General features: G+C 39.1%; 1 protein-coding gene across 1 annotated transcript; it reads left to right on the forward strand.

Moving 5' to 3' along the window:
• Positions 1–7,375: 7,375 nt before the first annotated feature.
• Positions 7,376–21,470, forward strand: rhcga (Rh family, C glycoprotein a). The gene is made up of 11 exons (XM_079496769.1): positions 7,376–7,666; positions 8,899–9,091; positions 9,422–9,572; positions 9,921–10,068; positions 11,839–12,005; positions 14,069–14,206; positions 15,357–15,493; positions 16,543–16,667; positions 18,514–18,587; positions 20,000–20,076; positions 20,439–21,470. Exons 1-11 carry the CDS (start codon positions 7,438–7,440, stop codon positions 20,470–20,472), a joined length of 1,473 nt encoding a protein of 490 aa, XP_079352895.1. The 5' UTR covers positions 7,376–7,437; the 3' UTR covers positions 20,473–21,470.
• The last annotated feature ends 50,619 nt before the right edge of the window (positions 21,471–72,089 follow it).

A 72,089-nucleotide genomic window follows, 5' to 3' on the forward strand; every position in this document is an offset into this window, starting at 1 on the left:
CATGGCCGGGAAACCCCGTGCAGCTGGGCTTTAACGTTGAGCGCTCGGTTGCCCTACGTCACTCAGGACCTCAAAGTTGAGGTCCTGGGAGGGACTTCCGGCAGTCTTCCGGGTGCTTCAAAACGCCACTGAGCAACTTCCACTGACATGAATAGCTGGGGGGGCGGAGCTTCGCGCCAGTTCAGTCTCTATTATATATATACTCTATGGTACAAACTCATTGTAACTTCAAACTCCCTTTTAACCACGATTAGTCCATGGGCCCAGACTAGAATCTTCACTAGTGAGGGACATTCAAGGTGGCAAATGCTATCATGTTTTTTTGAAAAGGTCTATATCCCTAGATAATATTTCAACATGATAGCAGTTCCTAAGTGGTAGCTTAGTTGCAGTTATCAGCCTTCAAAGACACCAACCATAGATTCACAGAATGAAAAATTGCCTAACTGTTTTTGAATAAAACACGTCATACAGAGGGAAAAATGAAGAATTGTCTGTCTTTCACTCAATTTAATCAATGAACATCATCATAACCATCACTGTCATATCAATATCAATTATTCAGTATTCATCATCTTCATCATGATTATCATCACATAATCGATCAGTTTAATTTCATCTTCCTCCTCTTCCTTCTGATTGCTACAGGTTTGTAGCTTGCACATTTCTGTGCACTTTAATTTGTTGGCAAGGCAGGAGCAGTCTGAAAGCTTGCAGGTCCGTACACAAGTTCCAGCACAGACCATTTGTGCTGGTGGCCCCCGCTTCCAGTCTAAAATCAGCATAGCTGTAAGAATAAGAGATGTCATATGTCATATCAGTTAGGTGCCCAAATGACTATGAATTTCAGATTGCTGGGCATGGGGGGTCAGATCAACATATGGAATAAATTCTGTACTGGCCATATATGGAGCGCCTTAATTTTCAGGCCTGTTGAGAACTCTAGTTTTTGCCGGCTGCTGGGCAATGCGGCAGGCCCGTCTAGAGTTTGAATGGACACTTCGACAGGTATCGGTCAAAAGGGAGACATCGAAGAGGAAGGACGGGTCAATGGCTGGTCAATTTTTGGGAATGTTGCCACTACTGTTGGACCAGCCATAAACTAAACAGGTTCATCTCGATGTTCTGCATCTTTGTAATGTTAGTGTTAGTAAAAAGCAGGTAAAAGAGTAACGTTTGACTTGAGGCAGACTAACATCAGTCACTCTACCGTTCACTGTAGTAGAAGAGGTGCGCCTGGTGACGGTTTAAACGCCGCAGCTATGTCGAGTCCGCCTACAGGAAATACGTAAGCTGCGACCATGAGACCCGTTTCTGAATTCGTCTATATATGGATCGTGTCATAAGGCGTGATGGACTGATGGCCATATATGGTGACGTGATGTGTCACTAGGCATGAGGGAATGACTGCCATATATGATGGTGTGATGTCAACTGGTCATTTCAATAAGTAGTGGCTGCTAAGCCCTCAGGGACATCTTGCTGTTGACATCAGCTCCTCAGCTTCAGTTGTGCGCATGAAGACTTGAAGACACGGGCGGCTGTGGCTCAGGAGGTAGAGCAGGTCGTCCAATGATCCCTGGGTCGGCGGTTCGAATCCCAGCTCCTCCTGTCCACATGCCGAAGTGTCCTTGGGCAAGACACTGAACCCTACATTGCCTCCAATGAGTTGGTCGGTGTGAGCTTGCCACCATTGGTGTGTGAATGTGGGAAGTGAGGATGCTGGCATCAACTGTTCGCCGCTCCCTATGTATGAATGAATTAACCATTGTAAAGCACTTTGAGCACTTGGAAAAGCGCTATAAAATGCAATTAATTATTATTATTATTATTGAAAGTAGCCAAACCAAGGCTTGCCCCAGGATTAAAGTCATCAAGGTTACATTTAACTTAATTATGACAAGACATTATTGTATGGACATCAAAACAGACTTTAGACTGTAAGATCCTTCTCAATAAATGTAAAGCAAAACATAATAGCTATTTATGGGTTTCAGCCTAATTATTTCATAATGTATGCAAATATGCTAAATGACAAAAGGTTGAATAATTTAGTCATGGCAAGATACGAATTTCAGGACATGTATAGACTCAGAGTCTAAGAGACTAAGAATCATTGACTAAATGTGAAAAATGTAGAAATGTCCTTATTTCGACTTTTGCAAATTAAAAAGGTGGCATGATTGCACCATGGTAACAGATTTATTTCTATACATCACAAACATAGACTCACCTTTCTAAGTTAAGTAAAGCAAAGTTATAGTAATTTCTTGTGTTGGGGTATATTTAGCCAATTATGCTAATTTATTACTATAGGCCTACATGTTTATATACTTTTATAACATACTTTTATATGTCATAGCATTTGTGTGTGTGTGTGTGTATAATTATAAGTGTGAATAAACTTAATTGTAACATAACATCTACAGTAAACTGCACAAAATCCTACTCTGCATATAATGGGAGTTAATGGGGAACAATGATTGTCCCAAAAAAGTATTAAAGCTACTCATTTGAAAATGCTATCATGTCTCAAAGTACTTATATGGACCCAGCAAACAAAATGGTAGCAAATAGATTTTGCCACCAAAAATGTCCCTCACTTCTGGTCTGGCCCATGGACTAGATAGATTGATTGAAAACACCCTGTCCTTGGTTTTCGTGACTGATATTACCCTTCTAATAGCCTACACGAAGGGCCATGTTTTTAAATTACTTTTTTCATTTATTTTTTGACAATGGAAAAAAAATCAATAAAAAATATCTGATGTCAGATGGTCAAGATGAGCTCTCCAGGGGAGCTGTTATAAGACTCAAGAGTCTGGGCAGATATTAATGTGTCAATGTAGAATTGTAGTGACACTCAATTAAGCTTAAAGAATGTCATTCCCGCTGCCAGGCACAAGACTGTGCATATACGTAGGGCAACATGCCGAGGGGGGCAACAAAATGTGCCAAGCCGATCCTCGTTCTAACAATGAGTTTAAGTCTTCTAAACACTTGGAAATGGCGAAAGTAGCCGATCTACAGTAGGCCTATGAAGAAAAGGAGGTGGGGGGTGCAGCACAAACATATGGTAGGGCTCAGTGGCGAAACTATGCTTTATCAGCCATGGGTTTTCTGATGAAAGGGTCCCTGCACGCACGCGTGCATGTGCGGTCGTCAAAATCGGTTATTTTGTCGGGTAATTTGGACCATTTGGCACGGTTCTGGCACGTAACTTTGGCCAAATATTTACCTATACAAGCTCATTCATCAGCAGCATCACGTGCAGAATGTGAAAGATAGATTAGTTCCGGAGCGGCGGATTGTATGGCCCTGGTTTTTCCCCTAGTGGGTCTGATCGAGGGTAGCTACTGGGACGTAAGTCGGGACTTGATCCCCCCGGCTGGGTCGCCTGAGTGAGGGGTATGATGTCCGAGAAACCCTGATGGCCTTGGGATACATCACTGAGGATACATCCCAGGTGATGACCTTGGGATACATCACTGAGGATATGTCCCAGGTGCATCCATGCGATGTATTTTGTTATAGTTAAGCCCCCTTGAGAGCCCCCCTTTTCTCCCAATTTAAGTAATTGTGCCAATTCCCTCATGTATGCTAGTCCAGTGGTTCCCAAAGTGGGAACCACTTCCAGGGGGTACCCAGCTAAATGATACTTTGTAACCAAATGGACCCTTATGGGTCTGTAACTCTGAGAGTGTACAAATGGAACCAAATGGACCCTAACGGGTCCATTTGGTTCCATTTGTACACTCTAAGAGTTAAATTAACTTTGATTTTACAATATAAATTGGGGGTCTCAGAGATATAGAAATGCCATTAAATGAGGGTCCGGACTCCGTAGACTAATGCATGTCAAACTGGGCGTCCGTGAAATTAAACTGGTTGAGAATCACTTTTCTAATGGGGGGTTTGGGAAACACTGTGCTAGTCCCTTCCCTACGCCTACATGTGGTCCTACACTATAGAGAATAACACACACAATCACATGTCTCAAGTGAGATGTTTCACTGTGAGGATGCGACGCCTGCTCACAAGTTGTCACAACGTCATCAACAAGACCCAATAAGAGGACCCAATAAGGAACACACCCTCCATCTCTGCTGCAGTGGAGAGAGAGTCATGCAGCAACTTCACATTCCTGGGAGTCCATGCTGCACATCCCTGAGAAACTCACCTGGGACATACATATATACACACCGAACGGGTGGTGAACTATGCAATATAGGTAACGCCTGGGATTCCAACTCGGGTCTCCCGCGTGAAAGTTCAATACCTTAACCCCCACTAGATCCCTATTGACCGGAGGAGATATTAGCCTTTTGAGGCCATCAGACTGAGGCTGTGAGCCTGTTACATGTACTGTAGGCACGAGTGCATCAGTGGATGTGAACTTTTCCCTCTACAAGACATAATAATATTGTTGTACGTGTTTGCAAATGCTTGTGAGAATCATCAAGGATCGCAGGCTGTTTAACCCATTTAGGCCTGACATTGAAATAAAAAAAAAGTCTTCTGAAAGAATATATATTCAAAGATTTGTGCCGCATTTTCACGATTTTTCAAAAATAGCAGACCTACGAGCTTGTAGATCTGCTATTTTTCAATAGCTAAAGTATAACATAATGCTTAGTTAAAACACCAAAAGGGGTTCCCGTCCAGAATGGGTTCATGGAGGCATTCCACATGCTGAAGGAGAAGCTCACATCAGCTCCATTGTTGGGCTATCCGGACTACACGTTGCCTTTCGTGTTGCAGACAGACGCCTCCGGAGAAGGTCTTGGCGCTGTTCTGACTGGCACAGGTGCAGAGTGGGACTGAGAGGGTCATAGCATATGCCAGTAGGGGTTTGACCCCAGCAGAAACTCGTTATCCTGCTCACAAGCTGGAATTTCTAGCACTTAAGTGGTCAGTGACTCAGAAGTTCTATGACCATCTGTATGGACACAAGTTCACTATACTCACAGACAATAACCCCCTCAAATATGTCATGACCACAGCCAAACTCGATGCTACTGGACAACGGTGGGTCTCACAGTTGTCAGTGTTTGATTTTGACATCCGTTACCGCCAGGGGAGGTGCAATGCCAATGCGGATGCTCTCTCTAGAATGTCTAATCAGGATGTTGGGAATGCACTTAAGTCATGCCCTCTGAGAGTAAGGTTGCGACGGGCCAAAGGGCAGCTGGTAGAACCAGACCAGGTGCAGGACAGTGGTGCAGGGAGTCAGGGTGGAGAAGCAGCCCAAGCTGGCCAACCCATGCACCAACCAGAACAACACACAGATTTTGGAACTGAGTCCCTTCCCTCAATGACCAAACAGGAAATAAAAGCAGGGCAGGTGGATGATCCTGACATAAGCCCAGTTCTGCAATGCAGAACATTGAACACCAAACCAGGAAAGACAGAGAGAGAACTGGGGAGACCGAGGCTCTCTTCTCCTGAAGGAGTGGAAGAGGTTGGTGGTTAAAGATGTAACCCTATGTCTCAGGCGACCAGCCCCAGCTAGGTCTCTGCGTTGTGTTTATGTTGTTGGGTGGAATATACCAGGGCAGGAAAGAGACGGGTCACAAGACGTCCAATGGTGGTTGAGTTGAGCAAACCTTCATTTATTGTAGCTTTTGGAACACAAAAGGAAACTCACTCAGTTTCAAAAGCACTTGACTTATCTCAATCCAATGAACACAATATACTGTAGGCCTATTCAATAAACCTCAGCTGCATGGTTAGCCAGCCACATGCAACCCTACACTACTGTCATCCTGTGCAGCATGTATGTGGATTAGCTCACACAGTTAGCCATTAGCATAGGAACTTGTAGCCGCAATTTGCAACTCTAGATTTTTTTATAATGGGATGAATCTAGAGTTGCAATACCCTCCATTGACTCCCCACTCATCATTTTGCGTTTGCAATCTGCTTGTCTTAAACAACGTTAAACTCACCAACATTGCAGCTGTAGTCCAAGCTTGAATTATTCTCTTTCAATCTGCAAAGCTTGTTTTTCATAAAAATCCCCCGTAGACATGTTATGAGCTACTTTCTGTCAAGAAATTCTGTGCAAGTGATTCTTTTTCTAAGTGCTGGAGTTTGGAAGCGCTCGTCGTAAGTCACTGAACGTCCCTGCATGCATCTGATTCGCATTTGCACATAATGCAGGAGGCAGCAGCGCGACCCCTTAATACAAACGAGCGCTTCCAAACTCCAACATTTCTTCTTCTTGACAGAAAGTAGCTCATAACATGTCTACGGGGGATTTTTATGAAAAACAAGCTTTGCAGATTGAAAGAGAATAATTCAAGCTTGGACTACAGCTGCAATGTTGGTGAGTTTAACTTCGTTTAAGACAAGCAGATCGCAAACGCAAAATGATGAGTGGGGAGTCAATGGAGGGTATTGCAACTCTAGATTCATCCCATTATAAAAAAATCTAGAGTTGCAAATTGCGGCTAAGGAACTTGCAACAGTAAATACAGAACAAATAGTGCAGAAACAGTAGATTCCTTTACACAACACATGACTCATGTAACAAACAAGCTATGTAATGTTCTATAGTAAATTCAGACTTTGATAAGACTATTTAAATTGTTTTCATTGCACAGTGCAGAATTATCCCTCCCTTACCTTTTGGAACACAAAAGGAAACTCAGCCTATGGTGGCTGCAGAGGGACAAAAGGCAAAACACAGCAGCATACCTAATACAGTAAAACTACGCCATCTACTGGCAAACATACATCACTCCCTTACATATATAAGCTCCAAATGTCTCTCAGCCCTGACCAGCTTTTGAAAACTGTTTCATCACAAAATAACAGGGAAAAATAAATTAAGTATATAATTAATGGTCATTATATCAAAGGAAAACTGTTGTAAAACTAATGTCATGTCAAATGACACATGGGCCAGTTGTGCTGTTGTGCATAGCACACAGTATGTGTGCTATGTAAAACCATGTGTGTGTGTGTGTGTGTGTGTGTGAAATTAAATGAAATGAAATGAAATCTATATTTACCCAGGGTATCTGGGCTAAGCTCAAGAACTTGTTTCCAGCCAGGCCCTGCTCATAGAACACATTTCATCGTAGTGGTTGATGCCTTGTTCAAGGGCATTTTGTGTGTGTGTGTGTGTGTGTGTGTGTGTGTGTGTGTGTGTGTGTGTGTGTGTGTGTGTTCCCTATAGCTGTCGCGTGCGCTATACAGCACATGTTTTAAGAATGTTACCCTTCCCATCAGGGGCTATACCTCTGGGTCAGGAGGACTTAAGATAGGCTACAGTACAGGTGGTGCTCCGAGTAGGAGGACACGCCTCTCCAAAGGCCCATATATACCTGTCGTGATGCTTGCAAGTCTCTACAGGAGCAAACGGCAGACTGAGAGACTGACCCATAGAGATAGTTCATCTTCAGAGGCAGCAGCACCACCACCACCACCACCATGGGGAACTGTGTCGAGGGAGCCAAGAACTTCTTCTGCCGGGGGAAAAACACCAACGTGCGCGTCAGTTTGCCAGCGGTGGCCATGGTGTGGCAGCTTGCCATGATCATCCTGTTTGGAGTCTTCATCCGTTATGATGACGAGTCGGACACGGGGAAATGGATTGAGCACAAGAAACACTACAACATTACCAGCGATGCCGAAAACGACTTCTACTTCAGATATCCAAGTAAGTATATGGATTAGGAAGGGTCACTTGTAACTTTTAGCTGGATATTGTTTTGCGTTAATTTATTGGCTGTACATAGGCTACAATGTTTATTTTTTTTAACCAGGATAGTCCTACTGAGATTCTTTTTTATTTTTTTTAAATCTCAGTGGGACTAAAAACTATTTTTTTAAAGGAAACTTGACCAAGACAGACAGCAGCATAATTCAAACCCCAGTTACAGACAGAACACACAAAAGCATGCAAAGTTGTAGGAATTCACATTTCAAAATACATTTATTTTCATAGTTCATTTCATAAACGGGTAGTCCAACTTAAAAACATTGAAATTGGCATATTAAGGAATCTGCCTCTTATTCTTTTATTTATTTTTATTTAACAGCATTATCTAGATTAATTTAGTGAATTGAGTTATTCTGCACGCCATCTCACCTACAGTGATATTTTAAAGTGGAAATACATCATAAAAAAGACAATTCTTAGCTTGAAAACCAGACGATTCTGCCACAGAAAAAAAAAAATCCCTTGAATTACATTTTATTTCCAAATTACAGTTTGTAACTTGGAAATAAATCTTCTACACCAAAGTTCCAGACTAATAATATATATGCAGTAATATTAGTCTGGCTATGCCAGGCTAGAAAATACTTACTTAACCTATTGCCAGTGATATCAATTTTATTAATAATCATTCTATTACAACACTACACCAAAAGAGTCCATTTCATTTCATGTGCTGACATACAGTAGGTCATCTCTGGATCTTTTGATTATTAAGCTGATTTTCAGAATGCATGTGCTGCTTGTTTGAACAGTCAAACACAAATTATTTCATTGTATGCCTTCCTTGGCAGTTTCGTACTTATTCATTTCATTGACAAGTTAATGATGATCATAGAGAACATTCATTGTTACTGTACGTAGATTGTTATCTAATGAGCAGCTGAACTGTTGTTGACTTAAAAGGCAAATGAAACAATACTTTGTTTCAAAATCAAAAGTTGCCTTGGACTCGTTTCCACATAATGCCAAAAGCAATGCTTTACTGGTACAACTAAATTGAACATATCAGCAATACATTTTCTTATCTGCACCTCCCTGCTATGACACATGACAAGGATAATCTTACCTCAACTTGATATTATTACAACGCAGCTTAGCCTGTGACTTCAACTAAAGCCTAATTCATATATATATATATATGAATTGACCATAACACTCTTTGTTTGCAGGCTTCCAGGACGTCCATGTCATGATCTTCGTCGGCTTCGGCTTCCTCATGACCTTCCTGAAACGCTACAGCTTCGGCGCCGTGGGGTTCAACTTTCTGATTGCAGCTTTCGGTGTCCAGTGGGCTCTTCTCATGCAAGGCTGGTTTCATTCTCTCGACCACGAAACCGGAAAGATCTCCATCGGAGTCGAGAGGTAAAAGCTTTCCTAGAAATCAGAACAGCGATGCCATAAATCTGTCAAGATAAGTTTATCACTGTAACTTAAGCTCCTACATACAATAGGCTATATATCACTTCACAATATATCACTTCACAACGTACAATACTTATGTAACACTCACACGTCATTGCACTCCTGTCACTCTTGAGTACACATGTGTTCTTTTCCTTTGTTGTATACTCTTACCGGTTTGAATGACGGACATACTTTCTTCTTAAAAGATTACGATCTGCAGTGCAGGTTAAGTCTGCTCAATGCCTAACATCATATATCTTGTGCTGTCCCCACTCCACCCTCCTTCAGTCTCATCAATGCAGATTTCTGTGTGGCTGGCTGTCTGATAGCCTACGGCGCCTGCCTGGGAAAAGTCAGCCCGGTGCAGCTATTGGTTCTTACCCTGTTTGGTGTCACGCTGTTTGCTGTGGAAGAGTACATTATACTCAGCCTCCTACATGTGAGTCCCATGAAGTACACAATACAGAGGGATCATTCTATTGGCCAGTTTTTTGGGCGGGAACCCCTTTTGGTGTTTAAAGCATTATGTAATGCTTTAGCTATTGAAAAATAGCAGATCTACAAGCTCATAGCACGCCACCGAGTGGCGCGCTATGAGCTTGTAGGTCTGCTATTTTTGAAAAATCGTGAAAATGCGGCACAAATCTTTGAATATATATTCTTTCAGAAGACTTTTTTTTGTATTATTTCGACGTCATGTCTATTATCTCCTGAATCATTTATGTTATGTTTGATAATTGATAAATGTAAATATTGAGATTCTAAAAATAATTCTAATTATTTGCAGTGCAGAGATGCCGGTGGCTCCATGATCATTCACGCCTTCGGAGGGTATTACGGCCTGGCCATCTCCTGGGTCCTCTACCGACCGAACCTACACCAGAGCAGCGGCAAGAACGGTTCCGTCTACCACTCTGATGTGTTTGCCATGATCGGTGAGTTGGAAATGTCTCGACTATAATGCCTGCCAGTCCAGTGGTGTAAAGTAACTAAGTACTTTTACTTAAGTACTGTACTTTGAGGTATTTGTACTTTACTTGAGTATTTCCAATATATTTACTTCTACTACATCTCAGAGACAAAATTTGTGCTTTTACTTCACTACAATTATTTGAAAATTTGAGTTACTAGTTACTTTGGAGATTTTAATTTTGATTAGAAAACACACATAACCACTTCAATGCTATACATTTTGGCAAGTTGAAAATAGCCGATTGTAGAAAGGCTATTTTCAATAGATTTTGTACACATTCTGAACCTGTGAAATGGGACATTCTGCAATATGAGTACTTTTACTTTTAGTACATTTTGATTCCTCAAGTACATTTTCAATTCCGTACTTTTACTTGTAACAAAGTACTTCTAAATTGCAGTATTCGTACTTTTACTTGAGTAAAACAATTGAGTACTTTTTCCACCACTGTGCCAGTCGCACCAACAAACACAATCAGTCTTGTTTGTGGGTGGGCAGCCGGCAGGGAAGGGTGGTCTTTGTAGCTTCACTATGACTCCTGCAAGTTGGTCCGGCACCTGTTCAGCAGGGAGTGGAACTGGAATGATTAGGATTATAGAGTTTTCCTCCACAAATAGTACATCCTCCCAGTCAAGTAAAAATCACACCCGTGTGAACCGAGTGGTGCAAATCCCCCCCTCTCTGTCTCTCTCTGTCTCTCTCTCTCTCTCATTAGCAGGCAACATGCAGCACTATCTCTCTCTCTCCGTTTCTGGCACAACAGCGCCACTTTTGGTACTCATTGGTACTGGTCACACACATAGTCACACACAAACACAGACACGGAAATCACACCACTCAAAAATCACACCCGTGTGAAGTAAGTGGTGCAACTCTGTGTGGGGGTGGGGGGGGGGGGAGTTCCAGACCCACAGGAACGCACCCAGGGTGCCGGCCCGATTCCGGCGAGCCGCCCCGCGTCCGAAACGGTTGAGAAATGACAGAGTTACCGTGTGGGGGTCCCTCTACTGTACCCTCCACTGTACTGTACTGTACTGTACTGTACTGTACTGTACTGTACTGTACTGTACTGTACTGTACTGTACTGTACTGTACTGTACTGTACTGTACTGGCACACCCGAAATCACCATATATACAGTTAATATGTGCGTGTGTTTGTGTGTGTGTTAGGTTGCGCACAGGTGGTGAAAAACAACCATGCTGTTTTCGTGCTCAGACGCACCCACCCACCCACACACACACACATAGTCACTTAAGGAAGTGGTTGCACCACTTAAAAAGAAACGGCTGGCAACTCCATGTGTACCAGAGCAGACAAGTATAGTTAGCACTAGCAGTGATAGGGATGACTAAGATTGCATATAAAATGAAAACCAAAAACACAAAAAAACAAACAGTTGATTAAAAAAAACGTAAGCTTCCCTTATATTCAACATGTTGTCAGTGTTTGATCTCTTTGTAATGCGTGTGTGTTAATCCATTTAGGCCTGACGTCGAAATAAATAAAAAGTCTTCTGAAAGAATATATATTCAAAGATTTGTGCTACATTTTCACGATTTTTCAAAAATAGCAGACCTACAAGCTCGTAGCGCGCCACTCGGTGGCGCGCTACGAGCTTGTAGATCTGCTATTTTTCAATAGCTAAAAATTGCTTAGTTAAAACACCAAAACTCCAGAATGGGTTAATACAATGATTGTGATGCATCCTATTATCCTGTTGAACCTCACAGGCACACTGTTCCTGTGGATGTTCTGGCCCAGTTTCAACGGTGCGATCACAGACCACGGTGACGGACAGCACAGGACAGCCATCAACACCTACCTGGCCCTGGCCTCCTGTGTTCTGACCACCGTGTGTGTCTCCAGCGCGTCCCAGAAGGGCGGCAAGCTTGATATGGTAACAGACAAACAACTAAAGAGCTACTCATATTTAACCACTTTCAACCTGGGCGTCCTTGCATTAAAAAAAATCACACTCGTGTGAACTGAGTGGTGCAACTCCCCTCTCCCCCTGCCCCCCCCCCCCCCCCCCGCCCTCTCTCTCTCTCTCTCTCTCTCTCTCTCTAGCAGGCAACAGTGCAGCACTATCTCTCTCTCTCTCTGTTTCTGGCACAACAGCGCCACTTTTGCCCCTACTGCTACTCATAGTCACATAGCCACACACAATCACATTAACACAGAGTTGCACCACTCAAAAACAATAATACAAAAAAGCTATAATAATAATAATAAAAATCCAAACATTTCTAAAACAAAAAACATTGAAAATAGCCAATCTGCTATTTCCACTATTTTTGAAAGTTGTTGAGAACGCAAAATAGGGCTTAAAATGACCATTTCACCCATTTTCAACCTTTCTTCATTTTGGCCCTCACTAATAAGGCTCATTCTTTTTGTACTGGGGGAGTTCAGAAACCTGCCTATACCAACCAGTGACATCATCACTGGGGAATACAAGCTAAAGAGAGACTCCAGGTTTTCTATTCCTGGACAGTTAGCATGTTATAGTAGAAGCCATTATTCTTGCATTAATAAAACCAAACATTCAAAGTCTTGTTTGATGATGTCACTGGTAGGCGGGTTTCTGAACTGTCCACTTTGCTTCTCTGACTGAGACACAGGCCCGAGTAGGGAAGGGGAAGTGGTCCTTTAACCCCTTTTGGTGTTTTAAACATTATGTTATAATTTAGCTATTGAAAAATAGCAGATCTACAAGCTCATAGCGCGCCACCGAGTGGCGCGCTACGAGCTTGTAGGTCTGCTATTTTTGAAAAATCGTTAAAATGTGCCTCAAATCTTTCAGAAAATTGTCATGATTTCGAAGATTTTTTTTTTAAATTTCGACGCCAGGTTTCAACCAGTGGTCCGGGGACCACCAGTGGTCAATGAGGAGGTTCCAGGTGGTCCCAAAATGGACCCTTATAGATCTTTAACTCTTGAGAGTCTAAAATGAACCCTTACAGGTTCATTTGGTTTCATTGTACGCTCTCAAAAGTTATTGTTAAACACATTTGCATTACTTAATGTACAAGCAGTCTACTCTATTAGATAATGTAGAATAATTGCAATTTTGATCAACGTTTGCCTGTTATCTCTCCTATGGTACCATTAACATCAATACACAGCATGAAATTGTTTAACAATTAATTCTATCCAACGATAAGAAAATATCCTACGTTTTGAGTCTGAGAGGCTAAATATCATCAAGTGGTCGTTCCGTGGCTCAAATGCCCAATAGATAATGGGCCTAGTCGGTATGAAAAGGGTTGAAAACCACGGCTTTAAACCATTTTGGGCGGGAACCCCTTTTGGTGTTTTAAAGCATTATGTTATAATTTAGCTATTGAAAAATAGCAGATCTACAAGCTCATAGCTTGTAGATCTGCTATTTTTGGAAAATCGTTAAAATGTGGCACAAATCATTGAATATATATTTCAAATGGTAAATGGTGCCTTTATCCAAGGCGCTTTACATAGATTGTGCATCAATTCACCCATTCACACACACATTCATACACCGATGGCAGCGGAAACCATGCAAGGTACCAACCAGCACATCGGGAGCAATTAGGGGTTCAGTGTCTTGCTCAAGGACACTTCGACACTAACTCTGAGCGAACATTTTTAAATATTTGCTTCTGGGGGGTCCCTGGAACTACATATTTTGAGATGGGGGTCCGTGGCCCAATAGAGATAATTCTGGGGGTCCTTGACATGAAAAAGGTTGAGCACCACTGACATAGAAACAGCTTTTTCAGAAAAATGTTAGGATTTAGAAGCCTTTTTTTTAATCGACCTCAGTCCAAAATGGGTTAAGTGATTAAAAGCTGATGTTTCATTCAATAAAATGATGATGAGCATGCAATGATCAATGATCATATATGAGATGTAATGTGCAGACTATCTGAGGCATGTATTTTTTGACCTGACTGACACGCGCTCCCTCTCTGTGACTGACAGGTACACATCCAGAACGCGACCCTGGCAGGGGGCGTGGCCATGGGAACATCCGCCGAGTTCATGATCACGCCGTACGGCGCGCTGATCGTGGGCTTCTGCTGTGGCATCATCTCCACCTTCGGCTACGTCGTCGTCTCTGTGAGCACGCAGCACGTTATTCATTCTGATTATGTGTCCATGTTTGAAACGGTGTTGTTTTTGGCAGCAAATTTCTATTTTAGTTAGTTTTAGTCACATTTTTGTCACCCGGAATGTTTTAGTGTTAGTCTAGTTTTAGTCGACTAAATGTCATAAGATTTTAGTCAACTAAATCTACAGTTGAATTAGTCGACTGAAATGTATTTTGGCGGGCCTCGATGCTGTCGTAATGACTGATTTTACACTTGCTGAAAATAGCAGATCTGCTATTTTCAGCATGCAACCAAGTGTAAAATGACTTACACTGGATCTCTTGTCCACTAGTCCTTTCCCAACGTTTTAGTCTAGTTTTTATTTGTTGACGAAATTTGGCAATATATTTAGTCTCAGTTTTAGTCATCATAGCTTAGTTTTCATTTAGTTTCCATTTAGTTTTCGTCAGTGAAAAAAGGTAGTCGACGAACATTTTTCATCATAGTTTTAGTCGACGAAAACAACACTGCTGTGCACGGTAAAAACCCCAAGTGTTAATTTCACCACCAAGAGAGTAGAAATGGACGGGCCTTCCATTTGTAATAATAAACCCTTTAAATGGAATTAAATGAACGCTGTGTCATTACAGTGTAGCAGAGCCAATTAAATTAATGCAATGAAGTGATTAATGCAGTGAAGAAGGAAAGGAATACTTATTTTGCATGTCACCCGTGCCTGGAGTATAGGAAGGTGTCCCCTTCTGTGCTGCTTAACCCATTCTGGGCGGGAACCCCTTTTGGTGTTTTAACTAAGCATTTTGTTATACTTTAGCTATTGAAAAATAGCAGACCTACAAGCTTGTAGCGCGCCACAATTGAAATTTTTTGAAAATGCGGCACAAATCTTTGAATATATATTCTTTCAAAGACTTTTTTTTATTTGGATGTCAGGTCTAAATGTTAAACAAACTATAGAAATACAATTTTGATTGCACAGGAAAAACCTGGTCATTCCTCTGTGACGGTTTTCTTTGTTCTTATGAGTAATGTCAAATCGTTCCGCTGTTATGTGCTCAACTTTCTCCATGTCATTTACAAAAGGCCTCGCATGACTATATGACGCACGACGTATACAGTAGGTATAACAAACGATCTCCTGTCACTTTGCTGCCTTCCAGCCAGCGATGGAGAAATACCTGAAGATCCAGGATACCTGTGGCGTCCACAACCTGCACGCCGTACCGGGGATGCTGGGAGGGTTTACCGGAGCCATCGTTGCTGCAGCAGCCACTGAGGAGGTCTACACGAGGCAGGGGTGAGTGGACGCACGCACGCACGCACGCACGCACGCACGCACGCACGCACGCACGCACGCACGCACGCACGCACGCACACATGCACGCACGCACGCACGCACGCACGCACGCACGCACACACACACACACACACACACACACACATTTGTATCCATTGCATTCCGAGTTTGAAGTCACATGTAGCACTCACGCATTCATGTGAACATGCACGCACGCACACGCAGTCACGCGCGCACACACACACACACACACACACACACTCACGCACGCGGATGCATCCATTGTATTCCGAGTTTGAAGTCGCTTGTAGCACTCACACATGCACGTGAACACGCACGCACGCACGCACTCACGCACGCACGCACGCACACAGGTGTGTCTCAAAGTGGAAACTGTTTTATCTTATAAACTATCAGAAATACACATCTCTCCATCAGTAAACCGAGTCAGGTGACCAGGCTTTGTCTCTCTTCCAGGAGACAACTGAATCAGAACACTTTATCTCCTCAGCAATGTTCATTCTTTAGTAAATGTCATCTCTTCATATAAGAAAACACTTTGAGAATTTAGGCCACATTTAAGTCATCAAGAACACGTTTTTAGGGATTTAAGTCACTGTTTAACCATCTACCAGCTCAGTGGCCTTGTGGTTAGAGTGTCTGCCCTGAGACTGGGAGGTCGGGGTTCAATCCCCGGCCAGGTCATACCAAAGACTCTAAAAATGGGACCCAGTGCCTCCCTGCTTGACACTCAGCATCAAGGGTTGGATTGGGGGTAAATCCCTGCGACATACTAGCGTCATGTCCAGGGGGTGTACTTGTACATCAAGCTGCCTCACACTACAGAAACAGGAGATAGGCTCCTGCCCTATGGCAAGGCTATTACTTACTTACTTAACCATCTACTAACAGAATAAATGTTAATGCAGTTATCATTATAAATAAATGGCCCTTTCGCTTTCTTGAAACGATCCAAATGGAATTCAGGTAGAAAATGACGTGTAATGGGATCTCGCAGGAAACATGACATTATGCCCCGTTCTCCACAGGCTGGTCAACACCTTTGACTTTTTCGGGGACTTTGCAGACAGAACCGTGCTGACGCAGGGTGGCTTCCAGGCTGCTGGGACATGTGTGGCAGTAGCATTTGGACTCGGTGGAGGATGTCTCGTTGGTAAGTTTGGAAACTTTGGACTGTATACTGTAATATATATATATATATATATATATATATATATATTAATATCTGAACCAATATAGGCCTACTATATTTCCTTGTCATGCCAAGTGGTCTGTATGTCTTGTGGATTGACAATAGGACACCCCAAAGAAGATGCATATATATTCATAGAGATCGAAGTTAGATAGAAGTTATTTAAAAAACAAACAAACAAACAAATAAATAAATAAATAAATAAATAAATAAATAAATAAATAAATAAATAAATAAATAAATAAATAAATAAATAAATAAATAAATAAATAAATAAATAAATAAATAAATAAATAAAATAAAGCACTAATGAGAACACATAGGTTTGCCATTGTGGAAGTATACAATTATATAGCCTACAATCGACTATTGTCTGCAGTCCATTGACTATTGAGTTTACTGACGTCACACAACACCAAGCTCAGTCGTTTAACAGTAGGCTACATTTCCTTTATCTGACACTGACTGTTGGTAAACCACAAATCACAAGTGGTTGATCAAATCATCTAACAAACCACAAGAGGTTGTGATTTTATTTAAACCGTGTCATTTTTTATCCGTGTCAGAAGCTTTTTTGGTTTTATTGACTAGCTATAGGTTTATAGACTAATGTTCCACACTATAGTGGTGACCAAGCAACAGGCTACAAATCATTTTCGATAGAAGCCTGCAGCCATCATGAAACCACTACAGAGACTCAGGTCAAAACAGATATAGGCTACTTTACACAATCTTCAAATATCACAGAGAATCTGTATTTCAGCCTCCTAAACATTTGGCCCGCAGCTAAGCTTGTCATTTCCATTCAGTGAAATACATTTCTGCTTATTTTGACTTCTACAAATCAAAGTTGAGCTGGCTTTAACTGCTTTTCAGCCCTCCAGTGGCACAGCGAAGCATCAACCTTAACATTTTTGTTTCATCACTTCCACTCCTCTTCTCTCGTCCCACAATGTCCTGCTCCATTATGTAACAGCTGGAAGAAAAACATAATTTCCCTGTGATATTTAAACCTGTCCGTTTTCATATAATCAGTGCACTTGAGCAATACTTCATCTGCAACTCTGCAGCAATAGATACCCATGTACCTGTCTAGATACTTCCTTAATGTTAACAACTCTGCAGCAATAGATACCCATGTACCTGTCTAGATACTTCCTTAATGTTAACGAAGTCCACACCCACAACACCAGAGGGAGTGCAACGAACCATGTACAACCCAGATTCGGCACAAACAAGGGACTAAATTATTTTCGCTCCTATGCCACCAAAATGTGGAACGCCCTACCAACAGTCATTAAGACATGCAAATCCCTTGACTCCTTCAAAACCGCTCTCAAAGGGCACCTACGGACGGCTGCAATTCGAAACTGGCCCCCGTAAAAATCTGAATCCCCCCCCCCCTTTTTTTCCCCCTCACTGTATATGTCTCTTTTCCCTTTTTACCTCTATGATGAATTCCTTTTCTGTTCTTTGACTATATAGAAGTGTCTATTTGTACGTCTCTAAATGTTTTGATGAATTGAACATGGTGGACCCTCTTGTAAACAAGTGTAATGCTTAATTGGGTCGTCCACACACAGTTAACAGTCTTTGTATTGAGTTTGTGCTTGAAATGTACTGTAATTCTGCAAACTGTTAATAAATATTTCAATCAATCAATCAATAGAGCTGTCCAGGTTCTGTCACTGCTAGGCTAGTCTACTATGAACACAGCATGAACCTACAACATGATCTATGCAGTTTTTTTCCACATACTTAAAAAAAAAAACCAAAACAGCTGACATCCATTGTTCTGTCTTCACAGGCTTGATCCTGAGGTTCCCCTGCTGGGGAGACCCTGCTGATGAAAACTGCTTTGATGACGAGGTTTACTGGGAGGTCAGTGCTATTCAGTATCACACCACTAGATGGCAGTATTGTCATTTCATTGAAGAGATAGCACCCTGAGACGCAGCATCTCATTTTCAAGGGGGAACCCATGACACATGAACCAGATACATAAAACACACAACACACAGATAGAGATAAGATACAGATACATACATATATACATACTGTATACATGCACAGCTTGCTCAGCTCAACCGCTCCCACCCACAGGTGTTGGTTTTTGGCAGCAAATTCTAGTTTTAGTCATAGTTTCTTGGAATAGTTTTCATTTAGTTTTAGTCACATTTTAGTCACCTGGAATGTTTTAGCGTTAGTCGACTAAATATCATACGATTTTAGTCGACTCAATCTACGGTTGATTTAGTCGTCTAAAATGTATTTTGGCAGGCCTTCATGCCGTCGTAATGACTGTTTTTACACTGATCTACAAGCTCACGACGCTCACAACGCGTCGCGCTGCTTGTAGGTCAGCTATTTTCAGCATGCAACTAATTGTAAAATGACTTATAGTGGATCTATTGTCCACTAGTCCTTTCATAACATTTTACTCTAGTTTTTATTTGTTGCTGAAATTAGTCTTAGTTTTAGTCATCGTAGCCTAGTTTTCATTTAGTTTCCATTTAGTTTTCATCAGTGAAAAAAGGCAGTCGACGAACATTTTTCGTCTTAGTGTTTTAGTCGACGAAAACAACACTGCCACTCACCCCACCAACCGCCGCATCATCATCTGTTAAAGGACCACTTCACCACTTTTCAACATCTCTTCATATAATTGGTCCTCACTAATGTTCATGATAAAACACCACCATTTTTGTCCTACTCAGTCTGTGTCTTATAGGAGGGCTTTGGGCAGTTCGGACACCCGTCCACCAGTGACATCATCATTAGGCAGATTTCTTTTTAAACAACATTTGTTTTAAAATATATTTAGATTTGTATTATCGTGAGAACGATGGCTTCAACTTTTGCATTGCAACTTTTCAGGAAAAGAAAGCCTGCCGTTTCTATTAGCTTGGATTCACCATCGATGATGTCACTGGTGGACGGGTTTCTGAACTGCCCACACAGCTTTCCTATGAGACACAGACTGAGTAGGAAAAAATGGTGGTATTTTATCATGAACATTAGTTAGGACCAATTATAGGAAGAGAAGTTGAAAAGTGGTGAAGTGGTCCTTTAAGCATAACAGAAGAAAGAAGGGCACAGTGCAAATACACCAGTGTATGTGTCACTGCTGGTACATGTCAGTTTAGAAGCATAAGATGTGGAATCAAGATGTGGATGTAGGGAAGTCCTGAAGCGACTGAAGGATGAAATAGATCTAAGAGATGAAAGGGATTTAACTGAAAATCTACAATGTTTCTTGTCAATGTTCTGATCAAAATGTTACTTCTCCTCAGGTCCCTGAAGAGGAGGAGGACTCTATCCCCCCTATTCTGGAATACAACAACCATATGCATAACAAGCATGCAGAAATGTAAGTCCTATACTCTCCCCAGTATAGAAACATCAACTACCACTCTTTTATATGGATGATAAGAATCCATATGTTATCCCATTTTGGGCGGGAACGCCTTTTGGTGTTAGCATTATGTTATGCTTTAGCCATTGAAAAATAGCAGATCTACAAGCTCATAGCGCGCCACCGAGTGGCGCGCTATGAACTTGTAGGTCTGCTATTTTTGAAAAATCGAAGAACCACTGACATAGAAACATAGCTTTTTCAGAAAACTGTCAGGATGTAGATTTTTTAGAATCTGATCTCATGTCAAAATGGGTTAATACATGGTCATCTTTTTCCATTGAAGTCTAATTCTAAATACTTGTTCTCTGCTACAGGTCTGAGTCCAATTTCTCTGTGGATCAAAGCTAGGCTATAGAGCATCCCAGAAACAGCCCTGAAGAATGAATGAAGGACCCTCTCTGATAAAGAAGACAATTCGTAGGAGTACAGTTTGATTTTCCTGTGAAGTTGTATACAAATCATGTATACTTTAAACTATTCAGTTATTAGAAGCCTATATGACAGTGGTGAGTCAGCGCAAAATAGGTGGCTACATTGTCATTTTCAATAATAGAAAAAAAAAAAGCTTTATGACTACGTGTAGAATTATATGAATTCCCACCAAGGTAAGATATATGATATCAGATCCACATTACACATAGAATGGTACTGTCCTTATTGTACATTGATGGTACGTCTTAACAAGATCTGTGGAGAGGCAGGGAATGCAGACTAATTGGGAATGAGTAACTATGTGGAATGAGTAACTATGTTGTATGTATTATCTTAACCTAAAATGCTTCACAATTTAAATATTTGCCTTAAGAAGTGTATATTTGTGAGATTAGAATTCAATGACACTGTAATGTACTTGTGACTTAGTCACCATGGATGTTGTAATATATTTGAAATATATATATAGACTATATATATTTATGTAAGTGTTTGTGGACACGTCTATTGGAATTTAACTCGTATCGCAACAAAGTATCTTTTTGAGATTTTGAGGTCGTATTTTCCAATCGATTTCTTCGCATAATTTATACGGGAATTATAGTATTTAAACAAAGAGTTAATGGTATTGAAGATCTTAAATAACTCTGTGTGCAGTATCTCTTCTGTCTTATTAACAAAGTTGTGTTGCCATGATTATGACATGTTTTATGTACTGTTTGAATGTGTGAACATCTGTTTGTCTAAATGAAATGTAGCAAACAGAAGGATGGATGAATGAATGAATGAATGAATATGTTCTGTATCTTCTTATTGTTCTTTGTTTTGGACTATGAAGAAGCTTTGTAAATACGATGATAGTATGTGTCTTGAAATATCACTGTGACTTTAAATAAAGGTGCTTTCAAACTGTATGAGTTGAGGTTGCACAAGTACGTTTTTTTTTTTACAGTACCACCACACATTTAACTGACATACAGACCTAGCTATACGATTCTGGTAGGCTAGATCAGGGGTTCTCAACCCGTGGGTCACGACCCCTCGGGGGGTCGCCAAATTATTTTTGGGGGTCCCCAAATAATAATAATAATTATTATTATTTTGTAATGCAACTGAATGGCTGGCAAATGGAAATGAAGAGTTTACATATAGTACACATAGTACATACATACACCTTCCCTAATGATTATTGTATAGCGGTCAATTTATATTGGGGGTCGGGAGGGGGCGGGGCGGGGGTCCCGAGACATTGCCAAAGCATTTCCGGGGGTCCCCGGCCAAAAACGTTGAGAACCCCTGGGCTAGATGAGCATATGTGTGGGTGTGGGTCTCTAAAAGAGAGGGGCTGAACTAGTCTGGGTCTCTGCAGGGTCCATGTGGTCAACGGTCATCAGACTTGATGCCCTCGGCGCAAACCTCCCCACTCCTTCCATTCTGATGGTAATGAAGGCCAGACGGGGTCATTTCCTTGACCAAACACTGTGACACTGATGAACTCCAAACGCAATGTGTGTGTGGACATCGGCTTTATGCTGGCATGATAGATTTGCGGGTGGCTGGAGTTTTATTGAGTGAAGGGAAGAGTCCTCTACAATGACTGGAAAGGGTTAAATGAGTTAACCAGGAGGTTAACAACACCAGGGTCAAATACTTCAGGAAAATCCTGTGATTAATTTAGACCTGAGATCAGATTCGAAAAATATTATCTAATATATTGTCGTTCTTCGATTTTTCAAAAATAGCAGACCTACAAGCTCGGTGGCGCGCTATGAGCTTGTAGATTGCTATTTTTCAATAGCTAAAGCGTAACATAATGCTCAAACACCAAGAGGGGTTCCCGCCCAGAATGGATTAAGACGAGAGTTGCAGTGAAATAAAAAAATCACACTTGTGTGAAGTGTGGGGCACTCTTATCATCATACGTCATCGTCATCACACATCGTCATACATCACATTCCGTGCTCAGCGAATCAAGTCATTTCCGTGGTACAAACGCACAAAGCTGGGCACAGAAGGGGCCAGCGCCCCTCAACAATAAAAGTGCACTGCCCCTTCCTTGTAGTTTCTGTAACAATAGTTTTTTTTACGGGGTGGCATTGTTAGTGCCACGCCCTGCGGCCCAACCCCCAACCTGGAGGGCCATTGAGGACAAGAAATTAAATCTCCAATAATTAACTGTATAAACAAACGGAGCCAGAGCATTACCAAGGATATTACACACCGACGCCTGAGATGGCTAGGACATGTGCTGATGTACTATAGCTGACCCAACACTGCAAAATCATAGCTAATAGAGGGTATGCGCATGCTTAAAGTGAATGGTACATCGAGTGGCAAAGCAACATGCAAAGTGAGTTTAACAATGTTTAACGTTGTTTAATGCAATCAGATAGGACTTTTCTGTTTGGATGTATGGGCTGTCAAGGCCAGAAAGCTCAGTAGGCGTTCTTGCATAACTTCCAGGTTTGATGATGATGTCACGCGCATACCCTCTATATGCCTATTGATTAACTTTAATAGACTTATTGCTTACTCCACTATACGTGCAGGTATTCAAGCCTCAATTCTTACTGGAAAAAAAACATCAAATACATAATTAAAACCAGTGTTGGGCAAGTTAAGCTACATGTAGCTGACCCAACACTGCAGATGTTTGTTTGTACCAAGATCAAATAAATATGTTCATTCTAGCGATTAGCAGCATGAAAACTGGATAACATGCATGACGTGAAAGTTTATTAGCTTCACTTTCTGGAATAACAACATATTCAAATTATCTCAATTAACTGCAAAGATCTGTGCAATTCCAGTGTGCCTTTCTTGCACTATGCACCACAATCACTTGACCAGTTTAATGCAGTTTAACCCCTACTGCCAGCCGTATCAATGTAAAAAAATCACACCCGTGTGAACTGAGTGGTGTAAGGTCTTATATAGACTGAACAGCTGTGGTCTGAAGTAATGTCTGACGTAATGAAATCACACCCGTGTGAACTGAGTGGTGTAAGGTCTTATATAGACTGAACAGCTGTGGTCTGAAGTAATGTCTGACGTAATGAAATCACACCCGTGTGAACTGGGTGACCATAGCAACCATGCTCATTTTTTGGTACGAACAGACACGTAAACTAATGAAATCACACCCGTATGAACTGGGTGACCATAGCAACCATGCTCATTTTTTTGGTACGAACAGACACGTAAACTAACAAAGCCAGTTGTAGGAGTGGTTTACACCACTCAAAAAATAAAAATGGCCACTTTTTTTCTTTTTTCAGAATACTCTAGAATCTAGATTTTACTGTGCTGACAGGCAGGGCAGGGAGTGCTGCTAATCCTACTCTTTATCTCCCCTGAAAAGACCTGACGTTAAAAGGAGAGTGGACACAGCTCCTCGTGAATCATATGACCCCTGGGAGTGTGTTTGTGAAACCACTTGGGCCACTATTGTCCCCCTGGGACTGGCCTCGTCTGAAAAGCTGCCCCAATGCCTGTAATCAGATTAAAGGTTGGAGGGACAAGGAGGAGGGATTTTCTCGGAATGGGGGACGAGATTGTGGAAGTTCTCTAATCACTACCTGCTATTGAAGTGCAGAAGAGAGGCTAAATAACGCAGCGGGGGACCAAAGCCACAGGGACAAATTGGCCTATTGTCGAGCGGGGTGCGCGCCGGGGTGGGTTGGACGGGGGAATATAATCAGTGAGGTTAGAGTGCAGTAGAATTTGTGGAATGGGGAAAGGAGGAGAACCGACAAACTCCTAAAAAGGTGGTGGCCCTCTCCCCCTCCTGCCTTGGCAATTATATCATCACCTTTCTGAGCTGTTTGGAACAGGTTGCCGAATCCATCTGGGCTGATCAATGTGACTGAGGTCGATAAAAAAGGCTTCTAAATCCTAATATTTTTCTGAAAAACCTATGTTTCTATGACAGTGGTGCTCAACCTTTTCCATGTCAAGGACCCCCAGAATTATCTCTATTGGGCAACCAACCCCCATCTCAAAATATGTAGTTCCAGGGACCCCCCAGAAGCAAATACTTTAGTTAAAAATGTTCGCTCTGAAATATATATTCAATGATTTGCGACACATTTTAACGATGTTTCAAAATTAGCAGACCTACAAGCTCGTAGCGCGCCACTCGGTGGCGCGCTATGAGCTTGTAGATCTGCTATTTTTCAATAGCTAAAGCATATCATAATGCTCAAACACCAAGAGGGGTTCCCGCCCAAAATGGATTAAGACGAGAGTTGCAGGGAAAAAAAAAAAATCACAGCGTCCACCATCTTCTCACCAGCCACGTGAAAGACCTGATCTGAAGCTTTTCTGGTCCAAAACAGACGTATGGTATGTTAACAACATGCCCCATCATCAGAAAGCACCCTCCCTGTCCAGGGGCCCCTGCTATACCAGTGCTTTGCAAAGACCACTTCACAATCAGGTTTTGTTCTCCTTGAAACATATAGAGGATGTAGATGTGCATTGTTCATGGTGAGGGGTGATCTCATTTTGTAAAAAAATAAATAAAAAAAATGAAATATGGAAAAAGACAAGGGGCTATATCTTGCGCCACCCCTTTTATAATAGTTCAAATAGCCGATCTACGAGCTCACAATGTCTCGATGTAGATCGGCTAGTTGAACTATTTTAAAATGTTTTTCAAAATAGTAAAAAAATTGCAAATACGCTTAGGGATGAGGGATAAGGGTGGCACAAGATGGAGCCCCAGGTCTCTGCTGCCTTTATGAAAGATTGGGAATTGAAAGAAAGAAAAACAAACAAAGGGAAATGAATGTCAGAGTGAAAGCAGGAGAGTGAAAGGGTGGCTAGAGAGGACCATGTTAGAGATCACCATCTAACCAGCATGGCTAACAATCTTGTGGAGCTAGTCTAGAGCTTGTAGTGTAATATCACACATAGGGATGTCCTGCTGATTAGCTGCATTTCCCATATCCTTATGTCATGCCAGTCATGGTCACTCTCATCAAATGTTCATTTGACAGAACACTAGGCATTATCAGAGGCCAATCAACGCTTTTTATCCACTTGACAAGAGTCCATTTGTTGAGGTCAGAGGGGTAAGTCTCAGGGGGGGGTGTGACCCCTGTGCTAACATGGGGAAAGAGTACCAGGAAAAAAAATCCCCATTCATAGCAAGGGGAGCTTTGATAGGAGCACAAAGGCCAACGGGATCCTTGCCAGTGTGAAATAGGTAGAGATCAGAGCAGCTTTAGAACCTGTGAGAATGATCACAGCTGAATGGCTTAGCTAATTAAGGTGCTCCAACTGCATCTGGCCTCCAATTAGAGCAAGCTAATGAATAAATAAATAAATAACCATTGAAAACTAACATATATAATTGCTTGATTAAACTGAAGCTATAGGACCTATCATAGCAAGGCCTGTATATTTGCTTCTTATGGTCAGAATTCATGCGTACGAATTTAAGATGTGATGACAAAATAGCAAAACTTCCTATCGTATGTTCATTCCGTGGTATCATTGGCACAATTCAAAAATATGGAAACATGAATTCCAAACATGATGTGCAGTCACCTACCCGAGAGCATATGACAATATCTTACACTACTCAACATGTTATTCTTCAGTTCAGGAAGATAACACAAATCACAGATAATCACAGATAACACAAATCACAAATACACTGATAATCCTGACATTTAGGGGTACAATAGAGAGTATGCACATGCATGATTTTCCCATCAGGACACGCCCCCCCCCCATCTAGACTGAGTGGCAAAACATTGAGCAGCATGGAGTGTTGGAGTTTGGAAGCGCTTGTTGGAAATCACTCAACCGTCCTGCGTAGTGCGTACCACCTGTTTCTAAATGTCACATAATGCAGGAAACAGCTAAATGTTGTGTTATTGAAAACAAGCACTTCCAAATTCTGACAAATTCTGAAATTCTGAAAAATAATCAAATGCAGGGCATTTCTTGACAGAAAGTAGCTCATAATGTTTCTACAGTAATCACATCCTCAATTTTGCAGATGACACTACTGTGGTGGGGCTCATTAGTAAAAACGATGAGTCTGACTACAGGAAGGAGGTGGAACTACTAACAACGTGGTGCAGTTCACAGTTCACACAACCTTTTTCTGAATGTGGACAAAACAAAGGAGATGGTGGTCGATTTTAGGAGGAGAGCCAGCAGCTGCCATCATACATCACTGACCATCGATGGTGCCCCTGTGGAAAGGGTCAATATAGCATCAAGTTCCTGGGGGTGCATTTGGCAGACCAACTGACCTCCACCATCAACACCACAGCCATCATCAAGAAAGCTCAGCAGAGAGGCGGGCCTCCCCACTCCCCTCCTCACCACCTTCTAGTCAACATTTTGACTCAAGCACCATTGAGTCGATCCTGACCTACAGCTTCACCTCTTGGTTCGGCAGCCTCAAGGCACAGGAACAAAACCAGCTGAATCGGGTGGTGAAGACAGCTGGGAGCAGTGTTGTTTTTGTCGACTAAAACTAAGACGAAATTTTTTCGTCGACTACCTTTTTTTACTGACGAAAACTAAATGGAAACTAAATGAAAACTAAGCTATGACGACTAAAACTAAGACTAAATGTATTGACAATTTCGTCAACAGCTAAAAAATAGACGTTAGGAAGCGACTAGTGGACATGCATGGTTGCATGCTGACAATAGCAGATCAGAGCTCACAACGTGTCGCGCTGCGACGCGTTGTGAGCTTGTAGATCAGCTATTTTCAGCGAGTGTAAAATCAGTCATTACGACAACATCAAGGCCCGCCAAAATTAATTTTAGTCGACTAAAATCTTATGACATTTAGTCGACTAAAACTAGACTAACACTAAAACATTCCAGTTGACTAAAATGTGACTAAAACTAAATGAAAACTATTCAAGAGACTATGACTAAAACTAAAATTAAAATGTTCTGCCAAATAAACACTGGCTGGGAGGATCCTTGGTGCCTCTGTTCCCCCCTTGTTGGTGCTCTATAAAGAGCACTGTGCCAGAAGAGCCACCAGCATCGTTAGGGACCCCCATCATCCCTCCCACGGCCTGTTTGTGCTCCTACCCTCTGGGAAAAGGTACATAAGTATTAGGGCAAGGACAACTAGGAGGAAAAACAGTTTTTTTCCCCCAAGCGCAGTGAGGCAAACTGAATGAAACGTAGGACTGAACTGGACAAAAATTTCACTTTGGAATGCACAACAGCACTTTGTAAAACTGTGCTGGTAACGTTTTTTTAAGGATTGCACCATACTAGTCCTACATACTTACACCTAGAAACCCCATTCAAAACTATGTACGTTCATCTTATGGTGGACGGATGTTTGCCTGAAAAGGAATCTTTGAAATGTTTCATAGTTTTAGAAATATATTGCTTTAAATTTGAGAAATGTATAATGGCAGATATTGGCACGTCAAAAAATCACTTTCACCTAGAAACTCCATTCACATGTTTTATAATTCAGCTTACTGTGGAGACACATGCTGGAACTTTTTACTTTGAAATGTTTTGTAGTTTCTGAGTTATTTAACTTAAACGCCCAATGCATTCTCAATGGCAATAGCACAAACTTTGGCATGCTACTAGTCCTACATACTTACACCTAGAAACCCCATTCAAACCTATTTAGGTTCATCTTACGGTGGACATGTTTGCCTGAAAAGGAATCTTTGAAATGTTTCATCGTTTTAGAAATATAGTGCTTTCAAATTTGAGACATTTACAATGGGGCTCAATGGCAGATATTGGCACGTCAAAAAAGCACTTTCACCTAGAAACTCCATTCACACTTTTTAAAATTCAGCTTACTGTGGAGACACATGCTGGAACTTTTTACTTTGAAATGTTTTGTAGTTTCTGAGTTATTTAACTTAAACGCCCAATGCATTCTCAATGGCAATAGCACAAACTTTGGCATGCTACTAGTCCTACATACTTCCACCTAGAAACCCCATTCAAACCTATTTAGGTTCATCTTATGGTGGACATGTTTGCCTGAAAAGGAATCCTTGAAATGTTTCATAGTTTTAGAAATATAGTGCTTTCAAATTTGAGAAATGTACAATGGGGCTCAATGGCAGATATTGGCACGTCAAAAAATCACTTTCACCTAGAAACTCCATTCACATGTTTTATAATTCAGCTTACTGTGGAGACACATGCTGGAACTTTTTACTTTGAAATGTTTTGTAGTTTCTGAGTTATTTAACTTAAACGCCCAATGCATTCTCAATGGCAATAGCACAAACTTTGGCATGCTACTAGTCCTACATACTTACACCTAGAAACCCCATTCAAACCTATTTAGGTTCATCTTACGGTGGACATGTTTGCCTGAAAAGGAATCTTTGAAATGTTTCATCGTTTTAGAAATATAGTGCTTTCAAATTTGAGACATTTACAATGGGGCTCAATGGCAGATATTGGCACGTCAAAAAAGCACTTTCACCTAGAAACTCCATTCACACTTTTTATAATTCAGCTTACTGTGGAGACACATGCTGGAACTTTTTACTTTGAAATGTTTTGTAGTTTCTGAGTTATTTAACTTAAACACCCAATGCATTCTCAATGGCAATAGCACAAACTTTGGCATGCTACTAGTCCTACGTACTTCCACCTAGAAACCCCATTCAAACCTATTTAGGTTCATCTTATGGTGGACATGTTTGCCTGAAAAGGAATCCTTGAAATGTTTCATAGTTTTAGAAATATAGTGCTTTCAAATTTGAGAAATGTACAATGGGGCTCAATGGCAGATATTGGCACGTCAAAAAAGCACTTTCACCTAGAAACTCCATTCACATGTTTTATAATTCAGCTTACTGTGGAGACACATGCTGGAACTTTTTACTTTGAAATGTTTTGTAGTTTCTGAGTTATTTAACTTAAACGCCCAATGCATTCTCAATGGCAATAGCACAATCTTTGGCATGCTACTAGTCCTACATACTTCCACTTAGAAACCCCATTCAAACCTATTTAGGTTCATCTTATGGTGGACATGTTTGCCTGAAAAGGAATCCTTTAAATGTTTCATAGTTTTAGAAATATAGTGCTTTCAAATTTGAGAAATGTACAATGGGGCTCAATGGCAGATATTGGCACGTCAAAAAAGCACTTTCACCTGGAAACTCCATTCACACTTTATATAATTCAGCTTACTGTGGAGACACATGCTGGAACTTTTTACTTTGAAATGTTTTGTAGTTTCTGAGTTATTTAACTTAAACGCCCAATGCATTCTCAATGGCAATAGCACAAACTTTGGCATGCTACTAGTCCTACATACTTACACCTAGAAACCCCATTCAAACCTATTTAGGTTCATCTTACGGTGGACATGTTTGCCTGAAAAGGAATCTTTGAAATGTTTCATCGTTTTAGAAATATAGTGCTTTCAAATTTGAGACATTTACAATGGGGCTCAATGGCAGATATTGGCACGTCAAAAAAGTACTTTCACCTAGAAACTCCATTCACACTTTTTATAATTCAGCTTACTGTGGAGACACATGCTGGAACTTTTTACTTTGAAATGTTTTGTAGTTTCTGAGTTATTTAACTTAAACACCCAATGCATTCTCAATGGCAATAGCACAAACTTTGGCATGCTACTAGTCCTACGTACTTCCACCTAGAAACCCCATTCAAACCTATTTAGGTTCATCTTATGGTGGACATGTTTGCCTGAAAAGGAATCCTTGAAATGTTTCATAGTTTTAGAAATATAGTGCTTTCAAATTTGAGAAATGTACAATGGGGCTCAATGGCAGATATTGGCACGTCAAAAAATCACTTTCACCTAGAAACTCCATTCACATGTTTTATAATTCAGCTTACTGTGGAGACACATGCTGGAACTTTTTACTTTGAAATGTTTTGTAGTTTCTGAGTTATTTAACTTAAACGCCCAATGCATTCTCAATGGCAATAGCACAAACTTTGGCATGCTACTAGTCCTACATACTTACACCTAGAAACCCCATTCAAACCTATTTAGGTTCATCTTACGGTGGACATGTTTGCCTGAAAAGGAATCTTTGAAATGTTTCATCGTTTTAGAAATATAGTGCTTTCAAATTTGAGACATTTACAATGGGGCTCAATGGCAGATATTGGCACGTCAAAAAAGCACTTTCACCTAGAAACTCCATTCACACTTTTTAAAATTCAGCTTACTGTGGAGACACATGCTGGAACTTTTTACTTTGAAATGTTTTGTAGTTTCTGAGTTATTTAACTTAAACGCCCAATGCATTCTCAATGGCAATAGCACAAACTTTGGCATGCTACTAGTCCTACATACTTCCACCTAGAAACCCCATTCAAACCTATTTAGGTTCATCTTATGGTGGACATGTTTGCCTGAAAAGGAATCCTTGAAATGTTTCATAGTTTTAGAAATATAGTGCTTTCAAATTTGAGAAATGTACAATGGGGCTCAATGGCAGATATTGGCACGTCAAAAAATCACTTTCACCTAGAAACTCCATTCACATGTTTTATAATTCAGCTTACTGTGGAGACACATGCTGGAACTTTTTACTTTGAAATGTTTTGTAGTTTCTGAGTTATTTAACTTAAACGCCCAATGCATTCTCAATGGCAATAGCACAAACTTTGGCATGCTACTAGTCCTACATACTTACACCTAGAAACCCCATTCAAACCTATTTAGGTTCATCTTACGGTGGACATGTTTGCCTGAAAAGGAATCTTTGAAATGTTTCATCGTTTTAGAAATATAGTGCTTTCAAATTTGAGACATTTACAATGGGGCTCAATGGCAGATATTGGCACGTCAAAAAAGCACTTTCACCTAGAAACTCCATTCACACTTTTTAAAATTCAGCTTACTGTGGAGACACATGCTGGAACTTTTTACTTTGAAATGTTTTGTAGTTTCTGAGTTATTTAACTTAAACGCCCAATGCATTCTCAATGGCAATAGCACAAACTTTGGCATGCTACTAGTCCTACATACTTCCACCTAGAAACCCCATTCAAACCTATTTAGGTTCATCTTATGGTGGACATGTTTGCCTGAAAAGGAATCCTTGAAATGTTTCATAGTTTTAGAAATATAGTGCTTTCAAATTTGAGAAATGTACAATGGGGCTCAATGGCAGATATTGGCACGTCAAAAAATCACTTTCACCTAGAAACTCCATTCACATGTTTTATAATTCAGCTTACTGTGGAGACACATGCTGGAACTTTTTACTTTGAAATGTTTTGTAGTTTCTGAGTTATTTAACTTAAACGCCCAATGCATTCTCAATGGCAATAGCACAAACTTTGGCATGCTACTAGTCCTACATACTTACACCTAGAAACCCCATTCAAACCTATTTAGGTTCATCTTATGGTGGACATGTTTGCCTGAAAAGGAATCCTTGAAATGTTTCATAGTTTTAGAAATATAGTGCTTTCAAATTTGAGAAATGTACAATGGGGCTCAATGGCAGATATTGGCACGTCAAAAAAGCACTTTCACCTAGAAACTCCATTCACATGTTTTATAATTCAGCTTACTGTGGAGACACATGCTGGAACGTTTTACTTTGAAATGTTTTGTAGTTTCTGAGTTATTTAACTTAAACGCCCAATGCATTCTCAATGGCAATAGCACAAGCTTTGGCATGCTACTAGTCCTACATACTTACACCTAGAAACCCCATTCAAACCTATTTAGGTTCATCTTACGGTGGACATGTTTGCCTGAACAGGAATCTTTGAAATGTTTCATCGTTTTAGAAATATAGTGCTTTCAAATTTGAGACATTTACAATGGGGCTCAATGGCAGATATTGGCACGTCAAAAAAGCACTTTCACCTAGAAACTCCATTCACACTTTTTATAATTCAGCTTACTGTGGAGACACATGCTGGAACTTTTTACTTTGAAATGTCTTGTAGTTTCTGAGTTATTTAACTTAAACGCCCAATGCATTCTCAATGGCAATAGCACAAACTTTGGCATGCTACTAGTCCTACATACTTACACCTAGAAACCCCATTCAAACCTATTTAGGTTCATCTTATGGTGGACATGTTTGCCTGAAAAGGAATCCTTGAAATGTTTCATAGTTTTAGAAATATAGTGCTTTCAAATTTGAGAAATGTACAATGGGGCTCAATGGCAGATATTGGCACGTCAAAAAATCACTTTCACCTAGAAACTCCATTCACATGTTTTATAATTCAGCTTACTGTGGAGACACATGCTGGAACTTTTTACTTTGAAATGTTTTGTAGTTTCTGAGTTATTTAACTTAAACGCCCAATGCATTCTCAATGGCAATAGCACAAACTTTGGCATGCTACTAGTCCTACATACTTACACCTAGAAACCCCATTCAAACCTATTTAGGTTCATCTTACGGTGGACATGTTTGCCTGAAAAGGAATCTTTGAAATGTTTCATCGTTTTAGAAATATAGTGCTTTCAAATTTGAGACATTTACAATGGGGCTCAATGGCAGATATTGGCACGTCAAAAAAGCACTTTCACCTAGAAACTCCATTCACACTTTTTAAAATTCAGCTTACTGTGGAGACACATGCTGGAACTTTTTACTTTGAAATGTCTTGTAGTTTCTGAGTTATTTAACTTAAACGCCCAATGCATTCTCAATGGCAATAGCACAAACTTTGGCATGCTACTAGTCCTACATACTTACACCTAGAAACCCCATTCAAACCTATTTAGGTTCATCTTATGGTGGACATGTTTGCCTGAAAAGGAATCCTTGAAATGTTTCATAGTTTTAGAAATATAGTGCTTTCAAATTTGAGAAATGTACAATGGGGCTCAATGGCAGATATTGGCACGTCAAAAAATCACTTTCACCTAGAAACTCCATTCACATGTTTTATAATTCAGCTTACTGTGGAGACACATGCTGGAACTTTTTACTTTGAAATGTTTTGTAGTTTCTGAGTTATTTAACTTAAACGCCCAATGCATTCTCAATGGCAATAGCACAAACTTTGGCATGCTACTAGTCCTACATACTTACACCTAGAAACCCCATTCAAACCTATTTAGGTTCATCTTACGGTGGACATGTTTGCCTGAAAAGGAATCTTTGAAATGTTTCATCGTTTTAGAAATATAGTGCTTTCAAATTTGAGACATTTACAATGGGGCTCAATGGCAGATATTGGCACGTCAAAAAAGCACTTTCACCTAGAAACTCCATTCACACTTTTTAAAATTCAGCTTACTGTGGAGACACATGCTGGAACTTTTTACTTTGAAATGTTTTGTAGTTTCTGAGTTATTTAACTTAAACGCCCAATGCATTCTCAATGGCAATAGCACAAACTTTGGCATGCTACTAGTCCTACATACTTCCACCTAGAAACCCCATTCAAACCTATTTAGGTTCATCTTATGGTGGACATGTTTGCCTGAAAAGGAATCCTTGAAATGTTTCATAGTTTTAGAAATATAGTGCTTTCAAATTTGAGAAATGTACAATGGGGCTCAATGGCAGATATTGGCACGTCAAAAAATCACTTTCACCTAGAAACTCCATTCACATGTTTTATAATTCAGCTTACTGTGGAGACACATGCTGGAACTTTTTACTTTGAAATGTTTTGTAGTTTCTGAGTTATTTAACTTAAACGCCCAATGCATTCTCAATGGCAATAGCACAAACTTTGGCATGCTACTAGTCCTACATACTTACACCTAGAAACCCCATTCAAACCTATTTAGGTTCATCTTACGGTGGACATGTTTGCCTGAAAAGGAATCTTTGAAATGTTTCATCGTTTTAGAAATATAGTGCTTTCAAATTTGAGACATTTACAATGGGGCTCAATGGCAGATATTGGCACGTCAAAAAAGCACTTTCACCTAGAAACTCCATTCACACTTTTTATAATTCAGCTTACTGTGGAGACACATGCTGGAACTTTTTACTTTGAAATGTTTTGTAGTTTCTGAGTTATTTAACTTAAACACCCAATGCATTCTCAATGGCAATAGCACAAACTTTGGCATGCTACTAGTCCTACGTACTTCCACCTAGAAACCCCATTCAAACCTATTTAGGTTCATCTTATGGTGGACATGTTTGCCTGAAAAGGAATCCTTGAAATGTTTCATAGTTTTAGAAATATAGTGCTTTCAAATTTGAGAAATGTACAATGGGGCTCAATGGCAGATATTGGCACGTCAAAAAAGCACTTTCACCTAGAAACTCCATTCACATGTTTTATAATTCAGCTTACTGTGGAGACACATGCTGGAACTTTTTACTTTGAAATGTTTTGTAGTTTCTGAGTTATTTAACTTAAACGCCCAATGCATTCTCAATGGCAATAGCACAATCTTTGGCATGCTACTAGTCCTACATACTTCCACTTAGAAACCCCATTCAAACCTATTTAGGTTCATCTTATGGTGGACATGTTTGCCTGAAAAGGAATCCTTGAAATGTTTCATAGTTTTAGAAATATAGTGCTTTCAAATTTGAGAAATGTACAATGGGGCTCAATGGCAGATATTGGCACGTCAAAAAAGCACTTTCACCTGGAAACTCCATTCACACTTTATATAATTCAGCTTACTGTGGAGACACATGCTGGAACTTTTTACTTTGAAATGTTTTGTAGTTTCTGAGTTATTTAACTTAAACGCCCAATGCATTCTCAATGGCAATAGCACAAACTTTGGCATGCTACTAGTCCTACATACTTACACCTAGAAACCCCATTCAAACCTATTTAGGTTCATCTTACGGTGGACATGTTTGCCTGAAAAGGAATCTTTGAAATGTTTCATCGTTTTAGAAATATAGTGCTTTCAAATTTGAGACATTTACAATGGGGCTCAATGGCAGATATTGGCACGTCAAAAAAGTACTTTCACCTAGAAACTCCATTCACACTTTTTATAATTCAGCTTACTGTGGAGACACATGCTGGAACTTTTTACTTTGAAATGTTTTGTAGTTTCTGAGTTATTTAACTTAAACACCCAATGCATTCTCAATGGCAATAGCACAAACTTTGGCATGCTACTAGTCCTACGTACTTCCACCTAGAAACCCCATTCAAACCTATTTAGGTTCATCTTATGGTGGACATGTTTGCCTGAAAAGGAATCCTTGAAATGTTTCATAGTTTTAGAAATATAGTGCTTTCAAATTTGAGAAATGTACAATGGGGCTCAATGGCAGATATTGGCACGTCAAAAAATCACTTTCACCTAGAAACTCCATTCACATGTTTTATAATTCAGCTTACTGTGGAGACACATGCTGGAACTTTTTACTTTGAAATGTTTTGTAGTTTCTGAGTTATTTAACTTAAACGCCCAATGCATTCTCAATGGCAATAGCACAATCTTTGGCATGCTACTAGTCCTACATACTTCCACCTAGAAACCCCATTCAAACCTATTTAGGTTCATCTTATGGTGGACATGTTTGCCTGAAAAGGAATCCTTGAAATGTTTCATAGTTTTAGAAATATAGTGCTTTCAAATTTGAGAAATGTACAATGGGGCTCAATGGCAGATATTGGCACGTCAAAAAATCACTTTCACCTAGAAACTCCATTCACATGTTTTATAATTCAGCTTACTGTGGAGACACATGCTGGAACGTTTTACTTTGAAATGTTTTGTAGTTTCTGAGTTATTTAACTTAAACGCCCAATGCATTCTCAATGGCAATAGCACAAGCTTTGGCATGCTACTAGTCCTACATACTTACACCTAGAAACCCCATTCAAACCTATTTAGGTTCATCTTACGGTGGACATGTTTGCCTGAACAGGAATCTTTGAAATGTTTCATCGTTTTAGAAATATAGTGCTTTCAAATTTGAGACATTTACAATGGGGCTCAATGGCAGATATTGGCACGTCAAAAAAGCACTTTCACCTAGAAACTCCATTCACACTTTTTATAATTCAGCTTACTGTGGAGACACATGCTGGAACTTTTTACTTTGAAATGTCTTGTAGTTTCTGAGTTATTTAACTTAAACGCCCAATGCATTCTCAATGGCAATAGCACAAACTTTGGCATGCTACTAGTCCTACATACTTACACCTAGAAACCCCATTCAAACCTATTTAGGTTCATCTTACGGTGGACATGTTTGCCTGAAAAGGAATCTTTGAAATGTTTCATCGTTTTAGAAATATAGTGCTTTCAAATTTGAGACATTTACAATGGGGCTCAATGGCAGATATTGGCACGTCAAAAAAGTACTTTCACCTAGAAACTCCATTCACACTTTTTATAATTCAGCTTACTGTGGAGACACATGCTGGAACTTTTTACTTTGAAATGTTTTGTAGTTTCTGAGTTATTTAACTTAAACACCCAATGCATTCTCAATGGCAATAGCACAAACTTTGGCATGCTACTAGTCCTACGTACTTCCACCTAGAAACCCCATTCAAACCTATTTAGGTTCATCTTATGGTGGACATGTTTGCCTGAAAAGGAATCCTTGAAATGTTTCATAGTTTTAGAAATATAGTGCTTTCAAATTTGAGAAATGTACAATGGGGCTCAATGGCAGATATTGGCACGTCAAAAAATCACTTTCACCTAGAAACTCCATTCACATGTTTTATAATTCAGCTTACTGTGGAGACACATGCTGGAACTTTTTACTTTGAAATGTTTTGTAGTTTCTGAGTTATTTAACTTAAACGCCCAATGCATTCTCAATGGCAATAGCACAATCTTTGGCATGCTACTAGTCCTACATACTTCCACCTAGAAACCCCATTCAAACCTATTTAGGTTCATCTTATGGTGGACATGTTTGCCTGAAAAGGAATCCTTGAAATGTTTCATAGTTTTAGAAATATAGTGCTTTCAAATTTGAGAAATGTACAATGGGGCTCAATGGCAGATATTGGCACGTCAAAAAATCACTTTCACCTAGAAACTCCATTCACATGTTTTATAATTCAGCTTACTGTGGAGACACATGCTGGAACGTTTTACTTTGAAATGTTTTGTAGTTTCTGAGTTATTTAACTTAAACGCCCAATGCATTCTCAATGGCAATAGCACAAGCTTTGGCATGCTACTAGTCCTACATACTTACACCTAGAAACCCCATTCAAACCTATTTAGGTTCATCTTACGGTGGACATGTTTGCCTGAACAGGAATCTTTGAAATGTTTCATCGTTTTAGAAATATAGTGCTTTCAAATTTGAGACATTTACAATGGGGCTCAATGGCAGATATTGGCACGTCAAAAAAGCACTTTCACCTAGAAACTCCATTCACACTTTTTATAATTCAGCTTACTGTGGAGACACATGCTGGAACTTTTTACTTTGAAATGTCTTGTAGTTTCTGAGTTATTTAACTTAAACGCCCAATGCATTCTCAATGGCAATAGCACAAACTTTGGCATGCTACTAGTCCTACATACTTACACCTAGAAACCCCATTCAAACCTATTTAGGTTCATCTTATGGTGGACATGTTTGCCTGAAAAGGAATCCTTGAAATGTTTCATAGTTTTAGAAATATAGTGCTTTCAAATTTGAGAAATGTACAATGGGGCTCAATGGCAGATATTGGCACGTCAAAAAAGCACTTTCACCTGGAAACTCCATTCACACTTTATATAATTCAGCTTACTGTGGAGACACATGCTGGAACTTTTTACTTTGAAATGTTTTGTAGTTTCTGAGTTATTTAACTTAAACGCCCAATGCATTCTCAATGGCAATAGCACAAACTTTGGCATGCTACTAGTCCTACATACTTACACCTAGAAACCCCATTCAAACCTATTTAGGTTCATCTTACGGTGGACATGTTTGCCTGAAAAGGAATCTTTGAAATGTTTCATCGTTTTAGAAATATAGTGCTTTCAAATTTGAGACATTTACAATGGGGCTCAATGGCAGATATTGGCACGTCAAAAAAGTACTTTCACCTAGAAACTCCATTCACACTTTTTATAATTCAGCTTACTGTGGAGACACATGCTGGAACTTTTTACTTTGAAATGTTTTGTAGTTTCTGAGTTATTTAACTTAAACACCCAATGCATTCTCAATGGCAATAGCACAAACTTTGGCATGCTACTAGTCCTACGTACTTCCACCTAGAAACCCCATTCAAACCTATTTAGGTTCATCTTATGGTGGACATGTTTGCCTGAAAAGGAATCCTTGAAATGTTTCATAGTTTTAGAAATATAGTGCTTTCAAATTTGAGAAATGTACAATGGGGCTCAATGGCAGATATTGGCACGTCAAAAAATCACTTTCACCTAGAAACTCCATTCACATGTTTTATAATTCAGCTTACTGTGGAGACACATGCTGGAACGTTTTACTTTGAAATGTTTTGTAGTTTCTGAGTTATTTAACTTAAACGCCCAATGCATTCTCAATGGCAATAGCACAAGCTTTGGCATGCTACTAGTCCTACATACTTAGACCTAGAAACCCCATTCAAACCTATTTAGGTTCATCTTACGGTGGACATGTTTGCCTGAACAGGAATCTTTGAAATGTTTCATCGTTTTAGAAATATAGTGCTTTCAAATTTGAGACATTTACAATGGGGCTCAATGGCAGATATTGGCACGTCAAAAAAGCACTTTCACCTAGAAACTCCATTCACACTTTTTAAAATTCAGCTTACTGTGGAGACACATGCTGGAACTTTTTACTTTGAAATGTTTTGTAGTTTCTGAGTTATTTAACTTAAACACCCAATGCATTCTCAATGGCAATAGCACAAACTTTGGCATGCTACTAGTCCTACGTACTTCCACCTAGAAACCCCATTCAAACCTATTTAGGTTCATCTTATGGTGGACATGTTTGCCTGAAAAGGAATCCTTGAAATGTTTCATAGTTTTAGAAATATAGTGCTTTCAAATTTGAGAAATGTACAATGGGGCTCAATGGCAGATATTGGCACGTCAAAAAATCACTTTCACCTAGAAACTCCATTCACATGTTTTATAATTCAGCTTACTGTGGAGACACATGCTGGAACTTTTTACTTTGAAATGTTTTGTAGTTTCTGAGTTATTTAACTTAAACGCCCAATGCATTCTCAATGGCAATAGCACAAACTTTGGCATGCTACTAGTCCTACATACTTACACCTAGAAACCCCATTCAAACCTATTTAGGTTCATCTTACGGTGGACATGTTTGCCTGAAAAGGAATCTTTGAAATGTTTCATCGTTTTAGAAATATAGTGCTTTCAAATTTGAGACATTTACAATGGGGCTCAATGGCAGATATTGGCACGTCAAAAAAGCACTTTCACCTAGAAACTCCATTCACACTTTTTAAAATTCAGCTTACTGTGGAGACACATGCTGGAACTTTTTACTTTGAAATGTTTTGTAGTTTCTGAGTTATTTAACTTAAACGCCCAATGCATTCTCAATGGCAATAGCACAAACTTTGGCATGCTACTAGTCCTACATACTTCCACCTAGAAACCCCATTCAAACCTATTTAGGTTCATCTTATGGTGGACATGTTTGCCTGAAAAGGAATCCTTGAAATGTTTCATAGTTTTAGAAATATAGTGCTTTCAAATTTGAGAAATGTACAATGGGGCTCAATGGCAGATATTGGCACGTCAAAAAATCACTTTCACCTAGAAACTCCATTCACATGTTTTATAATTCAGCTTACTGTGGAGACACATGCTGGAACTTTTTACTTTGAAATGTTTTGTAGTTTCTGAGTTATTTAACTTAAACGCCCAATGCATTCTCAATGGCAATAGCACAAACTTTGGCATGCTACTAGTCCTACATACTTACACCTAGAAACCCCATTCAAACCTATTTAGGTTCATCTTACGGTGGACATGTTTGCCTGAAAAGGAATCTTTGAAATGTTTCATCGTTTTAGAAATATAGTGCTTTCAAATTTGAGACATTTACAATGGGGCTCAATGGCAGATATTGGCACGTCAAAAAAGCACTTTCACCTAGAAACTCCATTCACACTTTTTAAAATTCAGCTTACTGTGGAGACACATGCTGGAACTTTTTACTTTGAAATGTTTTGTAGTTTCTGAGTTATTTAACTTAAACGCCCAATGCATTCTCAATGGCAATAGCACAAACTTTGGCATGCTACTAGTCCTACATACTTCCACCTAGAAACCCCATTCAAACCTATTTAGGTTCATCTTATGGTGGACATGTTTGCCTGAAAAGGAATCCTTGAAATGTTTCATAGTTTTAGAAATATAGTGCTTTCAAATTTGAGAAATGTACAATGGGGCTCAATGGCAGATATTGGCACGTCAAAAAATCACTTTCACCTAGAAACTCCATTCACATGTTTTATAATTCAGCTTACTGTGGAGACACATGCTGGAACTTTTTACTTTGAAATGTTTTGTAGTTTCTGAGTTATTTAACTTAAACGCCCAATGCATTCTCAATGGCAATAGCACAAACTTTGGCATGCTACTAGTCCTACATACTTACACCTAGAAACCCCATTCAAACCTATTTAGGTTCATCTTATGGTGGACATGTTTGCCTGAAAAGGAATCCTTGAAATGTTTCATAGTTTTAGAAATATAGTGCTTTCAAATTTGAGAAATGTACAATGGGGCTCAATGGCAGATATTGGCACGTCAAAAAAGCACTTTCACCTAGAAACTCCATTCACATGTTTTATAATTCAGCTTACTGTGGAGACACATGCTGGAACGTTTTACTTTGAAATGTTTTGTAGTTTCTGAGTTATTTAACTTAAACGCCCAATGCATTCTCAATGGCAATAGCACAAGCTTTGGCATGCTACTAGTCCTACATACTTACACCTAGAAACCCCATTCAAACCTATTTAGGTTCATCTTACGGTGGACATGTTTGCCTGAACAGGAATCTTTGAAATGTTTCATCGTTTTAGAAATATAGTGCTTTCAAATTTGAGACATTTACAATGGGGCTCAATGGCAGATATTGGCACGTCAAAAAAGCACTTTCACCTAGAAACTCCATTCACACTTTTTATAATTCAGCTTACTGTGGAGACACATGCTGGAACTTTTTACTTTGAAATGTCTTGTAGTTTCTGAGTTATTTAACTTAAACGCCCAATGCATTCTCAATGGCAATAGCACAAACTTTGGCATGCTACTAGTCCTACATACTTACACCTAGAAACCCCATTCAAACCTATTTAGGTTCATCTTATGGTGGACATGTTTGCCTGAAAAGGAATCCTTGAAATGTTTCATAGTTTTAGAAATATAGTGCTTTCAAATTTGAGAAATGTACAATGGGGCTCAATGGCAGATATTGGCACGTCAAAAAATCACTTTCACCTAGAAACTCCATTCACATGTTTTATAATTCAGCTTACTGTGGAGACACATGCTGGAACTTTTTACTTTGAAATGTTTTGTAGTTTCTGAGTTATTTAACTTAAACGCCCAATGCATTCTCAATGGCAATAGCACAAACTTTGGCATGCTACTAGTCCTACATACTTACACCTAGAAACCCCATTCAAACCTATTTAGGTTCATCTTACGGTGGACATGTTTGCCTGAAAAGGAATCTTTGAAATGTTTCATCGTTTTAGAAATATAGTGCTTTCAAATTTGAGACATTTACAATGGGGCTCAATGGCAGATATTGGCACGTCAAAAAAGCACTTTCACCTAGAAACTCCATTCACACTTTTTAAAATTCAGCTTACTGTGGAGACACATGCTGGAACTTTTTACTTTGAAATGTCTTGTAGTTTCTGAGTTATTTAACTTAAACGCCCAATGCATTCTCAATGGCAATAGCACAAACTTTGGCATGCTACTAGTCCTACATACTTACACCTAGAAACCCCATTCAAACCTATTTAGGTTCATCTTATGGTGGACATGTTTGCCTGAAAAGGAATCCTTGAAATGTTTCATAGTTTTAGAAATATAGTGCTTTCAAATTTGAGAAATGTACAATGGGGCTCAATGGCAGATATTGGCACGTCAAAAAATCACTTTCACCTAGAAACTCCATTCACATGTTTTATAATTCAGCTTACTGTGGAGACACATGCTGGAACTTTTTACTTTGAAATGTTTTGTAGTTTCTGAGTTATTTAACTTAAACGCCCAATGCATTCTCAATGGCAATAGCACAAACTTTGGCATGCTACTAGTCCTACATACTTACACCTAGAAACCCCATTCAAACCTATTTAGGTTCATCTTACGGTGGACATGTTTGCCTGAAAAGGAATCTTTGAAATGTTTCATCGTTTTAGAAATATAGTGCTTTCAAATTTGAGACATTTACAATGGGGCTCAATGGCAGATATTGGCACGTCAAAAAAGCACTTTCACCTAGAAACTCCATTCACACTTTTTAAAATTCAGCTTACTGTGGAGACACATGCTGGAACTTTTTACTTTGAAATGTTTTGTAGTTTCTGAGTTATTTAACTTAAACGCCCAATGCATTCTCAATGGCAATAGCACAAACTTTGGCATGCTACTAGTCCTACATACTTCCACCTAGAAACCCCATTCAAACCTATTTAGGTTCATCTTATGGTGGACATGTTTGCCTGAAAAGGAATCCTTGAAATGTTTCATAGTTTTAGAAATATAGTGCTTTCAAATTTGAGAAATGTACAATGGGGCTCAATGGCAGATATTGGCACGTCAAAAAATCACTTTCACCTAGAAACTCCATTCACATGTTTTATAATTCAGCTTACTGTGGAGACACATGCTGGAACTTTTTACTTTGAAATGTTTTGTAGTTTCTGAGTTATTTAACTTAAACGCCCAATGCATTCTCAATGGCAATAGCACAAACTTTGGCATGCTACTAGTCCTACATACTTACACCTAGAAACCCCATTCAAACCTATTTAGGTTCATCTTACGGTGGACATGTTTGCCTGAAAAGGAATCTTTGAAATGTTTCATCGTTTTAGAAATATAGTGCTTTCAAATTTGAGACATTTACAATGGGGCTCAATGGCAGATATTGGCACGTCAAAAAAGCACTTTCACCTAGAAACTCCATTCACACTTTTTATAATTCAGCTTACTGTGGAGACACATGCTGGAACTTTTTACTTTGAAATGTTTTGTAGTTTCTGAGTTATTTAACTTAAACACCCAATGCATTCTCAATGGCAATAGCACAAACTTTGGCATGCTACTAGTCCTACGTACTTCCACCTAGAAACCCCATTCAAACCTATTTAGGTTCATCTTATGGTGGACATGTTTGCCTGAAAAGGAATCCTTGAAATGTTTCATAGTTTTAGAAATATAGTGCTTTCAAATTTGAGAAATGTACAATGGGGCTCAATGGCAGATATTGGCACGTCAAAAAAGCACTTTCACCTAGAAACTCCATTCACATGTTTTATAATTCAGCTTACTGTGGAGACACATGCTGGAACTTTTTACTTTGAAATGTTTTGTAGTTTCTGAGTTATTTAACTTAAACGCCCAATGCATTCTCAATGGCAATAGCACAATCTTTGGCATGCTACTAGTCCTACATACTTCCACTTAGAAACCCCATTCAAACCTATTTAGGTTCATCTTATGGTGGACATGTTTGCCTGAAAAGGAATCCTTGAAATGTTTCATAGTTTTAGAAATATAGTGCTTTCAAATTTGAGAAATGTACAATGGGGCTCAATGGCAGATATTGGCACGTCAAAAAAGCACTTTCACCTGGAAACTCCATTCACACTTTATATAATTCAGCTTACTGTGGAGACACATGCTGGAACTTTTTACTTTGAAATGTTTTGTAGTTTCTGAGTTATTTAACTTAAACGCCCAATGCATTCTCAATGGCAATAGCACAAACTTTGGCATGCTACTAGTCCTACATACTTACACCTAGAAACCCCATTCAAACCTATTTAGGTTCATCTTACGGTGGACATGTTTGCCTGAAAAGGAATCTTTGAAATGTTTCATCGTTTTAGAAATATAGTGCTTTCAAATTTGAGACATTTACAATGGGGCTCAATGGCAGATATTGGCACGTCAAAAAAGTACTTTCACCTAGAAACTCCATTCACACTTTTTATAATTCAGCTTACTGTGGAGACACATGCTGGAACTTTTTACTTTGAAATGTTTTGTAGTTTCTGAGTTATTTAACTTAAACACCCAATGCATTCTCAATGGCAATAGCACAAACTTTGGCATGCTACTAGTCCTACGTACTTCCACCTAGAAACCCCATTCAAACCTATTTAGGTTCATCTTATGGTGGACATGTTTGCCTGAAAAGGAATCCTTGAAATGTTTCATAGTTTTAGAAATATAGTGCTTTCAAATTTGAGAAATGTACAATGGGGCTCAATGGCAGATATTGGCACGTCAAAAAATCACTTTCACCTAGAAACTCCATTCACATGTTTTATAATTCAGCTTACTGTGGAGACACATGCTGGAACTTTTTACTTTGAAATGTTTTGTAGTTTCTGAGTTATTTAACTTAAACGCCCAATGCATTCTCAATGGCAATAGCACAATCTTTGGCATGCTACTAGTCCTACATACTTCCACCTAGAAACCCCATTCAAACCTATTTAGGTTCATCTTATGGTGGACATGTTTGCCTGAAAAGGAATCCTTGAAATGTTTCATAGTTTTAGAAATATAGTGCTTTCAAATTTGAGAAATGTACAATGGGGCTCAATGGCAGATATTGGCACGTCAAAAAATCACTTTCACCTAGAAACTCCATTCACATGTTTTATAATTCAGCTTACTGTGGAGACACATGCTGGAACGTTTTACTTTGAAATGTTTTGTAGTTTCTGAGTTATTTAACTTAAACGCCCAATGCATTCTCAATGGCAATAGCACAAGCTTTGGCATGCTACTAGTCCTACATACTTACACCTAGAAACCCCATTCAAACCTATTTAGGTTCATCTTACGGTGGACATGTTTGCCTGAACAGGAATCTTTGAAATGTTTCATCGTTTTAGAAATATAGTGCTTTCAAATTTGAGACATTTACAATGGGGCTCAATGGCAGATATTGGCACGTCAAAAAAGCACTTTCACCTAGAAACTCCATTCACACTTTTTATAATTCAGCTTACTGTGGAGACACATGCTGGAACTTTTTACTTTGAAATGTCTTGTAGTTTCTGAGTTATTTAACTTAAACGCCCAATGCATTCTCAATGGCAATAGCACAAACTTTGGCATGCTACTAGTCCTACATACTTACACCTAGAAACCCCATTCAAACCTATTTAGGTTCATCTTACGGTGGACATGTTTGCCTGAAAAGGAATCTTTGAAATGTTTCATCGTTTTAGAAATATAGTGCTTTCAAATTTGAGACATTTACAATGGGGCTCAATGGCAGATATTGGCACGTCAAAAAAGTACTTTCACCTAGAAACTCCATTCACACTTTTTATAATTCAGCTTACTGTGGAGACACATGCTGGAACTTTTTACTTTGAAATGTTTTGTAGTTTCTGAGTTATTTAACTTAAACACCCAATGCATTCTCAATGGCAATAGCACAAACTTTGGCATGCTACTAGTCCTACGTACTTCCACCTAGAAACCCCATTCAAACCTATTTAGGTTCATCTTATGGTGGACATGTTTGCCTGAAAAGGAATCCTTGAAATGTTTCATAGTTTTAGAAATATAGTGCTTTCAAATTTGAGAAATGTACAATGGGGCTCAATGGCAGATATTGGCACGTCAAAAAATCACTTTCACCTAGAAACTCCATTCACATGTTTTATAATTCAGCTTACTGTGGAGACACATGCTGGAACTTTTTACTTTGAAATGTTTTGTAGTTTCTGAGTTATTTAACTTAAACGCCCAATGCATTCTCAATGGCAATAGCACAATCTTTGGCATGCTACTAGTCCTACATACTTCCACCTAGAAACCCCATTCAAACCTATTTAGGTTCATCTTATGGTGGACATGTTTGCCTGAAAAGGAATCCTTGAAATGTTTCATAGTTTTAGAAATATAGTGCTTTCAAATTTGAGAAATGTACAATGGGGCTCAATGGCAGATATTGGCACGTCAAAAAATCACTTTCACCTAGAAACTCCATTCACATGTTTTATAATTCAGCTTACTGTGGAGACACATGCTGGAACGTTTTACTTTGAAATGTTTTGTAGTTTCTGAGTTATTTAACTTAAACGCCCAATGCATTCTCAATGGCAATAGCACAAGCTTTGGCATGCTACTAGTCCTACATACTTACACCTAGAAACCCCATTCAAACCTATTTAGGTTCATCTTACGGTGGACATGTTTGCCTGAACAGGAATCTTTGAAATGTTTCATCGTTTTAGAAATATAGTGCTTTCAAATTTGAGACATTTACAATGGGGCTCAATGGCAGATATTGGCACGTCAAAAAAGCACTTTCACCTAGAAACTCCATTCACACTTTTTATAATTCAGCTTACTGTGGAGACACATGCTGGAACTTTTTACTTTGAAATGTCTTGTAGTTTCTGAGTTATTTAACTTAAACGCCCAATGCATTCTCAATGGCAATAGCACAAACTTTGGCATGCTACTAGTCCTACATACTTACACCTAGAAACCCCATTCAAACCTATTTAGGTTCATCTTATGGTGGACATGTTTGCCTGAAAAGGAATCCTTGAAATGTTTCATAGTTTTAGAAATATAGTGCTTTCGAATTTGAGAAATGTACAATGGGGCTCAATGGCAGATATTGGCACGTCAAAAAAGCACTTTCACCTGGAAACTCCATTCACACTTTATATAATTCAGCTTACTGTGGAGACACATGCTGGAACTTTTTACTTTGAAATGTTTTGTAGTTTCTGAGTTATTTAACTTAAACGCCCAATGCATTCTCAATGGCAATAGCACAAACTTTGGCATGCTACTAGTCCTACATACTTACACCTAGAAACCCCATTCAAACCTATTTAGGTTCATCTTACGGTGGACATGTTTGCCTGAAAAGGAATCTTTGAAATGTTTCATCGTTTTAGAAATATAGTGCTTTCAAATTTGAGACATTTACAATGGGGCTCAATGGCAGATATTGGCACGTCAAAAAAGTACTTTCACCTAGAAACTCCATTCACACTTTTTATAATTCAGCTTACTGTGGAGACACATGCTGGAACTTTTTACTTTGAAATGTTTTGTAGTTTCTGAGTTATTTAACTTAAACACCCAATGCATTCTCAATGGCAATAGCACAAACTTTGGCATGCTACTAGTCCTACGTACTTCCACCTAGAAACCCCATTCAAACCTATTTAGGTTCATCTTATGGTGGACATGTTTGCCTGAAAAGGAATCCTTGAAATGTTTCATAGTTTTAGAAATATAGTGCTTTCAAATTTGAGAAATGTACAATGGGGCTCAATGGCAGATATTGGCACGTCAAAAAATCACTTTCACCTAGAAACTCCATTCACATGTTTTATAATTCAGCTTACTGTGGAGACACATGCTGGAACTTTTTACTTTGAAATGTTTTGTAGTTTCTGAGTTATTTAACTTAAACGCCCAATGCATTCTCAATGGCAATAGCACAATCTTTGGCATGCTACTAGTCCTACATACTTCCACCTAGAAACCCCATTCAAACCTATTTAGGTTCATCTTATGGTGGACATGTTTGCCTGAAAAGGAATCCTTGAAATGTTTCATAGTTTTAGAAATATAGTGCTTTCAAATTTGAGAAATGTACAATGGGGCTCAATGGCAGATATTGGCACGTCAAAAAATCACTTTCACCTAGAAACTCCATTCACATGTTTTATAATTCAGCTTACTGTGGAGACACATGCTGGAACGTTTTACTTTGAAATGTTTTGTAGTTTCTGAGTTATTTAACTTAAACGCCCAATGCATTCTCAATGGCAATAGCACAAGCTTTGGCATGCTACTAGTCCTACATACTTAGACCTAGAAACCCCATTCAAACCTATTTAGGTTCATCTTACGGTGGACATGTTTGCCTGAACAGGAATCTTTGAAATGTTTCATCGTTTTAGAAATATAGTGCTTTCAAATTTGAGACATTTACAATGGGGCTCAATGGCAGATATTGGCACGTCAAAAAAGCACTTTCACCTAGAAACTCCATTCACACTTTTTAAAATTCAGCTTACTGTGGAGACACATGCTGGAACTTTTTACTTTGAAATGTTTTGTAGTTTCTGAGTTATTTAACTTAAACGCCCAATGCATTCTCAATGGCAATAGCACAAACTTTGGCATGCTACTAGTCCTACATACTTCCACCTAGAAACCCCATTCAAACCTATTTAGGTTCATCTTATGGTGGACATGTTTGCCTGAAAAGGAATCCTTGAAATGTTTCATAGTTTTAGAAATATAGTGCTTTCAAATTTGAGAAATGTACAATGGGGCTCAATGGCAGATATTGGCACGTCAAAAAATCACTTTCACCTAGAAACTCCATTCACATGTTTTATAATTCAGCTTACTGTGGAGACACATGCTGGAACTTTTTACTTTGAAATGTTTTGTAGTTTCTGAGTTATTTAACTTAAACGCCCAATGCATTCTCAATGGCAATAGCACAAACTTTGGCATGCTACTAGTCCTACATACTTACACCTAGAAACCCCATTCAAACCTATTTAGGTTCATCTTACGGTGGACATGTTTGCCTGAAAAGGAATCTTTGAAATGTTTCATCGTTTTAGAAATATAGTGCTTTCAAATTTGAGACATTTACAATGGGGCTCAATGGCAGATATTGGCACGTCAAAAAAGCACTTTCACCTAGAAACTCCATTCACACTTTTTATAATTCAGCTTACTGTGGAGACACATGCTGGAACTTTTTACTTTGAAATGTTTTGTAGTTTCTGAGTTATTTAACTTAAACACCCAATGCATTCTCAATGGCAATAGCACAAACTTTGGCATGCTACTAGTCCTACGTACTTCCACCTAGAAACCCCATTCAAACCTATTTAGGTTCATCTTATGGTGGACATGTTTGCCTGAAAAGGAATCCTTGAAATGTTTCATAGTTTTAGAAATATAGTGCTTTCAAATTTGAGAAATGTACAATGGGGCTCAATGGCAGATATTGGCACGTCAAAAAAGCACTTTCACCTAGAAACTCCATTCACATGTTTTATAATTCAGCTTACTGTGGAGACACATGCTGGAACTTTTTACTTTGAAATGTTTTGTAGTTTCTGAGTTATTTAACTTAAACGCCCAATGCATTCTCAATGGCAATAGCACAATCTTTGGCATGCTACTAGTCCTACATACTTCCACTTAGAAACCCCATTCAAACCTATTTAGGTTCATCTTATGGTGGACATGTTTGCCTGAAAAGGAATCCTTGAAATGTTTCATAGTTTTAGAAATATAGTGCTTTCAAATTTGAGAAATGTACAATGGGGCTCAATGGCAGATATTGGCACGTCAAAAAAGCACTTTCACCTGGAAACTCCATTCACACTTTATATAATTCAGCTTACTGTGGAGACACATGCTGGAACTTTTTACTTTGAAATGTTTTGTAGTTTCTGAGTTATTTAACTTAAACGCCCAATGCATTCTCAATGGCAATAGCACAAACTTTGGCATGCTACTAGTCCTACATACTTACACCTAGAAACCCCATTCAAACCTATTTAGGTTCATCTTACGGTGGACATGTTTGCCTGAAAAGGAATCTTTGAAATGTTTCATCGTTTTAGAAATATAGTGCTTTCAAATTTGAGACATTTACAATGGGGCTCAATGGCAGATATTGGCACGTCAAAAAAGTACTTTCACCTAGAAACTCCATTCACACTTTTTATAATTCAGCTTACTGTGGAGACACATGCTGGAACTTTTTACTTTGAAATGTTTTGTAGTTTCTGAGTTATTTAACTTAAACACCCAATGCATTCTCAATGGCAATAGCACAAACTTTGGCATGCTACTAGTCCTACGTACTTCCACCTAGAAACCCCATTCAAACCTATTTAGGTTCATCTTATGGTGGACATGTTTGCCTGAAAAGGAATCCTTGAAATGTTTCATAGTTTTAGAAATATAGTGCTTTCAAATTTGAGAAATGTACAATGGGGCTCAATGGCAGATATTGGCACGTCAAAAAATCACTTTCACCTAGAAACTCCATTCACATGTTTTATAATTCAGCTTACTGTGGAGACACATGCTGGAACTTTTTACTTTGAAATGTTTTGTAGTTTCTGAGTTATTTAACTTAAACGCCCAATGCATTCTCAATGGCAATAGCACAATCTTTGGCATGCTACTAGTCCTACATACTTCCACCTAGAAACCCCATTCAAACCTATTTAGGTTCATCTTATGGTGGACATGTTTGCCTGAAAAGGAATCCTTGAAATGTTTCATAGTTTTAGAAATATAGTGCTTTCAAATTTGAGAAATGTACAATGGGGCTCAATGGCAGATATTGGCACGTCAAAAAATCACTTTCACCTAGAAACTCCATTCACATGTTTTATAATTCAGCTTACTGTGGAGACACATGCTGGAACGTTTTACTTTGAAATGTTTTGTAGTTTCTGAGTTATTTAACTTAAACGCCCAATGCATTCTCAATGGCAATAGCACAAGCTTTGGCATGCTACTAGTCCTACATACTTACACCTAGAAACCCCATTCAAACCTATTTAGGTTCATCTTACGGTGGACATGTTTGCCTGAACAGGAATCTTTGAAATGTTTCATCGTTTTAGAAATATAGTGCTTTCAAATTTGAGACATTTACAATGGGGCTCAATGGCAGATATTGGCACGTCAAAAAAGCACTTTCACCTAGAAACTCCATTCACACTTTTTATAATTCAGCTTACTGTGGAGACACATGCTGGAACTTTTTACTTTGAAATGTCTTGTAGTTTCTGAGTTATTTAACTTAAACGCCCAATGCATTCTCAATGGCAATAGCACAAACTTTGGCATGCTACTAGTCCTACATACTTACACCTAGAAACCCCATTCAAACCTATTTAGGTTCATCTTACGGTGGACATGTTTGCCTGAAAAGGAATCTTTGAAATGTTTCATCGTTTTAGAAATATAGTGCTTTCAAATTTGAGACATTTACAATGGGGCTCAATGGCAGATATTGGCACGTCAAAAAAGTACTTTCACCTAGAAACTCCATTCACACTTTTTATAATTCAGCTTACTGTGGAGACACATGCTGGAACTTTTTACTTTGAAATGTTTTGTAGTTTCTGAGTTATTTAACTTAAACACCCAATGCATTCTCAATGGCAATAGCACAAACTTTGGCATGCTACTAGTCCTACGTACTTCCACCTAGAAACCCCATTCAAACCTATTTAGGTTCATCTTATGGTGGACATGTTTGCCTGAAAAGGAATCCTTGAAATGTTTCATAGTTTTAGAAATATAGTGCTTTCAAATTTGAGAAATGTACAATGGGGCTCAATGGCAGATATTGGCACGTCAAAAAATCACTTTCACCTAGAAACTCCATTCACATGTTTTATAATTCAGCTTACTGTGGAGACACATGCTGGAACTTTTTACTTTGAAATGTTTTGTAGTTTCTGAGTTATTTAACTTAAACGCCCAATGCATTCTCAATGGCAATAGCACAATCTTTGGCATGCTACTAGTCCTACATACTTCCACCTAGAAACCCCATTCAAACCTATTTAGGTTCATCTTATGGTGGACATGTTTGCCTGAAAAGGAATCCTTGAAATGTTTCATAGTTTTAGAAATATAGTGCTTTCAAATTTGAGAAATGTACAATGGGGCTCAATGGCAGATATTGGCACGTCAAAAAATCACTTTCACCTAGAAACTCCATTCACATGTTTTATAATTCAGCTTACTGTGGAGACACATGCTGGAACGTTTTACTTTGAAATGTTTTGTAGTTTCTGAGTTATTTAACTTAAACGCCCAATGCATTCTCAATGGCAATAGCACAAGCTTTGGCATGCTACTAGTCCTACATACTTACACCTAGAAACCCCATTCAAACCTATTTAGGTTCATCTTACGGTGGACATGTTTGCCTGAACAGGAATCTTTGAAATGTTTCATCGTTTTAGAAATATAGTGCTTTCAAATTTGAGACATTTACAATGGGGCTCAATGGCAGATATTGGCACGTCAAAAAAGCACTTTCACCTAGAAACTCCATTCACACTTTTTATAATTCAGCTTACTGTGGAGACACATGCTGGAACTTTTTACTTTGAAATGTCTTGTAGTTTCTGAGTTATTTAACTTAAACGCCCAATGCATTCTCAATGGCAATAGCACAAACTTTGGCATGCTACTAGTCCTACATACTTACACCTAGAAACCCCATTCAAACCTATTTAGGTTCATCTTATGGTGGACATGTTTGCCTGAAAAGGAATCCTTGAAATGTTTCATAGTTTTAGAAATATAGTGCTTTCAAATTTGAGAAATGTACAATGGGGCTCAATGGCAGATATTGGCACGTCAAAAAAGCACTTTCACCTGGAAACTCCATTCACACTTTATATAATTCAGCTTACTGTGGAGACACATGCTGGAACTTTTTACTTTGAAATGTTTTGTAGTTTCTGAGTTATTTAACTTAAACGCCCAATGCATTCTCAATGGCAATAGCACAAACTTTGGCATGCTACTAGTCCTACATACTTACACCTAGAAACCCCATTCAAACCTATTTAGGTTCATCTTACGGTGGACATGTTTGCCTGAAAAGGAATCTTTGAAATGTTTCATCGTTTTAGAAATATAGTGCTTTCAAATTTGAGACATTTACAATGGGGCTCAATGGCAGATATTGGCACGTCAAAAAAGTACTTTCACCTAGAAACTCCATTCACACTTTTTATAATTCAGCTTACTGTGGAGACACATGCTGGAACTTTTTACTTTGAAATGTTTTGTAGTTTCTGAGTTATTTAACTTAAACACCCAATGCATTCTCAATGGCAATAGCACAAACTTTGGCATGCTACTAGTCCTACGTACTTCCACCTAGAAACCCCATTCAAACCTATTTAGGTTCATCTTATGGTGGACATGTTTGCCTGAAAAGGAATCCTTGAAATGTTTCATAGTTTTAGAAATATAGTGCTTTCAAATTTGAGAAATGTACAATGGGGCTCAATGGCAGATATTGGCACGTCAAAAAATCACTTTCACCTAGAAACTCCATTCACATGTTTTATAATTCAGCTTACTGTGGAGACACATGCTGGAACTTTTTACTTTGAAATGTTTTGTAGTTTCTGAGTTATTTAACTTAAACGCCCAATGCATTCTCAATGGCAATAGCACAATCTTTGGCATGCTACTAGTCCTACATACTTCCACCTAGAAACCCCATTCAAACCTATTTAGGTTCATCTTATGGTGGACATGTTTGCCTGAAAAGGAATCCTTGAAATGTTTCATAGTTTTAGAAATATAGTGCTTTCAAATTTGAGAAATGTACAATGGGGCTCAATGGCAGATATTGGCACGTCAAAAAATCACTTTCACCTAGAAACTCCATTCACATGTTTTATAATTCAGCTTACTGTGGAGACACATGCTGGAACGTTTTACTTTGAAATGTTTTGTAGTTTCTGAGTTATTTAACTTAAACGCCCAATGCATTCTCAATGGCAATAGCACAAGCTTTGGCATGCTACTAGTCCTACATACTTAGACCTAGAAACCCCATTCAAACCTATTTAGGTTCATCTTACGGTGGACATGTTTGCCTGAACAGGAATCTTTGAAATGTTTCATCGTTTTAGAAATATAGTGCTTTCAAATTTGAGACATTTACAATGGGGCTCAATGGCAGATATTGGCACGTCAAAAAAGCACTTTCACCTAGAAACTCCATTCACACTTTTTATAATTCAGCTTACTGTGGAGACACATGCTGGAACTTTTTACTTTGAAATGTCTTGTAGTTTCTGAGTTATTTAACTTAAACGCCCAATGCATTCTCAATGGCAATAGCACAAACTTTGGCATGCTACTAGTCCTACATACTTACACCTAGAAACCCCATTCAAACCTATTTAGGTTCATCTTATGGTGGACATGTTTGCCTGAAAAGGAATCCTTGAAATGTTTCATAGTTTTAGAAATATAGTGCTTTCAAATTTGAGAAATGTACAATGGGGCTCAATGGCAGATATTGGCACGTCAAAAAAATCACTTTCACCTAGAAACTCCATTCACATGTTTTATAATTCAGCTTACTGTGGAGACACATGCTGGAACTTTTTACTTTGAAATGTTTTGTAGTTTCTGAGTTATTTAACTTAAACGCCCAATGCATTCTCAATGGCAATAGCACAAGCTTTGGCATGCTACTAGTCCTACATACTTCCACCTAGAAACCCCATTCAAACCTATTTAGGTTCATCTTATGGTGGACATGTTTGCCTGAAAAGGAATCCTTGAAATGTTTCATAGTTTTAGAAATATAGTGCTTTCAAATTTGAGAAATGTACAATGGGGCTCAATGGCAGATATTGGCACGTCAAAAAATCACTTTCACCTAGAAACTCCATTCACATGTTTTATAATTCAGCTTACTGTGGAGACACATGCTGGAACGTTTTACTTTGAAATGTTTTGTAGTTTCTGAGTTATTTAACTTAAACGCCCAATGCATTCTCAATGGCAATAGCACAAGCTTTGGCATGCTACTAGTCCTACATACTTACACCTAGAAACCCCATTCAAACCTATTTAGGTTCATCTTACGGTGGACATGTTTGCCTGAACAGGAATCTTTGAAATGTTTCATCGTTTTAGAAATATAGTGCTTTCAAATTTGAGACATTTACAATGGGGCTCAATGGCAGATATTGGCACGTCAAAAAAGCACTTTCACCTAGAAACTCCATTCACACTTTTTATAATTCAGCTTACTGTGGAGACACATGCTGGAACTTTTTACTTTGAAATGTCTTGTAGTTTCTGAGTTATTTAACTTAAACGCCCAATGCATTCTCAATGGCAATAGCACAAACTTTGGCATGCTACTAGTCCTACATACTTACACCTAGAAACCCCATTCAAACCTATTTAGGTTCATCTTATGGTGGACATGTTTGCCTGAAAAGGAATCCTTGAAATGTTTCATAGTTTTAGAAATATAGTGCTTTCAAATTTGAGAAATGTACAATGGGGCTCAATGGCAGATATTGGCACGTCAAAAAATCACTTTCACCTAGAAACTCCATTCACATGTTTTATAATTCAGCTTACTGTGGAGACACATGCTGGAACTTTTTACTTTGAAATGTTTTGTAGTTTCTGAGTTATTTAACTTAAACGCCCAATGCATTCTCAATGGCAATAGCACAAATTTTGGCATGCTACTAGTCCTACATACTTACACCTAGAAACCCCATTCAAACCTATTTAGGTTCATCTTACGGTGGACATGTTTGCCTGAAAAGGAATCTTTGAAATGTTTCATCGTTTTAGAAATATCGTGCTTTCAAATTTGAGACATTTACAATGGGGCTCAATGGCAGATATTGGCACGTCAAAAAAGCACTTTCACCTAGAAACTCCATTCACACTTTTTATAATTCAGCTTACTGTGGAGACACATGCTGGAACTTTTTACTTTGAAATGTTTTGTAGTTTCTGAGTTATTTAACTTAAACGCCCAATGCATTCTCAATGGCAATAGCACAAACTTTGGCATGCTACTAGTCCTACATACTTCCACCTAGAAACCCCATTCAAACCTATTTAGGTTCATCTTATGGTGGACATGTTTGCCTGAAAAGGAATCCTTGAAATGTTTCATAGTTTTAGAAATATAGTGCTTTCAAATTTGAGAAATGTACAATGGGGCTCAATGGCAGATATTGGCACGTCAAAAAATCACTTTCACCTAGAAACTCCATTCACATGTTTTATAATTCAGCTTACTGTGGAGACACATGCTGGAACTTTTTACTTTGAAATGTTTTGTAGTTTCTGAGTTATTTAACTTAAACGCCCAATGCATTCTCAATGGCAATAGCACAAATTTTGGCATGCTACTAGTCCTACATACTTACACCTAGAAACCCCATTCAAACCTATTTAGGTTCATCTTACGGTGGACATGTTTGCCTGAAAAGGAATCTTTGAAATGTTTCATCGTTTTAGAAATATAGTGCTTTCAAATTTGAGACATTTACAATGGGGCTCAATGGCAGATATTGGCACGTCAAAAAAGCACTTTCACCTAGAAACTCCATTCACACTTTTTATAATTCAGCTTACTGTGGAGACACATGCTGGAACTTTTTACTTTGAAATGTCTTGTAGTTTCTGAGTTATTTAACTTAAACGCCCAATGCATTCTCAATGGCAATAGCACAAACTTTGGCATGCTACTAGTCCTACATACTTACACCTAGAAACCCCATTCAAACCTATTTAGGTTCATCTTATGGTGGACATGTTTGCCTGAAAAGGAATCCTTGAAATGTTTCATAGTTTTAGAAATATAGTGCTTTCAAATTTGAGAAATGTACAATGTGGCTCAATGGCAGATATTGGCACGTCAAAAAATCACTTTCACCTAGAAACTCCATTCACATGTTTTATAATTCAGCTTACTGTGGAGACACATGCTGGAACTTTTTACTTTGAAATGTTTTGTAGTTTCTGAGTTATTTAACTTAAACGCCCAATGCATTCTCAATGGCAATAGCACAAACTTTGGCATGCTACTAGTCCTACATACTTACACCTAGAAACCCCATTCAAACCTATTTAGGTTCATCTTACGGTGGACATGTTTGCCTGAAAAGGAATCTTTGAAATGTTTCATCGTTTTAGAAATATAGTGCTTTCAAATTTGAGACATTTACAATGGGGCTCAATGGCAGATATTGGCACGTCAAAAAAGCACTTTCACCTAGAAACTCCATTCACACTTTTTAAAATTCAGCTTACTGTGGAGACACATGCTGGAACTTTTTACTTTGAAATGTTTTGTAGTTTCTGAGTTATTTAACTTAAACGCCCAATGCATTCTCAATGGCAATAGCACAAACTTTGGCATGCTACTAGTCCTACATACTTCCACCTAGAAACCCCATTCAAACCTATTTAGGTTCATCTTATGGTGGACATGTTTGCCTGAAAAGGAATCCTTGAAATGTTTCATAGTTTTAGAAATATAGTGCTTTCAAATTTGAGAAATGTACAATGGGGCTCAATGGCAGATATTGGCACGTCAAAAAATCACTTTCACCTAGAAACTCCATTCACATGTTTTATAATTCAGCTTACTGTGGAGACACATGCTGGAACTTTTTACTTTGAAATGTTTTGTAGTTTCTGAGTTATTTAACTTAAACGCCCAATGCATTCTCAATGGCAATAGCACAAACTTTGGCATGCTACTAGTCCTACATACTTACACCTAGAAACCCCATTCAAACCTATTTAGGTTCATCTTACGGTGGACATGTTTGCCTGAAAAGGAATCTTTGAAATGTTTCATAGTTTTAGAAATATAGTGCTTTCAAATTTGAGACATTTACAATGGGGCTCAATGGCAGATATTGGCACGTCAAAAAATCACTTTCACCTAGAAACTCCATTCACACTTTTTAAAATTCAGCTTACTGTGGAGACACATGCTGGAACTTTTTACTTTGAAATGTTTTGTAGTTTCTGAGTTATTTAACTTAAACGCCCAATGCATTCTCAATGGCAATAGCACAAACTTTGGCATGCTACTAGTCCTACATACTTCCACCTAGAAACCCCATTCAAACCTATTTAGGTTCATCTTATGGTGGACATGTTTGCCTGAAAAGGAATCCTTGAAATGTTTCATAGTTTTAGAAATATAGTGCTTTCAAATTTGAGAAATGTACAATGGGGCTCAATGGCAGATATTGGCACGTCAAAAAATCACTTTCACCTAGAAACTCCATTCACATGTTTTATAATTCAGCTTACTGTGGAGACACATGCTGGAACTTTTTACTTTGAAATGTTTTGTAGTTTCTGAGTTATTTAACTTAAACGCCCAATGCATTCTCAATGGCAATAGCACAAACTTTGGCATGCTACTAGTCCTACATACTTACACCTAGAAACCCCATTCAAACCTATTTAGGTTCATCTTACGGTGGACATGTTTGCCTGAAAAGGAATCTTTGAAATGTTTCATCGTTTTAGAAATATAGTGCTTTCAAATTTGAGACATTTACAATGGGGCTCAATGGCAGATATTGGCATGTCAAAAAAGCACTTTCACCTAGAAACTCCATTCACACTTTTTATAATTCAGCTTACTGTGGAGACACATGCTGGAACTTTTTACTTTGAAATGTTTTGTAGTTTCTGAGTTATTTAACTTAAACACCCAATGCATTCTCAATGGCAATAGCACAAACTTTGGCATGCTACTAGTCCTACGTACTTCCACCTAGAAACCCCATTCAAACCTATTTAGGTTCATCTTATGGTGGACATGTTTGCCTGAAAAGGAATCCTTGAAATGTTTCATAGTTTTAGAAATATAGTGCTTTCAAATTTGAGAAATGTACAATGGGGCTCAATGGCAGATATTGGCACGTCAAAAAATCACTTTCACCTAGAAACTCCATTCACATGTTTTATAATTCAGCTTACTGTGGAGACACATGCTGGAACTTTTTACTTTGAAATGTTTTGTAGTTTCTGAGTTATTTAACTTAAACGCCCAATGCATTCTCAATGGCAATAGCACAAGCTTTGGCATGCTACTAGTCCTACATACTTCCACCTAGAAACCCCATTCAAACCTATTTAGGTTCATCTTATGGTGGACATGTTTGCCTGAAAAGGAATCCTTGAAATGTTTCATAGTTTTAGAAATATAGTGCTTTCAAATTTGAGAAATGTACAATGGGGCTCAATGGCAGATATTGGCACGTCAAAAAATCACTTTCACCTAGAAACTCCATTCACATGTTTTATAATTCAGCTTACTGTGGAGACACATGCTGGAACGTTTTACTTTGAAATGTTTTGTAGTTTCTGAGTTATTTAACTTAAACGCCCAATGCATTCTCAATGGCAATAGCACAAGCTTTGGCATGCTACTAGTCCTACATACTTACACCTAGAAACCCCATTCAAACCTATTTAGGTTCATCTTACGGTGGACATGTTTGCCTGAACAGGAATCTTTGAAATGTTTCATCGTTTTAGAAATATAGTGCTTTCAAATTTGAGACATTTACAATGGGGCTCAATGGCAGATATTGGCACGTCAAAAAAGCACTTTCACCTAGAAACTCCATTCACACTTTTTATAATTCAGCTTACTGTGGAGACACATGCTGGAACTTTTTACTTTGAAATGTCTTGTAGTTTCTGAGTTATTTAACTTAAACGCCCAATGCATTCTCAATGGCAATAGCACAAACTTTGGCATGCTACTAGTCCTACATACTTACACCTAGAAACCCCATTCAAACCTATTTAGGTTCATCTTATGGTGGACATGTTTGCCTGAAAAGGAATCCTTGAAATGTTTCATAGTTTTAGAAATATAGTGCTTTCAAATTTGAGAAATGTACAATGGGGCTCAATGGCAGATATTGGCACGTCAAAAAATCACTTTCACCTAGAAACTCCATTCACATGTTTTATAATTCAGCTTACTGTGGAGACACATGCTGGAACTTTTTACTTTGAAATGTTTTGTAGTTTCTGAGTTATTTAACTTAAACGCCCAATGCATTCTCAATGGCAATAGCACAAATTTTGGCATGCTACTAGTCCTACATACTTACACCTAGAAACCCCATTCAAACCTATTTAGGTTCATCTTACGGTGGACATGTTTGCCTGAAAAGGAATCTTTGAAATGTTTCATCGTTTTAGAAATATCGTGCTTTCAAATTTGAGACATTTACAATGGGGCTCAATGGCAGATATTGGCACGTCAAAAAAGCACTTTCACCTAGAAACTCCATTCACACTTTTTATAATTCAGCTTACTGTGGAGACACATGCTGGAACTTTTTACTTTGAAATGTTTTGTAGTTTCTGAGTTATTTAACTTAAACGCCCAATGCATTCTCAATGGCAATAGCACAAACTTTGGCATGCTACTAGTCCTACATACTTCCACCTAGAAACCCCATTCAAACCTATTTAGGTTCATCTTATGGTGGACATGTTTGCCTGAAAAGGAATCCTTGAAATGTTTCATAGTTTTAGAAATATAGTGCTTTCAAATTTGAGAAATGTACAATGGGGCTCAATGGCAGATATTGGCACGTCAAAAAATCACTTTCACCTAGAAACTCCATTCACATGTTTTATAATTCAGCTTACTGTGGAGACACATGCTGGAACTTTTTACTTTGAAATGTTTTGTAGTTTCTGAGTTATTTAACTTAAACGCCCAATGCATTCTCAATGGCAATAGCACAAATTTTGGCATGCTACTAGTCCTACATACTTACACCTAGAAACCCCATTCAAACCTATTTAGGTTCATCTTACGGTGGACATGTTTGCCTGAAAAGGAATCTTTGAAATGTTTCATCGTTTTAGAAATATAGTGCTTTCAAATTTGAGACATTTACAATGGGGCTCAATGGCAGATATTGGCACGTCAAAAAAGCACTTTCACCTAGAAACTCCATTCACACTTTTTAAAATTCAGCTTACTGTGGAGACACATGCTGGAACTTTTTACTTTGAAATGTTTTGTAGTTTCTGAGTTATTTAACTTAAACGCCCAATGCATTCTCAATGGCAATAGCACAAACTTTGGCATGCTACTAGTCCTACATACTTCCACCTAGAAACCCCATTCAAACCTATTTAGGTTCATCTTATGGTGGACATGTTTGCCTGAAAAGGAATCCTTGAAATGTTTCATAGTTTTAGAAATATAGTGCTTTCAAATTTGAGAAATGTACAATGGGGCTCAATGGCAGATATTGGCACGTCAAAAAATCACTTTCACCTAGAAACTCCATTCACATGTTTTATAATTCAGCTTACTGTGGAGACACATGCTGGAACTTTTTACTTTGAAATGTTTTGTAGTTTCTGAGTTATTTAACTTAAACGCCCAATGCATTCTCAATGGCAATAGCACAAACTTTGGCATGCTACTAGTCCTACATACTTACACCTAGAAACCCCATTCAAACCTATTTAGGTTCATCTTACGGTGGACATGTTTGCCTGAAAAGGAATCTTTGAAATGTTTCATCGTTTTAGAAATATAGTGCTTTCAAATTTGAGACATTTACAATGGGGCTCAATGGCAGATATTGGCACGTCAAAAAAGCACTTTCACCTAGAAACTCCATTCACACTTTTTATAATTCAGCTTACTGTGGAGACACATGCTGGAACTTTTTACTTTGAAATGTTTTGTAGTTTCTGAGTTATTTAACTTAAACACCCAATGCATTCTCAATGGCAATAGCACAAACTTTGGCATGCTACTAGTCCTACGTACTTCCACCTAGAAACCCCATTCAAACCTATTTAGGTTCATCTTATGGTGGACATGTTTGCCTGAAAAGGAATCCTTGAAATGTTTCATAGTTTTAGAAATATAGTGCTTTCAAATTTGAGAAATGTACAATGGGGCTCAATGGCAGATATTGGCACGTCAAAAAATCACTTTCACCTAGAAACTCCATTCACATGTTTTATAATTCAGCTTACTGTGGAGACACATGCTGGAACTTTTTACTTTGAAATGTTTTGTAGTTTCTGAGTTATTTAAGCCCCATATGGGAAGCCGGCTTCCCATAGCCAGTTACACTTTGTGCAGAGGTCAATAAATCAATAGAGACTAAATCAAACTACAATTTCAATGTTAATTCCTTTACAGGGGACCTACAGCATATATAATCAGCTGCCATTGTATTTTTCATCCATACATTAGTATAATTTATAATTATTTTAAAAATAGTGTACAATATTTGCATACGCCAGGAATATAAGAACAACCAACGTTCAAACTCGGGTAGAATCACTTCCCAGTACGCTAGCCAAACAACCTTGGTGTTGAAACGCAACAGGACATTCTGCTCTTTCAAATGAGACCAACCATGTCTTGATACGATGTAAACTGTGCTCTCCAGCGTCGGAAATGTAAGCAAACTCTGTTTCCCAAAAAAAAGATCTCCGACATTTGTAGTCCATTTTGGCCGTGGTAATCCATCCAAAACTACACAAAGACCCCTTTACGGTCCTGATTCCTATAATACAAGTCCTTACGCGTCATTTCCATACTTGGAATTCCAGTTTGAGCCTTCACATGAAAAAAAAAGCTGATAGACAGTGGGTGATGTCGAATCACTGCTGTGGGACTACTGCCACTGTCATCCCATTGGACGACGAGGTATTTGGGCTGAGTCACGTTTGGTTGTGATGGATCAATTCTATAGGCCTAGAGCTTTCCAAGGGTGGGTCATATGTTCTCATAGCCACAAGCATGGCCAAAATAGGTCACTGCGCACACAGGCACAAGGCTGATTTCAATCTGGGTCCATGACGCGCAGCCTCTGTGACGCAGCACTGATTGAGCACAACAACAAGAAGCGACGCGCTGCGCCTGGAGTAAACCGAAGCGTTCCTCTCAACAATGTTTTAGGACTCGATCCACTTCAGTCTTTGTGTAAGTATTTCAGTTATGAAATTAGTTATTGAATGTAATTATTTATTATTTAGTTGATAATTATTATTTTGTCGGCAATGTAACTGTAATGGCGTCCGTTTTGACAGACCATGTAGATAAATGCCTGTGAATAAACAGAGCCAGTCATGATGATTCTGACCTGATAACATTCGACAACTACAGTACAGTACACAGTCAGGTTCAGTACAGTACAGTACAGTACAGTAAAGCCTGTTGCAGTACAGTAAAGCCTGTTACAGTACAGACAGGTCCAGTTATCCAGTACAGTACACAGTCAGGTTCAGTACAGTACACAGTCAGGTTCAGTACAGTACACAGTCAGGTTCAGTACAGTACACAGTCAGGTTCAGTACAGTACAGTACAGTACAGTACAGTACAGTACAGTAAAGCCTGTTGCAGTACAGTAAAGCCTGTTACAGTACAGACAGGTCCAGTTCTCCAGTACAGTACACAGTCAGGTACAGTACAGTACACAGTCAGGTACAGTACAGTAAAGCCTGTTGCAGTACAGTAAAGCCTGTTACAGTACAGACAGGTCCAGTTATCCAGTACAGTACACAGTCAGGTTCAGTACAGTACACAGTCAGGTTCAGTACAGTACACAGTCAGGTTCAGTACAGTACAGTACAGTAAAGCCTGTTGCAGTACAGTAAAGCCTGTTACAGTACAGACAGGTCCAGTTCTCCAGTACAGTACACAGTCAGGTACAGTACAGTACACAGTCAGGTACAGTACAGTACAGTAAAGCCTGTTGCAGTACAGTAAAGCCTGTTACAGTACAGACAGGTCCAGTTATCCAGTACAGTACACAGTCAGGTTCAGTACAGTACACAGCCAGGTACAGTACAGTACAGTACAGTACAGTAAAGCCTGTTGCAGTACAGTAAAGAATGTTACAGTACAGTAAAGAATGTTACAGTACAGTAAAGCATGTTACAGTACAGTAACACCTGTTACAGTACAGTAACACCTGTTACAGTACAGTACAGTAAAGCATGTTACAGTACAGTAACGCATGTTACAGTACAGTACAGTAAAGCATGTTACAGTACAGTAACACCTGTTACAGTACAGTACAGTAAAGCCTGTTGCAGTACAGTAAAGCCTGTTACAGTACAGTAAAGCCTGTTACAGTACAGTAACGCATGTTACAGTACAGTAACACATGTTACAGTACAGTACAGTAAAGCATGTTACAGTATAGTAAAGCATGTTACAGTACAGTAACACCTGGTACAGTACAGTACAGTACAGTACAGTACAGTAAAGCATGTTACAGTACAGTAACACCTGTTACAGTACAGTACAGTAAAGCCTGTTGCAGTACAGTAAAGCCTGTTACAGTACAGTAAAGCCTGTTACAGTACAGTAACGCATGTTACAGTACAGTAACACATGTTACAGTACAGTACAGTAAAGCATGTTACAGTATAGTAAAGCATGTTACAGTACAGTAACACCTGGTACAGTACAGTACAGTACAGTACAGTACAGTACAGTAAAGATTGTTACAGTATTGTACAGTACAGTAAAGACTGTTACAGTACAGTACTGTACAGTAGAGTACAGTAAAGCCTGTTACAGTATTGTACAGTAAAGACTGTTACAGTACAGCCTGTTGCTGTCCTGTCCTGTCCTGTCCTGTACAGACTGTTACAGTGCAGTAAAGACTGTAAGTACAGTCTGTTACAGTCCAGTCCATTCCAGTACAGTAAAGATTGTTACAGTACAGTACAGATAGTACTGATATTGGTTTGTGGTTCAAGATGTTAGTTGTTACAGCACACATTAGTGATAATAGCAAATAGAAGGAAAATGTGGTTTAGCACTGCTCATTGTTATTGTTTTTTTTCCTGTTTTCATGCTTATGTCATTATTTTGTATCTATTTTTTCTTAGTCTGATGGCGAGGAGAAGGACGAGAGAGACTCCTGCTCAGGAAGCCGGACAACCACCCAGCACAACCCTGTCAGCTGCTGAGAGTAGAGTGGCTGTACCAAAGCCACTGGCACCAGAGTTTCACCCCTAGAGTGGCTGTACCAAAGCCACTGGCACCAGAGTTTCACCCCTAGAGTGGCTGTACCAAAGCCACTGGCACCAGAGTTTCACCCCTAGAGTGGCTGTACCAAAGCCACTGGCACCAGAGTTTCACCCCTAGAGTGGCTGTACCAAAGCCACTGGCACCAGAGTTTCACCCCTAGAGTGGCTGTACCAAAGCCACTGGAACCAGAGTTTCACCCCTAGAGTGGCTGTACCAAAGCCACTGGCACCAGAGTTTCACCCCTAGAGTGGCTGTACCAAAGCCACTGGCACCAGAGTTTCACCCCTAGAGTGGCTGTACCAAAGCCACTGGCACCAGAGTTTCACCCCTAGAGTGGCTGTACCAAAGCCACTGGCACCAGAGTTCCACCCTTAGAGTGGCTGTACCAAAGCCACTGGCACCAGAGTTTCACCCCTAGAGTGGCTGTACCAAAGCCACTGGCACCAGAGTTTCACCCCTAGAGTGGCTGTACCAAAGCCACTGGCACCAGAGTTTCACCCCTAGAGTGGCTGTACCAAAGCCACTGGCACCAGAGTTTCACCCCTAGAGTGGCTGTACCAAAGCCACTGGCACCAGAGTTTCACCCCTAGAGTTGCTGTACCAAAGCCACTGGCACCAGAGTTTCACCCCTAGAGTTGCTGTACCAAAGCCACTGGCACCAGAGTTTCACCCCTAGAGTGGCTGTACCAAAGCCACTGGCACCAGTGACAACACACAGAAATGTGTGAGGGTATGAAACAATTGGCATTAGGACTAAATTGGGGAGGGAAAAAAGGAATAAAAAGCGCACAAAAACAGTGGGTGGACTCAGTTATTTGCAGTAATTTTGCAAACCATTTTTATTTGTTTTGCACAAATGGAGTTTGGAATAAAAGTACTCCATTTGGAGATGAAAGTATGATTTTGTGTCGTTTCATCTATTTATGCAGTGCACAATGGTAGAACATACTAATTTATATACTTTATATGAAGGGGAAAGGCTTCAGAGTGTGTAATTGTCCATCTGTAATGGAAATCAATTGGAATTTACATGAAAATCCCCTGTTTTGAGGCAAAAAATCTATTTGGCACACTTTGGGCACATTTGCTATCCAAATGGCTAAAATTTAGAGTCCGTCTATTACAACTATGTCTAAAATGGCTGTATAATTGTTGTACTTCAGTTCTAAGACACCACATTTGTAGGAACTGCAGTTCAGAAGTTGTAGAACACATTAGGTGCATCCTTGGCCTGCTGGTAAATGGTATAGTGATGTTATTCTCATTCAAATCCAAGTTTTGTTTAGGCGGAGGTAAAAAAATATAATTTCTGCTGTGTTATATCTGCTGTCACTCTGTCCTGGTGGATGCCACCACTAAACTTCCACTTGATATACATTTTTTAAGGTGTCAACTATCCATAGAAAACCAGATTGTACATCTAGGCCTTGTAGTTATGGAGTTATAACTGATTTAGTTTGGGTATGTAATATCAGGCGAATTTTTTTTAAATGACCCTGGGGTTTAAGTGGTTAACTTAAACGCCCAATGCATTCTCAATGGCAATAGCACAAGCTTTGGCATGCTACTAGTCCTACATACTTCCACCTAGAAACCCCATTCAAACCTATTTAGGTTCATCTTATGGTGGACATGTTTGCCTGAAAAGGAATCCTTGAAATGTTTCATAGTTTTAGAAATATAGTGCTTTCAAATTTGAGAAATGTACAATGGGGCTCAATGGCAGATATTGGCACGTCAAAAAATCACTTTCACCTAGAAACTCCATTCACATGTTTTATAATTCAGCTTACTGTGGAGACACATGCTGGAACGTTTTACTTTGAAATGTTTTGTAGTTTCTGAGTTATTTAACTTAAACGCCCAATGCATTCTCAATGGCAATAGCACAAGCTTTGGCATGCTACTAGTCCTACATACTTACACCTAGAAACCCCATTCAAACCTATTTAGGTTCATCTTACGGTGGACATGTTTGCCTGAACAGGAATCTTTGAAATGTTTCATCGTTTTAGAAATATAGTGCTTTCAAATTTGAGACATTTACAATGGGGCTCAATGGCAGATATTGGCACGTCAAAAAAGCACTTTCACCTAGAAACTCCATTCACACTTTTTATAATTCAGCTTACTGTGGAGACACATGCTGGAACTTTTTACTTTGAAATGTCTTGTAGTTTCTGAGTTATTTAACTTAAACGCCCAATGCATTCTCAATGGCAATAGCACAAACTTTGGCATGCTACTAGTCCTACATACTTACACCTAGAAACCCCATTCAAACCTATTTAGGTTCATCTTATGGTGGACATGTTTGCCTGAAAAGGAATCCTTGAAATGTTTCATAGTTTTAGAAATATAGTGCTTTCAAATTTGAGAAATGTACAATGGGGCTCAATGGCAGATATTGGCACGTCAAAAAATCACTTTCACCTAGAAACTCCATTCACATGTTTTATAATTCAGCTTACTGTGGAGACACATGCTGGAACTTTTTACTTTGAAATGTTTTGTAGTTTCTGAGTTATTTAACTTAAACGCCCAATGCATTCTCAATGGCAATAGCACAAATTTTGGCATGCTACTAGTCCTACATACTTACACCTAGAAACCCCATTCAAACCTATTTAGGTTCATCTTACGGTGGACATGTTTGCCTGAAAAGGAATCTTTGAAATGTTTCATCGTTTTAGAAATATCGTGCTTTCAAATTTGAGACATTTACAATGGGGCTCAATGGCAGATATTGGCACGTCAAAAAAGCACTTTCACCTAGAAACTCCATTCACACTTTTTATAATTCAGCTTACTGTGGAGACACATGCTGGAACTTTTTACTTTGAAATGTTTTGTAGTTTCTGAGTTATTTAACTTAAACGCCCAATGCATTCTCAATGGCAATAGCACAAACTTTGGCATGCTACTAGTCCTACATACTTCCACCTAGAAACCCCATTCAAACCTATTTAGGTTCATCTTATGGTGGACATGTTTGCCTGAAAAGGAATCCTTGAAATGTTTCATAGTTGTAGAAATATAGTGCTTTCAAATTTGAGAAATGTACAATGGGGCTCAATGGCAGATATTGGCACGTCAAAAAATCACTTTCACCTAGAAACTCCATTCACATGTTTTATAATTCAGCTTACTGTGGAGACACATGCTGGAACTTTTTACTTTGAAATGTTTTGTAGTTTCTGAGTTATTTAACTTAAACGCCCAATGCATTCTCAATGGCAATAGCACAAATTTTGGCATGCTACTAGTCCTACATACTTACACCTAGAAACCCCATTCAAACCTATTTAGGTTCATCTTACGGTGGACATGTTTGCCTGAAAAGGAATCTTTGAAATGTTTCATCGTTTTAGAAATATCGTGCTTTCAAATTTGAGACATTTACAATGGGGCTCAATGGCAGATATTGGCACGTCAAAAAAGCACTTTCACCTAGAAACTCCATTCACACTTTTTATAATTCAGCTTACTGTGGAGACACATGCTGGAACTTTTTACTTTGAAATGTTTTGTAGTTTCTGAGTTATTTAACTTAAACGCCCAATGCATTCTCAATGGCAATAGCACAAACTTTGGCATGCTACTAGTCCTACATACTTCCACCTAGAAACCCCATTCAAACCTATTTAGGTTCATCTTATGGTGGACATGTTTGCCTGAAAAGGAATCCTTGAAATGTTTCATAGTTTTAGAAATATAGTGCTTTCAAATTTGAGAAATGTACAATGGGGCTCAATGGCAGATATTGGCACGTCAAAAAAGCACTTTCACCTAGAAACTCCATTCACACTTTTTATAATTCAGCTTACTGTGGAGACACATGCTGGAACTTTTTACTTTGAAATGTTTTGTAGTTTCTGAGTTATTTAACTTAAACGCCCAATGCATTCTCAATGGCAATATCACAAACTTTGGCATGCTACTAGTCCTACATACTTCCACCTAGAAACCCCATTCAAACCTATTTAGGTTCATCTTATGGTCGACATGTTTGCCTGAAAAGGAATCCTTGAAATGTTTCATAGTTTTAGAAATATAGTGCTTTCAAATTTGAGAAATGTACAATGGGGCTCAATGGCAGATATTGGCACGTCAAAAAAGCACTTTCACCTGGAAACTCCATTCACACTTTATATAATTCAGCTTACTGTGGAGACACATGCTGGAACTTTTTACTTTGAAATGTTTTGTAGTTTCTGAGTTATTTAACTTAAACGCCCAATGCATTCTCAATGGCAATAGCACAAACTTTGGCATGCTACTAGTCCTACATACTTACACCTAGAAACCCCATTCAAACCTATTTAGGTTCATCTTACGGTCGACATGTTTGCCTGAAAAGGAATATTTGAAATGTTTCTTAGTTTTAGAAATATAGTGCTTTCAAATTTGAGAAATTTACAATGGGGCTCAATGGCCGATATTGGCACGTCAAAAAAGCACTTTCACCTAGAAACTCCATTCACACTTTTTATAATTCAGCTTACTGTGGAGACACATGCTGGAACTTTTTACTTTGAAATGTGTTGTAGTTTCTGAGTTATTTAACTTAAATGCCCAATGCATTCTCAATGAGAAATGTACAATGGGGCTCAATGGCAGATATTGGCAAATAAAGATTTGAGTGGGGTTTGAACCCACAACCTCCAGATCATGTAACCAGTGTGCTAAGTCACTGAGCTACTTGCCACAACACAGTTTGCCTTTCCCTTTGAGTAACACTTATACAAAAATAAAATACAAAAAATAAAATAACAGGAGATTTGTCTCTAGAGGTTTGAATGCTTATGCACCACAATATCATTATCACATTATCAAACATCACATATCATCTATCATTATCTTTTTTTCTTTTTGTACACAGCAAGCACAGTGGCTCACAGGGTACAGAGCCTGCCTGGGAATCAGGAGGCCACATGTTCAAGTCCTGGCTCTTTCAAAATCATGAAAAAATGACCCTATCCGTAATCTCACAAAGAGACTGTCCCTAATCCAACCTTAACCTCACAAAAAACAATGTAACCCTATAACTAAAAACATTGCATGGATGCACCTGGGACGTATCCTCAGTGATGTATCCTGAGGTCAACGGGGTTTCGGGTCCCTCAACATCATACCCCTCACTCAGGCGACCCAGTGATCAAGTCCCGATTTACGTCCCAGTAGCTACCCTCAATCAGTCCCACTAGGGAAAAACCAGGGGCACACAATCCGTTGGAACTACTCCAGAACTACTCTGCCAGGGCTGGGAGGTACACTTCTGGCGCATGGAGGGACTAGGCTCTGTGGGTTGTCTCCTGTCCGGGCCCCTCCTACGTCTCACCAGGTCCACTCCTGCTCTCACCAGGAGTAGAGCGAGGACCTGTGCGTTGCACCTGAGTCCCAGCACCAGACAGTTCATTCAGGAGTGCATGGTGGGCAAAGGTTCCGCAGGGTCATGGTGCTGCGGTTCCGCTTGCTGCTTGCATGGCCCTCCCAAAGGCCTCACCGATGGCTGTTGGGCTTCTTCCTCACGGAGGACACAGGCTGGGGCGCTACCCCATACTGCTCACCCGGGTGCCGTCTACATTCCGGCTGTCACCCGTCTCTCCGGTGGTCACCAGACTATACCTGGTTGTCACATAGTCTATTCCTATGAGTCACTATAAATAGAAGAACCTAACCTCCTAACCTTAAAGTTGCGCTAATATTTTAGAAATAGGTCAACAATACAGATGACGCTAGTTTTGTGGATTAATTTACTTTTAATGCGTGGCCCCAGTGGCCCCCACAAAATGACCGGGACTACTTTTTCTGCCCGCTATAGGTGGTAGCACAAGCACAGCTAAGCTATGCCAGGCATCGGCTCCATAGAGTAATACAAGGATAGAGACTGAACTGGAGCGATAGCCCCCCCGCTATTCATTTCGATGGAAGTTGCTCAGTGGCGTTTTGAAGCACCCGGAAGTACGGTCTACTTCCTCATTTGGACACCAACAGCTGGTGTCCAAATGCGGAAGCCCCCGCGGAAGCCCCCCCCCCTATGGGGGCTCTCTGACACCCAATATGCCACAGGGGCCTTTCAGAAAACCCCTCTGTATAACCTTGTGCATCCTGAGTTAATGTAGGGTGCTGAAGGACGTGGTAAGAAGACTACATCCCGTTATTTTTTTGCAGAATGGCCAGCAAAAGTATAAATCTTTTAAAGCTAGAGGGTCAGATGATCTAACTAGTGCAATACATGAAAGCATCTTGGCATAGATCCTGCTATTTTGGAGAAAGTATAAAGTGCCGTAAGAATTGTATACAAAGTGCAATGCATATGGACAAATGTGCCCATGCCATGACTGGAGACCACCAGAGGCCTAAATGGATCCTTGCGGGTTTGTTAAAATAACACTGTATTGAGGTAGAAATTCATACCAAATGGGGTCTGTGCAGAGCCGGACTTTCCGGGCTAGGGTGGGCTGCAGCCCGGGGGCCCCCCAATTTATTTTTTTTATTTTTTTATTTTTTATTATAAGATTGTAAAGTATTGAAATCCAATTCAAGTGAAATGTGTGTATAGTTATTGTATTTAGTTGTATTATGGTTAAACCATTGAGAGCTTCTGCATGCCTGCCTGCCTGCCTGCCTCTCTTTTTAGGGGCCTGGGTACCCCAAAATGAAAACAAAATAGCCCAAAAAAAAATCGAATCGCAGGACGCACAGCCTCAAATTTGCTCCAGCCGGGGGCCCTCAGCAAAGTAAATCCGGCTCTGTGTGGCCTAATGCATATCAAACTGGATGTCCTTGAAA

This window comes from Electrona antarctica, assembly GCF_951216825.1.
Source record: "Electrona antarctica genome assembly, chromosome: 3".
In the NCBI taxonomy this organism is placed as follows: Eukaryota; Metazoa; Chordata; class Actinopteri; order Myctophiformes; family Myctophidae; genus Electrona; species Electrona antarctica.

Excerpts from the sequence above, each read along its gene's own strand:
- rhcga (XM_079496769.1), top strand. The coding sequence starts at position 7,438 with ATGGGGAACTGTGTCGAGGGAGCCAAGAACTTCTTCTGCCGGGGGAAA. Across the intron at positions 9,092-9,421 it reads ATCTCCATCGGAGTCGAGAG|TCTCATCAATGCAGATTTCT; the intron begins GTAAAAGCTTTC and ends ACCCTCCTTCAG. Across the intron at positions 18,588-19,999 it reads ATGACGAGGTTTACTGGGAG|GTCCCTGAAGAGGAGGAGGA; the intron begins GTCAGTGCTATT and ends ACTTCTCCTCAG.